This window comes from Mustela nigripes, chromosome 3 (genome assembly GCF_022355385.1).
Source record: "Mustela nigripes isolate SB6536 chromosome 3, MUSNIG.SB6536, whole genome shotgun sequence".
In the NCBI taxonomy this organism is placed as follows: Eukaryota; Metazoa; Chordata; class Mammalia; order Carnivora; family Mustelidae; genus Mustela; species Mustela nigripes.
The window spans coordinates 15,224,273-15,296,361 of record NC_081559.1 but is presented as its reverse complement, the minus strand read 5'-3'; the positions used below and the strand labels follow the sequence as shown (position 1 = coordinate 15,296,361).

Sequence of the window (72,089 nt, the reverse complement as noted above, 5' to 3'; positions counted from 1 at the left end):
ATAAATAAATTTAAAAAAAAAAAAAAAAAAAAAGACTTGTTATGTAGTCTAACATATGATCCTACCTGAAGAATGTTTCATGTACATGTGAGAAGAATGTGTACTCCCCTGATTTTGGATGGAATGTTCTGTAAATGTCTAAGTCCATCTGGTCTAACATGTCCTTTAAGTCCAGTGTTTCCTTATTGATTTTCTATCTGGATATCTATCCACTGATGTAAGTGAAGTATTGAAGCTCCCTACTATTATCATATCCTACTGCTGTCTATTTCTACCTGTAGGCCTGCTAATATTTGCTTTATGAATTTTAGTACTCCTATGTTGGGTACATAAATATTTACAAATGTCATGTCCCCTTATCGGATAGCTCAGAATTCTTTGTCATATCATGCTACCATCTCCCCACACATAGCCCTCACTGTTGAAACCATTTGTTTGACACTCAGTCATGCATTGACTTGAGATATCATTCACAGGTTATCAAACAAGGGAATGGAAGGCCATCACAAACTGCAAACTGGAGGGAAGGCAAACTATTGCTAACTCACTTTTCATGTACTGATGCCCTCTAATCTCAAAAAGATTCTAAGTTATTTTCAAGGACCCTGTAGTGAATATCTGTGAGAATAAGGACCTCATCCGCCACCCTAGTGAAAGCCTGCCTCCCCTCTCCCCTACTGGCTCTACCTTAACATTCCTGACATCCTACCACTCTGTTCCTTCAGTGTTGCTCAGATTGGTCTTTTATTTATACCACCATTGCTATTGTCTTAGCCCAGGCCCTCGGGGCAGTTATCTCTTCATTTTTTCCCTCCCTCATTACAACCAACATTTTTCACTCTGCTATCACTGAACAGAACATGCCCCTCCTCTCCTTAAAATCACTTGTATTTCCTCATCTTCTAGAGGATAAGAGCCAATCTCCTCAGTACAACTAGTTCTTTTTCTCCCAGAAATTCCTTTCTATTTATTTCTAGGTATTCCATGATCCCACAAAAAACCACCCACCATTGGTTTATCTGAACACCCCAAGATTTTCATCTCCCCATACTATAAATTCTGTTTCTTTCTCTCCTTCCTGCCACCTGAACTCTACCTTTCGATGCCCACCTCAAAAATCAACTTCCTTCAATATAGACCTCTACTAATTTTATTTATTTATAGCATACATTAAGACATAAAATAAAATGATGTTTCATTCAGAGAAACACATTATATAGCAATGTGAAATATATTCTAAAACTTGGCAAATGATACGAAATTAAGATGAAGACAGGAGTAATATTAGGCCATGAAGTGCTTCTCACATAATTCTACACATTTCCTAGCCCTTCATAGTATTCATATAAGTCTCTGGGGCCCCTCAGTTTTTGTGTTTTACTCCTAGACTGCAAGTAGGTAAGAACAAGAAATTCATCTTCATCAATTCTGTGCCTCCAGTGTCTCAAATAATATCTAGTATTTGCTAAGCACTCAATAAATTATTGGATAAATGAGCAAATGAACATTTCAATGGATAGTATACTCATCTTTATACCCCTCTCCCAGTACTGAATAATTTACATGCAATGTATGAAGTGATAGAAATTCAGAGAGAAATATCCAAATACTTGGAAATGTGATCATCTTCTTTGAGGAAAATAGATTAATCTTTGGGGATACATTAAATATCAGAAAAGAAAACTTGGAAACTAAAAAAAATGGACAAAGGAACCAGTAAAAGAGAATAAAGAAAGTGTTGAATGGAAATGAATAATAAGGAGTTAGGGAAGACAGGGAGAATAATGGGTGAATGCTGTGAATATTTAAGAGACACTAGTTGTTCTAGAGTCTGATGTGTTTCTATTCCCTGTGTCCTTCATATAGTAGGTGCTGAATAAACAGTCGTGTCAGAAGTTGGGCAGAAAAGCTTAAAAGCTCCAAATAAGGAGCACAGCAGGATGAATAACTTTCTTGTCTTCAGATTTAGTTTGGGCCTCCTTGTGAACACATCTTCATGGTATTTTATATATTTGTATTTCTGTCAACTTTAATGCATTTCTGGCCACCTGTTCCTCCCAACACTGGAGCTCCCAGAAACAATTTTTTAATCTGCATTTTTTTATCTGCATTAACAACCCTGGTTGTTAACTCATAGGAAAATAGGCATTCCTCCAGATCCCATTTGACTTGTGCATCTGCCTAGGCATTCCTGACTTACGCCCTAGGATGTAACTAGTGAGTCTACCTGTGCAGTCTTGGGTAGACTCACCTCACTCTTCTAATGTTCATTTGCTCCCTGTACAGTTATATCACTCAGAAACTTTCTTCTCTTTCCCCATTCCCAGCCTTGACCTCTTTGGCCCTCACAGAGTCAGAGATTAAAATCCTTTTTGTCTCTTAACCCAAGTTTTTAAATTTATGCAAAAGGAAAACTATGCTGCTTTGTTTTTTATTCCAATGAAGCTTAAAATCACTATAAATTCTCAAAAGACTGACAGTTGGTGACAAAAGACAGTGATTACATTGAAATATTCTTTATAAATCTCTACTATGTTTTGTGTGAAATCTCATCCAAATGTTTCTGATTTTGAAATTGCTCACTTGTAATTGCTATTTAAGTCCAGGAAGCATTTTGACTATCATCTGTAACATTTTAAAAAGAGTTTTTCCTTTTGAAATCACTTTTTCAGAGCTTGTATCACATATATTCTTGTTCTATAAACCTATGAATTAGTTTGGTTGCTAATTCAAACATATTTCCCACTGTAAGACTGTCACAAGTAAAACTGGTTATTTAATTTGCAAAGTCATTCCCTTCTATGCATTCTCATTGGAAGAGCCCCCTTCTCGCCATCTAACTTTCAAGGGGGAAAAAAACCCATATAATTCACAATATAAAAATACGAAAAATGGGAAAATGGGAACTTCCAAAATGAAGTTAAATCTAAACAGACTACCTTAAGCAGGTCAACAAAGGGTAGAAAATGGAAATCAACAAAGATGGTAGAAGATAGAAAATATCTTGCGATCTGGGTGATTTTTTTCTCAGGGACTTTTAGGGGCCTTAGGACTTTCCCAGAAATTAAATAATAATAATAATAAATTGTAAAAAGCATTACTGTGCAGCTTTAAGAAATACGAAGTCTTATAAAAACTGTTTTTTAATGGGAATTCATCTTGCCAATGTAATTTAGATACCTTTGCTTACAAAGATCATCGTGGGAGTACAAATACAAGTTTGTAGCCCTGAACTAAATCAACACAGACTCTGATACTCCCCAAAATTATCACCAGGATAGATTTTAAGAAATGCTGAAATTCAAGTGCTGAGGTTGTAGGTAAAGATTTCTAAATCCTAAAATAGTTATACAGATAGCAGAGACTTCAGAAACATTTTGTAAATGAGGAAAACCAGCCCTCGAGTGTATTAAATGGGGAGTGAAACGGCTTAGTGTGTGAAGTTATCTTCACAGACAAAAGGCAACATGCTTTAGATAATAGGAAAAATTATGTGCCAAAGTTAGTCCTAAAAGGGATTGGGTGTAATCCCATTTCTGTGGGATGCAATCATCCTCAAAGACGCCAAGCTTCAGTCTAGGCTTACTAGTGGCACACTCTTGACTTCTTCTCCCTAAGTACAGAACAGTGGGTGACAATGAAGATGGTGATACAAAGAAACTTGAAATTTGAAAACCAGTGATAACTTGGAGAAAATGAAGAGATGTACAGTATGAAAGCCAAAAAGCTCGTGATAATTATGAGAACAGAAAATTGACTAATTTTAGACAAATTATTAGTGAAAATTGTATAAGTACATTATGAACTTTCTTTCAGGCATGTAATTAAAAATGTGTCTTAATCTATTTTTTAAGTGTCATTTTGAATTCAGGTTTGTCATTTTTAAAGATTCATACATTAATTTGATCTACAGCAACACTAGGTACTACTTCTTTAGAAAAGCAAATTATACTATGGAAAAGAATGCTTAGCAAAAACTTCTGTTTTGTTCTTTGTGGGGGTGGCGGAGTTTCTAGATTATAGGCACCAGAACCTAGTCTCGTTATGTCTCTGAATACTGTGTCCTAACTTTGCTACACCCCTATGTAAAAATGGCTCCCAAGGTGGCCTCAGAGCCAGCTGGTGTTCAAGGTACTTTTCACAAACATAATAGGCTTGAGTTTGAGTTAGGTGGGGTGCTTAAAATGATAATATTTCGTGCCTCTAGGCACCAGAGTTAGCTGTTGATAAAGAAGATAATAAAAGGAGGGGAAAACCCAAATGACTTCAAATAAGCCTAAACTTCAGAAGTTTCAAAACTCAGAGGCTGGTAATTTGAGTTAAGGATCTTTTGTGGGCTGAACTCGACTTAATTAATGCCCCACCCCTGCCTTTACCATAATGCATTCAAAAAAGAGAAATAGAAACCATCTTTTGGAAATCAGGTAGAGGAAAAACTAGGTCCATTTGGCCAAAAGAGAATTGGAAAAGAGGTTAACAAACCATTCTCAAGGATATAACATGATATCATGAGAGGGTTGGCAGACTTCTAACAGTAATGTGAGCTATCATCACTAATGGCAAGAAGAAATTGGTTTAAATTTCAAAAACTAAGCACAGCCTAGTAGATAATTACTGAAAAATTCCTATATATGAAGATATTTTAAGAACAGAACAGAAGGCAAGAGAATAGATTGTCCTTTCCTAGATCATATCTTATTTGAACATATCAAAAGTAATATGATCACTCTTGTAATATCTCTGGGATTATTTGGAAGGAAAATTATTGTATTGTCTCTGTGTTCCCAAATTCCTAATATATTTTATAGAAGGAAGAGAGAAAACCTTGCGCTAGCTACAAGTGTCTCTTGCCAAGCCTACGAGCAGTAGAGGACCATGGAAGTGGGATAAAAAGACTAGGAGAATAGAGGGAAGGAGAAGTGAGAGTGAAAGATTCCTCAGAATCAGTGCCATCCCAGCCCAAAGGAAAAAATATGACTGTTGAGTCTAAGCTGATACCAAGGACTCCTCTTCCACCAGAACCCAAGCTGTTCCATCAGAGGCATAAGAATTTCTGGGAACACCAGTTGTAACTGAAGACAGTAACTATGGACTCTGACTGTCCTGTAACATGTTATCTGAGCCCACGTTTATAGAACTCCCACCATCTCTCCAGCCCCAGGAGATCATTCTTCTCTGCAAAATCCCAAATTGAGACAGAAAATTTAGGGGTTTTTTTAGTTGATTCCTTATTATATTTGGCAAAACGTATTTTCCAAGCTTTTCCTCTTCCCTTGAAGCTACCAGGCTTTCTATAATAGGAATAATAAGGACATCTGATGAAAATTCTCAGGTATCAATTCTCCAAAAGACCCCTCACCCCAGAAAAATCTGTTAATCAAGCAAAACTCACTGAAGTAAGGGAGGATACCACTTTGATAGTTTCAAAACAGAAAATTGAAACAAGTTATCTATAGAGTTTTAGGGCCCAGGCCGGATGATTCTAAGGCAGGGTTTCTAAGGCAGGAAAATGGTTGAGATTGGGCTGAATTTATGATGAAATAACTTGATTTGGTGAATACAGTGGGTCATGGATGTTAAAGCAAGTCCTGAAGTAAACTGGTGAGCTGACATTATAGGTTGCATTTTTTGTGAAGCAGGCTTTGGGGTATAGTTTAATATTCAGGATAGTCACTAGGGAATACACTTGAGATCAACACCTGTGCTATAGAGGGAGAGGAAACCAGATTGGTCAGGGGGAGAAGTCAAGCTTGTGATCTTTAGTCTCTGCCAATCTCCATAGAGAGCTCTGTGTGTATAAAATGAGGCCTCAGAAATGTCCCACACTGGACCACAACACTGGACATGAGCTACCTCTGGAAGGAAGCAATGGGCAAGGCAGCTTTCTGCAGCTGAGGCAATCTTTGAAGGGAATGGCGGATAAAAGCTTTCTGCCAACAGCATTTGCCAGCAGCTAGGGCAGAAGGAGCGAGACAGTGTGGTCCAGAGTCTCATCAGCCATGAACATGTATTCCTTAAACAAACAGCCTTGGTTATTGCTTGGTCTTAGCACTGTTTAGCATAAGAATAGGAAAATATGTCTGGTTCCATTAACTAACACAGGAATACAGAATTAGGACAGTTCAGTTTTCAAAACAAGTTCAGCTTCTTTCCTCCTGATAAGCCATTGACCTGAATCTCAGAGAAAGAGATGCCCTTCCTTTAGGTCAGTTTGGTTCTTAATCCATCTATATTACCCACATTTTTCCATTCATGTATTCCATGTATTAGTCCCGTATTCTACGCATATTCCATTATCCCGCGCCACCCATAACTTCTCTACATAAAAACTTTAAGCTTTCCTGGTTTCATTAATTCATTTGATTTATTTAGGCTTATCGATCTCTGTATAATCTCTATTTTCCTTTCATCATCATCAAAAAAAAAAAAAAAAAGAAAAGAAAGATTTTAGTGGCCTCATTTTTCCTACCAATTCTTCCTATTATAACTTTACTGTTCTATTGAAACTACCCTTGGGAAGTCACAGTAATCTCCCTTGCTATATATAGGATGATCCCCTATTGGCAACCTTTCTCTTAAAACAGTCTTCTTGCCTTCTTGTATTCTGCAGGTTTATCTTCTGCCTCTCAGGCAATTACTTATTTGTCCTGCTCATTGTCTTTCCTACCTTCATCATTTCTCTCAAAAACGAAGATGTTTCCCATTTATAGCTTTTCCGCTCTAGCTATACGTTCCTAGTTATTGATGTCCGCTCATAGAAATAACACCTTTATATGAATAATACATCCATGACTTTTTTCAATATCCAATTCCCAGCTAGAAGTTTAGAAGTGATTTATTTGTCAGTACTTCAAACTCATCATTTCTAAAAGTAGACTCAACATCTCCCCCTTCAAGACTACATTTCTCATATTGGCTATCTACATCCCTATGTAAATTCCTATTCTACACAGAATGTTCCGTATTAGTCAGGATGCTGTCAAAGACACCATACCAGTTATTCCAATAGAGAGAATTCAATACAAGAAATAAGTTAAACAAGCATTGGTGAATTGCAAGGAGAAAGCAAAAGGGAATTCTGGAGTAACACAAAGACAGTAACTGCAGGAAGCTGTTACCACTGGTAGTGCTGGTAAGGCAGAGGGAAGAGGTTAGGGTTGTTAGGACCTAGACTCCCAGATCTGGGGAGAGAGCTCTGCATGGCTGGGACTGATGCCTTAGGATCTCAGAGGAGATGCCTCGTGATGCCAGACTCCAACTGTGTAGGGGCTGCCAGGCAGCTGCTGCTAGTATCTCTGAGGAAGGGAACAAACTGGAAATCCAAACCAACTGCAGTTGCCAAGGTAAAGAACCACTGTGGAGATGACCTGACAGGAAATAGTGAGCAAAACAGGGAGGAGTATATCCCTTCTCCCCACTCCAGATCTCATAGGGAGCAGCTGGGAAAACAGAAACGTGCTTTGGTCTACATGGGTAATGAATGGGAGATAGTATAGTAGGAAGTGTCAGTACACCATTTTTATTATGTAAATGACCACATATGCCACCCCACCTTTCATAATAGTTAAGTCTAATATTTTGATCTCCATTTTCCTGAGTAACCAAGAGTCTATCCCCCAGCATCCTGGGGCAGGGAACATGGTGAGTTTGGAGCTCAAAGGGGATAGCTTAATAACCAGCACTGATGTTATAGCCTTGTAAAGCAGGGATTGGTAAACCATGGCCTGTGGGCTGGATGTTTTAGTAATAAAGTTGTATTGGCATTCAGCCTTGCTCATTCATTTACATATTAGCTATGCTTTCATGCGACAGTGGCAGAGTTGAATAGTTGCCATGAGACTGTATGGTTCGCAAAGCCTAGAATATGTATCTGGCCCTTTACAGAAAAAGTTTTGTAACCCCCGCTCCAAACTTCCAAAGTTTGTATTTTGACAACTGCACTCCCTTCACCCTCAATAGAGAATTATCTACCAAGTTGTACCTCTAGCATTATCATCCCTTCTTCCTGTTCCTCAGCCATTACATTTCCCCTTGGTCATCTCCTTTCATCTGTCTTCAGTCTGTTTACCTGTTACCAAATTGCTTTTTAGAAAACCCATCTCTCTGGCGATGTTTCCGTTCTGCTCAAATACTTTCAATGCTTCTCACATTTGCTAAAAAAAATTAAACCAATTACCCATGTTTGGAGCCAGATACATTTCCTAACTCATTCTCGCTATTTTCATACAAACTCCAATCACGGACTTGTCTCTAACAAACCCAATTCTTTACTATCTTTGTGATTTTGTACTGATGCTTCCAGTTCAAGAGAATCCCCCCAAAATAAATAAATAAATAAATAAATAGTAAAAATAAAAATAAAATAATAGCACCTCTACTCCTCACCTGAGTTAAAAACCAACTGTGAAATAGACTCTCGGTTGTAGTCAGGAAAATGGAGATCCAAATATTAGACTTACTATTATGAAAGCTGGGGTGGGGTATGTGGTCATTTACACAATAAAAATGGTGTACGGACACTTCCTACTATGCAATCTCCCATTCGTTACCCAGGTAGACCTTAGGAAAGCCCACTTGAGGGAAAAACTTAAGATCTGCAAAATAAAACACTCTCTAGGATCTCAGCCGCCTACTGAGCCAGGACGGAGAGGATATAATAAAAATTAGCACCCCGTTCCTTGGGACATTATAATAAATCAACTCTGTCAAATGAAGCAACGTGGGCTAATAGAGGTCTCTTCTTATCAGAAGGGGTGGAGTAAGAGATAAGATGGGTAAAAGACATGGGTGCCAGCTAAAGACCCTCTGATTAGAAAAGAAAAGATTGTGGAAGGTGAAGGGGGGTGGGTTCCTACATCATTTCCTATATATTTTTTTTTAATCTTATTCTTTGGGATTCACCATGAATTATAACAACCAAGGGAGTGGCAATCTTCTGAAAGAGAGGAGATCCGCTGCTCAAGGCAATCTTGTTTCTACCTTCATGGGCGGCTTCCTCAATACCACCTACTGCTCCTTTGTTACCCTCCTGTGACTACTAGTAGGAAGAATAAAAATGCTCCCAATAGTACATTCATTAGATTAACTCCAAATCCACACTATATCTAAGGCTGAGCATTTGCTCCCTCTGTTTCCCATCCCAAATTATGCCCAATATAGCTCACCAGAGGTTAGGCAATATGATTAAATGGCAATACTAACATATTCCACTAATAAGTTTGCCGCAACATAAAGGTGCCTGAAATTTGCATATAAACTCTCTCCCATTCTGAAATTCCCAGAAGAAATTGAAGTCGAAAGATTAAATTCAATTGCAACTTAGAATTCAAATAATTTAATGGGTGAAAGAATTAACATCCTTAATTCTTTCTCCCCAGTTCTTATTCTACTTAGGCTCAGAAAAAGAACTTAGACTCAGATATCTGGTAGAGTCTGGGTTCTCTCATCCACCGCTGCCTGGGATTTTTATCACTAAAATGAACATAATTTCTTATGTTCTCTGATAGTTAAAGAACCCAAAGACATAACCAGATTATCACAGCAGTAGCACTACAGTCATGAAATTTTAAATGAGACAAAACCCAGCCCCTAGAAAATTTATCTAAGATGAAACTGTTTCCCAAACTCAACCATAATCTAGATCCACATTAATGGGGCCAAAGATCATGGCAGCAAATCAGTGGTACTGAAGGAAAAGAGGAGTCGGAGAGGAGAAGATCTCAATTTTAGTCTTTTCAGGATGCTAGTCAGCTGATGTCGGTTATCTAAAATTCATAACTATGAAGTAAAACTCAACTGGGAGAAATTTCTCATAAGAGACTAATTTCTCCCAAGGGGTTAATGTCATATCTGAGGGAAAAATCTAAGAGCATCCAAGAGCTTTTCTCAGAGAGAAGTGTTGAAGACCTTGTAGCCTTCTTAGAAAGTGTAGAAACTTACAGTGGTTACTGTACCAGTCAGAAGATCTTATTGCCACTTCCCCTTCAAGTCTTTTGTTTCTGGTGCCTGGTGCCATGCCTAGCACAGTATCTCTTCAGACCATCATTTCCACACCCATTTCCTAGCAAGCATTTTCAGCCTTATGATACAATGGCTCCTGCCCCTACCTCTTGAGGTAGAATTGTTTGGGCCTGAAATCCATTTCCTAGAAAAGATGTTAATACTTTCCACGTTTTTGTTTTGTTTTGTTTTTTTCTTTTTTTGTCTGCCAGAGTCTTAGCCTCAGTAGATCTCTAAGCTGAAGTGCCTATGACTGTTTCAGAGTATTTTCTTCCTACAAGTCTAACGAAAGTTGATTTCTCTGCCTGTATCCTTAAAGCATTATTGTCTTCCCTCAACTTTTGGATGTTCTAGGCTTTGAGAAGAATTTCATTCTCCATTTTGTTCATGAGTCATGGGGTATATCTGTGCGGGCGGGGGTCATTTTTCTCTTCTGTTCTGTAAATTCTTTCTGAAAGTCTTAGTTGAGATTCTAACAATTAAATCTAATGCTTAAATGGATCATTTCCTAATTTATCATAAGTAGAGCTACCATAATTTTTGGACCTGAATATCACCAGTTAATGGGCATTTTGGTGGTTTTCAGTTATTATGAATAATGTTGCTATGAACATTTCAATAAAGGCTTTTGTGAAGATGTGTATTTCCATTTCTTTGGGGAAGATTCCTATTAGTGGACTGTGGATCATATGGAAAGGGTATGCTTAACTTTATACAAAATTGCCAAACTGTTTCTTAAAGTGGCTTTACCATTTTGCGCTTTCACAAGCAATGAATAAAAGTTCCAGAGGCTCCATATCCATCTCCATACTTCAATTTTAGCCGTAACTGTGGATGGGTAGAACTATTTTATCATAGTTTTAATTTGCATTAACCTGATAAATAGGATGCTGAACATCTTTTAAATTGTGCTTTATATATATATATATATATATATATATATATATATATACACATACACATACACACACACACACACACATATATAATATTGTATATTGTGTGTGTGTGTGTGTGTGTGTATTCCATAAATCCAAATCAGTGGCAGGCCCAGAGCCTGAAGGTTAGTAGTTACACTGGTGGATTACACAGGCTAGAGTTGTAATGCGGAGTAAACTATAGATTCAGATAAGGTAGGGCTCTGGAACTTTAGTGACTGAGAGTAACCATTTCTCTTACTCAGAATTCTTAGAAACCAAGGTTAGTCCTGGCAAGTTATTTATCACTTGGAGTGGTGATGAGGTAACTGTATAACTCTCAGGTTTTAGCAAAGGTGGTGATCAGTAGAGATGCAATTAAACTGAAAGGATTTAGTGGAGAATGAAAAGATAAGAGTCTGAGTCCCAGAATTCAGGTATATAGCCCTCATCTTCTCTGATCCTTTCATTCAAAAACAGTTTTTGGCCGGAGCGTCTCAAATGTGGCTAGAACTCGGAGGAAGAAGGAGGTTACACCAGTGTCTTTTGTGTCGGGGCAGAGTAGGGTTTTGGGAGAACACTGGTCCTGCAGGGCAGGCAGTGGGCTTGGAGATGGGGACCGGTCTTGGTGAAGAAGGAAAGTGAGAAGGAAACTAGAATTGACACATCGTCTGTCATAGAGGCTGCTTGCCCACTTGTTGCCCTATGATTCCTCTTCCTTAACCTCTTTGGTCTTGCCTTGGTGGGTGGTAGAAAGTGGGAGATAAGAGGGGAGAATGAGTGTTTAGGGAAAGGAAATTAGGTATGGGAAGTTGAGTTAGGTGAGATAAAGCAAGTGGAAAGAGATAAGAAATGTGTCAAAAGTAAAAGGCACAGTTTCTAGTCTGCTTCTGATACTCACGAAGAATGTAAGCATGAGCAATCATTTTACTTCTTCAGAGCATCTATCAGGTTTGACTTTGTCTGGATCCTTGGAAATTCTGTGGTTAGACAGCATGTGGGAGATTCTGTGGTTGTTCCATTGAGCTTTATAAATGCTTTTCCTTGTCATCAGATTTGAAACCTCAGACCTTGCCTTCACTCATATAAAGCTGATTGTTCTAAACATTTGAAAATCTGGACAGTTGGATTTCTGTAACATTTTGCTTGAAACCTAGAATTCAACATAAAGTAATTGCTCCTTGAAGATGAGAGAGTAGGATTGGGCAGGAAAGAAAAGGATAAAGAAGCACTTTGATTACTTTAAATCACTCTTTGGGTCCTCACATACCAATAATATTTATGCTCAAAGCACCGTTTGGGAAAAGCTAGACTGAATCCAAGCTCCAACTAGAAGGCAGACGAAGGCTCCCGTATCTCTCATGTTCATTCACTTGGGTTTCCTTATATTAAAAGAGGAGTGTTTCCCAGAAATATCCATTTTTCTTGACTGTTGCTAGGAAATAAATTCAGATCCCATAGCATTTAATATATTCCATGGGATGGAGGCAAATAGAAAATCCCACCCTGATTTCCATTAGAGGGGAAACTCTGACCCAAAATAATTTCATTAGGTCCAGCCTCCTTCCCACATTAATAAAGTGAACAACCATTAAAAGCTAACGTCAACTTCTTTTAGAACTCTGAAAGGCCCTGCCAGATAAAGCAAGAAAAACATTTTTATTTCACAGTAATGTGGATCCAGTGACATAAAGGATAGGGTGGGGTCTTGGCTAAGTGAGGCAACCGAGTCCTTTCTTAACTTGGTTTCAGACTATACTTACTCCCAAGTAGAGTCTGTTCTTCAGGGATGTGTTTACTATAAGGACCAACTAGCAAACAAACCAGTGATCTTCAGCTCCTTTTGGTAGATGCAATGGAAAGAAAACCTAAGGGAAATGATATGGTGCTTTGTCAAGAAGGGTATGGAGTTTCCAAAGAGAACTAGAAGAGAGAATGGGGAATCCTAAGTATAGAAACCAAGATTCATAGAGAATTCCCCACCCCCAAAATCCCTGGTGTTTAGGGAACTCTGGTTGGCTGAAAAATGGCCCATGAAAGATATCCTAGTCCTAATCCCTGGAACCTGTGAATTACCTCGTACGGCAAAAAGGACTCTGCAGATGAGACTGGTTAAGGATCTTGAGATGGGGAATTATCCCAGATTATCCAGGTGGGACCTAAATGCAACCATAAGTATCCTTATAAGAGGTAGGCAGAGGGAGATGCCACAGTAGAAATGGGGAAGGCAGTTAGAATACAGAAGAAGAGACTGGAGTGATGACAAACCAAAGAATGTTGGCAGCCACCAGAAGATTTGGAAAAGCAAAAAAAAAAAAGAAGAGAAGGAGAAAGAGAGATACTCTCCCCATGAGTCTCCAGAACTAGCCCTGCCAACACATTGGCTTTAATCAGTGAAACCGATTTTAGACTTCTGGCCTTCAGAACCATGAAAGAACAACAATTTTTTTTTTAAAGATTTTATTTATGTTTTTTTGACAGAGAGCAAGACAGTGAGAGCAGGAACACAAATGGGGAGTGAGAGAGGGAGAAGCAGAGGGAGAAGCAGGTTTCCCGCAGAGCGGGGAGCCCAGTGTGGGGCTCTCAATCCCAGGACCCTGGGATCACGACCTGAGCTGAAGGTAGACACTTAATGAATGAACCACCCAGGTGCCCCACAAATGTGTGTTGTTTTAAGCCACCACAATTTGTGGTAATTGGTTATAGCAGTGATAGGAAACCTATACACGTACAGCATGAATTAGGAAGAGAGCTATTTTATCAGGTGCTTTGAAAGGGACAGTGTAGGGAGGGAACGGAAGAGATGTCCTGGTGGCTTGGAAAAGACTTGAGGAGAAAAGGAGGGAGGAGCTGCTTTGAGAGCCGCCTGCAGATATAGAAGAGGCGCTGAGAATGAGGAAAAGCTTGGTGGAAAGCTTTGAGGAAAAGTTTTGTGAATGAAGTTTTGTTGTGCTTTGAGAATGAAACACATTCCCATTTTGGTATATTTTCAAAAGACTGAGAAGAGCCATGTTTTCAGTTAAAATTTATTTCTGATGGAGTGTCACCTCTTTCAGTGTAATTCTGAGTTGGCCCAGAGGTATCTTGATTTTATTCTAGGGGTTTTAGGATAATTTTTCTGATGTTTTGGATATGACAGGGTGTTCGGCTGCATTTTGAAATCAAGTCCTCAGGGCGCCTGGGTGGCTCAGTGGGTTAAAGCTTCTGCCTTCAGCTCAGGTCATGATCTCAGGGTCCTGGGATCGAGTCCCGCATCGGGCTTTCTGCTCAGCAGGGAGCCTGCTTCCTTCTCTCTCTCTCTCTCTCTCTCTCTCTCTCTGCTTGCCTCTCTGCCTCCTTGTGATCTCTCTCTCTATCCAGTAAATAAATAAAATCTTAAAAAAAAAAAAAGTGAAATCAAGTCCTCTTCCTAGTCCAGCCCAAGAGAACATTTCATCATGACTTCCAAATTATTGGAATACTGTTGGAAGAATGCCATGTCCTCTAGACAAGCTGTAGTCATTTTGAACTATAACCACTGAGTCAGAAGAAACGAGTAGAGAGAAATCATACAAAGGAGAATGTAGAATTCAGTATTTTTCTCAAAGAGCCATGCTTTGCCATTATAATCTTCATTACCATAAAGACTAAAAACCTCTCCCTGTGAAGCCAGAGAATTTTTTTTTTTTTTTTTTTTTTTGAGAGAGTCAGTGGGGGAGGGAATCTTAAGATCTTAAGCAGACTCCATGGTCAGTGTGAGGTCTGACGCAGGAATCAATCTCATGATCTGACATCATGACCTGACCTGAAATTAAGATTTAGACCCTTAACCGACAGAGCCACCCAGGCACCTTCTGAGATTCATTTTTAATCCTGTATCAATGAATGCCCTTTCTTATTGAGAGGGGTCAGTGAAGGATGTTCATGGGTTAGTTGGAGGCTTCTGTCTGACTCTACCTGCAGAGATCAGATTCCTGTTGAATTTGCCTAATCACCTCCATTAGCTTCTTAAAAATGGAAAAAGACATAAGAAGCACTATGCTAAGGGGACAGAGGAAGAAGTTATGATTTTTAGTCATGGTCAGAGCATGTCCCTGAAATGACACAGCTTGGTGTGTGCATCCTGGTTCTGTCCACCAAAGGTCCTAGGAGCAGGGAAACCCTAATAATAATGAGCATTGACTAATGCCTAGATCTTGGATTCTAAAAACCACTGGCTACTCAAAGAAACCAGGGCTTTTTGGAGAAATGGCTGATGCCAGCACTGGGATGGGAAAACACTAACTGAGCGGGGAGTATCTTGTTCTGCCAGAAAGCAAGGAAGTGCCAAAAGAATGTTGGGGGGTGTGGCAGAAGGACTCCTAAACAGAGTTCCTGCAGGCCAGGAATGGGATAAGGTGAGCAACAGAATAAGATAATTACATAACAAATGTTTGCCCATTGCACAGGACAGGAAACCGTACAGATAAAAATGAACGAATGAATACATTGAAAATTTTACAAGGAACAGACAATTTAGAAGGTTTCAAAGGACCTCCCCACAAACTGCTTGTTAACTATAAAGAGGAAAAGAGTATTTTCCGGTGGAGAAGCTTCACAGACACCAACTTAGTCAAGGTGATCAAAATGAACATTATCAGTAATAGATCAAGATCGTGAGCCACCTGACAGGATGCTGCTAGAAAAACACGGCATCGCTCTTGTACTATTTTTGCCAAAGATCGATAACCTAATTTTAATTATCAAGAAACCTCAGACTAAACCAAATCAAGGGACATTTTACAAAATGACTGCTTGCAATATTCAAAAGTCAAGGCCATGCCAGTCTAGACTGAGGATCTGTCAGACTGAAGGACGCCACAAAGACATGACGACTAAATACAAAGGGAGATTCTGAACGTAATCTTCCACTGCAAAAGACATTAGGAAGACACCAGACAAACTTGAATACAGCTTGAGGATGAGAAGGCAGCAGTGTATCAGACTTAACTTTCTGATGAGAGTGGTCTTATCATGGTTATGGAGACTAGGGTGTCCCTGTCTCTAGGAAAAATACACCGCTCAGAGGTGAATAGGGCATTAGACCAGAAACTCACTGAGGAAAAGAAGAGTCCTTCTGCTACACTTTCAGCTTTTTCACAAGTCTGTGGTTATTTCAGTATTTAAAAAGGAAAAAGAAAAAACAAAGAGGGACTATTCCGAGCAGTATAATACCTTCAAGAAGGTCAAGTTTGCAAGCGCTAGTTTGTGAGGCAACCATTTCTGCCCCAAGAAAACACTGTGAGGTAGTTTCAGTTGCTGAATATCAAACATTTATTCCTTAGTTTCGTACTACTGCTAAAATCTAGTTCATGAGTAGCTCCTCTTAAAACAAGTCTTTATTTCACAGAAATTGTATCTTTTAATAATTCCCTTTGAAATGTCCAGTGCTGAGGAGGAGAATGCTTCAGATCCCCAGTTTGGACTACCAGGCCAGGTGGACCCCACATGAAGGCTCCACTCCCCACTCCAACCCCTCACCCAGCAAGCTGCAGGCCACTTTGGGAACACCTCTGCGGAGCCAGCCAGGTTGTCCAAGTCAGCTGGAAACAGAATCCCATACTTGATTCAAATTACAAATGCAGTACTGTACTGTACACATCCAGCATTATACACGCTTACAACAACATAAGTGTGCATAATGACATACCTGGTCTCACTTTTAAAGTATGCTAGAAGCAGGCACCTACAAATTTTAACACTACTAAACAACGCCATTTGACCTAAAGTTAAAAATATCGTTGCACATATACTGGCTGCTTCAGAAACATTGGGCATGCAAACAGGAATTGGAGAAAATAACCCAGCTAAGACCAATCACATATTATGAGTATTTAGGAATCTTTCCAACGAAATTGTATTCAAAGGAAGCCTATCCTGAGGGCCAGGGCCATATTCCAGGCTGAATGTTTCCTAGGAGAGGGAATCGTGATGTTCCCTGAGACATCTGTGCTTCCTCCCAGACCTCGGAAGAACAAACGCAGGTGGACTCGCCGCGATCCCCAGAGTGACTTCTGCCACTCGGGTTGAGAGCAGATGGTTGTCCTTGGCTCATGGGAGTCTCTCAACCCTTCAAATTCCTTCCCATGTCTGGAGAGCTGCTCCAGGCTGATAGGATCATTTCAACCTGTAAAGCCCAGGGGTCAACGTGGCTATAGTTGGGAAGTGACCTCTAGGAACTATAGCTTTCTGCTGAGTGAATCATTGGCTCTTTCTCCAGGACAATGCTTGAGAGAGAAAGATGATTTTGGTAGTTTTGGTTCTGCAATTTTAAATATGCTCTGCAGAAACAGCCTGGCTTGTTATTAATAGCACCATGAAAACATAGCTAATGGTAGAAAATAAAATCATACAGTAACGTCCTCTCTGCTTCTAAGCAATGTTTTGTTGTGTAGGGGTTTTGTTTGTTTGTTTGTGTTTTTACCACTACTGTGGTCAAAATAAGTCCACAAAGTAAATCATTTTTACTGAATTTGGGAAAATAAGATGTCTTTCTGGAGCAAAAATATTCTTATAGGAAGAATATAGGCAAATGATATTCATTAGGCTGCAACTAAGTATGTATTATATGTGTTTTATTGAGAAGTAGAGGGGAGAAATGTAGATCTAGATCCTTACTCAGAATGTCTGTCAAGTGGTCGCATAGAAATATTTTAAAAAGGAAAATTGAAGGCAGACGAGGGCATCTAAACCTTGGAGTGGGAGTCTGGGGTTCAGAAGTTTGAAAAGAGTCCTGTGTACTAATGGATTTTAAAAAGTATGGTTACATGTCCACACCTCAGAAATAAACTAATGAATTTTGAAGCATCTCCCTCCAGTATTTCATTAAAAAGGAATGCTCATTCCTACAGGAAGAAGAGGTAGTCTGTTAGTGAAATGCAAACAGATACTGGCCCTCGGCTGCCCATTTGCTCTGCAGATTTAGTACCCTTGGCCTCTCTTAAAAATATTGGTAGACGTGTTTGTTTTACTCACTGGTGCATTGCTAGAAGCAGGTATGAGGATAGGAATTCTGGCCCAGTGACATCTGTTTGCTGCGCACACATGAGCTGGGCTTTCTGTAAAACTAGTTGCAAAAAGGTGTTTTGATAACCCAACAGTACTGAAGCAGCCTGTTAAAATCCCTTTTGACTGATAGAGTCACTGATCCAGGTTGAACAAAACACCAGCAGAAGATGTATGTACTCCAATCAAGTGTTACTCTCCATGGTCCAGGGAATGTGGGAATCTTGCACTTCATGTCACGGGGGAGCTGACCAGCATGGTTCATGCCTGGGTGCTACAGAGTTCCAAGTTATGAGTCGTACCTGTAACAACATGAAGCATAACATTTTTAAAAGCACTCTATTCCAATTCCCCTCAACGTATTTGTCCTTTTGATCTGCCTCCTGTACACACACACGTGTGTACACACACACGTGCCATCCAAACTCTTCTGTATGCTTCAAGACTCAGCACCAGTTCCACATTTTCCATGAAGTTTTTCCCAGCCCACTCTTGACTCTTGTAATAGACATAATGAACTCTACACTTTGCTTAATTGAGTAGTTTTGACATGTTCACATGATTCCACCCTCTCTGCAAACACATCAGCTTTCCCAATGACATTACAGACTGAACACGAGGACTGTCCTGAGTCTCCCCTCCCTCTAACCCAACACGGATTACTCAGCATGATATCAAGTATATAATTATCATACAATAAATATTGGCAACTGAGACATGCTCTTCTTGAAATTGTGACTGCTTGGTGGTTTCAGAATACAGAGAGACCCTACCTACCTTCAAGAAGTTTGCACTCTGGTCATGTTCAGTTATTACACTTGGTAGGTGGGGTGTGAAACTTCCCACCTCTGGTTCAGCCACAGCCTGGGTAGATACTTTGGCACATGCTGTCTGTTCTAGCACAAGAGCGCCACCATGCATTTCTCTACTTTCTACCTCAGGGCTTTCTCTGAAGACTTGTGAGACACCGTTCCATGCATAGAGCATTGCTCCAGGAGGCTCTGGCAGGCAACCCTGAGCCAGTGGATAGATACCTCACCTGCCATCCTTGGGAAGAACAATTCTGGGAGACATCTAAACACTTCTCAGAGGTTCTGTGGCCTCCAGCTGAGATCTCAGTAATACAACCTTGATTTGCTTTTCCTCTTTGCTTATCTCATACTCCCTGCTCCCTCACCCCTTTTTTCCTAGGGTCACCTTCCAAATAAACTACTTATAAACTCAAGTCTCTGTCTCAGGGTCTGCTTTCAGGGATCTGAGCTAAAATGGACACATTATCATCAGCAGGAAGATTAGAAGAACAGTTGTTGTTTTCAACAGCAAAGCCAGGAAACACACACTCTTTGCTAGTCACAAAGCTAGGGTAGGAAATCTCTAGGGAGCAAAAGAAATCACTGAACACCCTGGACATAATTGATTCTCTCACCCAATGAATGAAGAGTTAGACTGAAGGAGCATTAACTCTGCTCCCATGCTTTAAGTCCATGATTACAAATGCTGTTTGCATCCAAGGACTTGTAGACAAGTCCTTCACCACTGAATGGTGGCAAAAATTTAGAAACTTCCTCATTACGTCCTTCAACTCATCCCAACCTCAAAGGCATAGGACTTATAATTTTCCACAAGGGATGCTTCAAACTTTCTAGGTGCTCTATGCTTAACAACCCTCAAATTGGCAATGTTCACTCTGAATGGAAAAAAGCAAAGTCACACCTAACTGGCCTTGTGCCGTCATCCAGACTCTCAGACCTTGTACTTTCTTTTCATCAGAATAACACCAGGCTCCCCGACTCCCCCTCCTTCCCCTGGGGAGCACCAGCCCAGATCTTTCTTCCAAATCTCTGCCCCAAACACTCCTCCACATGTTTGTGTATCTCCTATGCCTCAACTCAGTAATTTGCACTTCATCAAAACCTAATAAATGTTCCTCGGGTGACTTAAAGAACTTGTTCCCAAGGAAGACTTAGAATCATCTCAGTTTTTGAAATACTAGTTGGAAAACTGCCTTGATACAACAGTGGCTTGTGAATCTTCTGCTTGTTTACTTTTAATAGTGGTTTACAGACTTAATGTTTATTTTCAATGTACTGCAGAAAGTAAAAACTTAAAGTGAAAATTCAGAATTTCACAGAAAATCTAAAATTGGGCCTTAGAGACATTGGCCCGTCCTCTAAAATAAAAAATGAAAATTCCAGACTTAATGTGAAGAACACACTGCTCTGCCCAAAGCCCCAGATGGAGAGGTACCTGTGAATCCAGGTTTTTTGGCTGTGTTCACTGCTGCCATGAACATGTATTCACTGTTAGGGTCATGAACACTGGATCGATATTTCTGGAAGAAAAGTCAGAAGCATGGTTTGTCATCTGCTCTTCCTTATCTCCATCCCTGGTCTCCCTGGTCTTTTTTTTTTTTTTCCCCCTTTACTGTTTTTATTCTTGAAGTGGTATGTGACAAAAGTATTAGGTTATGACTCAGGCTTCTGACCTGTAGCTAAGTAGGAAAACAATATGAAAAGGGTTTTAAATAAAGAGACCTCTGCCCTATTTTCTTCCTCATTTTTGTTTTAATTGTTTCTCCCTCTGTAGATTTAGATAATGGACCCTATCCCACTGTCTTCCGTCTTTCTCTTTCTTTCCAAATTCCATTCTGGCACAGATATACCCACGGTCTGGTCAATGATCACACTGTGGATATACTTGGGTATTAGTATACTTGTGTCATATGAAAATTATGTTAACTTCTTTCATTGAGAACCTCTATTGTGAAAAGCTAAAAAGAATATCCCCAGCACAGAGAGATTGCTTTGTCCTTGTTGAGTTATTTCCCTAGTTTTTCTGTGCTGTTCTTTAAAAACCGAGTCCTAACAACTTACCATGGGAAGAAGCTAGTCATTTCACACTGATTGTTCAATTGACAAGTTCAGGGAAACATTAAAACTGGCAGTTTCATCTTTGCCCTGGCTCTGAAAACTTAAACTCAAATGCAGCCTGCATGTAATAATTCTTAGAAATCAGAAGCATCTATTTTTATGTTTCAATCTTTGTCCTGCCTTTTTGTGTTTTCTTGGCCCCGATTCCCTTCTCTTTTTTGAATAATAACAATAACAGCTCCCTCTGTAAGCCATCAAATCCTTTTTTAGACTGAAGCAGCTGTAAAATAAATAAGCTTCTCTGCCAAGTTAGTAGTTTAATTAGTAGGCATATCTTGTGGAAAAGAAATTGTCTGTCTGTTAATCGAATTACTCTGGCTAGAGCAATATGTGCTTTGATGAGTAAATAACTACTGATATTCTTCAGTAAAAACAAATGCAAGAAAAAATAGACATCGCTCACCTTTTTTGTAAGCCAACAAAGAAATACGCATCCAAAAATATAGACTCCAACAAAAGCTGCACATCCTATGGGTAACCAGAACTTCAGTTGGCAGCAAGTCTGTGATTCTGGGTTGGAAAAGAGATGTGTTAAGGGAAAACAGAGAATCAAATCTCCTCTTTCAGTCCTGAATCACAGGTTCTTTTACCCAATTTTTAAAAGTGATTTAATCAAATGAAGCTTGGCTTCACTACAATCATAGAATCCAATAAGTTGTAAATAACATCCTCTCAGTACCATAGCAAGAATTTAAAAGCTAAAACCTAAAAAAACTCTATGCACATATATGTTTATGAATGGGGTTAATAGAAAGGACTTTTTTGGTCTATATTTTTGCAGAAAAGTAAGTAAGAACAGTAATGGTATAAAACTATTATTTTCAGGAATGCTTGGGTGGCTCAGTTGGTTCAGCATCTGCTTTCAGCTCAGGTCATGATCCTACAGTCCTGGGAGCGAGTCCCCCATCGAGTTCCTTGCTCAGCAGAGAGCCTGCTTCTCCCTCTGCCTGCTGCTCTCTCTGATTGTACTCTTGTTCTCTCCCTCTCTCTCTCCCCCAGGCACTCTCTCTGGCAAATAAATAAGTAAAATCTTCAATTAAAAAAACTATTGTTTTCAATTATTTCACTCCATAAACCAAAACCTAAACTTTATGTGAATAGAGGTAATGACCATGAAGCCATGGATTTAGGTAATTTTTCTTAATTTTTTTCCTGATTTCTAATGGCATATGCAATTTAAAGACAACATGATCTATTTCTAACCTAGCAATCTACATGACCAAATTGCATATTACTGATTAATACTAATTATTATTAATCAGTTATCCCTTGCATATTTTCATAATAAATGACTGTCATCAAGTGCACCAAAATGAACTCACAGAAGATACTTATTTGCATGTTTACATTCTTGAGAAACGTTGTTAAAAATGCAAACGTACTCCTGAGTCTGAAAGGAAAACATTGTCTTACCATAAACATTCAGATATTCTCTGCTAATGTTCTTTTCCTGAAAAGGAGGAGGATCAAAAATTGACAGTTGGCAGGTATAGTAACTGGCATGTGAACTGTCCAAGTTATTCAGGAAAAAGGAGACTCCATCATCCGATAACTCAGACTGACAAAATTTGGGATGCTTAGTGGGCACTGTGTTTCCACTTTCCTTTGTCTTAGTGAGATCACAGAGCACTTCCGTCCCTTTCCGCAACTCCATTTTAAATTGCCAGACAGTATCACTGAATTTGCATAAAATTTGTACACCTCCATCGCGAAACGTAAACATCTCAGACTTGGCAGAATCCTTGGTTTCTCCTGAATAAAAAAGAAGAAAACAAAGCAAAAACGACATTTAATGAAGATGTTACTCTAGTAATTATACTTAAACACAGAAGTAATGTCTTCTTTTCATAGAGTCCCCTCTATTGAATCAAAACAAAAGAATTTTAAAACCAAAAGAACATCGCAAAGAAAAAACTGTGCCCTTGGGGAGAAAAAAAAAAACCTAAACAGAAATTTTTTTGTTATATATGAATATATCATATGTAATATATTAAGTAATATATTTACATGGTATAATCAGACAGATATGGGCCTGCCCTTTCATATTGGAGACAGATGGTAAACAAATAAATACATAGTAAACCATCCTAATTAATGCTAGCACTGGAGTACTGTTCAAATAAATGTGGGAAAATTATTAGCAGGAAAGTTTCTTGCTTACATTTTGAATTCTCTGCCTTTATTCCTAAAAAGAATATATAACAAATGTAATGAATGTTTAAGGAAAAAAAGTTGCCCAGCCCTACAGTGAAATAGGAATGCTATTTATGTGTATTTGCTCTTTACCTTCCAGATATATGCAACAAACATATTACTTTGCATCCTGCTATTGCCATTTAATGGTATATCATAAATGTCCCATTTTTTATATAGTTGCCACAAGTATCCTTTTTAATGACTACATATTAGGACATAGTATTAATACATAATTTGTTAAAGTGTTCCACTAAGATTGAATATTATGGTTATCTTTAGCATTTTGCTTTTATGACACATTACCAAAATGCCTAAACATGCTTATAACATTATGTATTGCCACACTGCTTTCTGAAAGAATTCCCATTTGTGAGAGGACTAGCATTAGACAGGTGGATTCATTTGCCACAACTCTGCTAGCACTGGTTGCCTTGATTTTATTTAAGACCTAGCACAGTTAGGGGTGCCTGGATGGCTCAGTGAGTTAAACCTCTGCCTTCGGTCCAGGTCGTAATCTCACCACCCTGGGATTGAGCCGGGCATCGGGAATCTCTGCTCAGCAGGGAGCCTGCCTGCCTCTCTGCCTGCCTCTCTCCCTACTCGTGATCTCTTTCTCTCTGTCAAACAAATAAATAAAATCTTAAAAAAAAAAAAAGACTTAGCACAGTTATTTTCCTTAATATCTATAGTCTTTAACTTATGGCTCTCATATTACAAGGGAAATAGAGTTTCCGCTTGGGGATTTGATTGTGAAAATATGTACAAATGTTCTAGTTTTTCAGTTACAGCAGTCCAAATCCAAACAAATTCCTACACCAAAACAACCAAAAATGCTGAACAAAAAGGTCTAAAAATATTATCAAAAAGCGAGGGGTGATTGGGTGGCTCAGCCAGTTGGACATCTGCCTTCAGCTCAAGTCATGATCCCAGGGTCCTGGGATAGAGCCCCACATCAGGCTCCCTGCCCCTTTCTATCCCTCTGTTTGCCACTCTCCCTCCTTGTACTCTATCAAATAAATAAATATTTTATTTTTTAAAAAGGCTTAACAAGTTTTCACAAATTGGAGAACCAGACTCCAGAAAGAAGAGAAGAGCTCAGAAGTTGCTTTTATTCTGAGAGCATTTGCTGTTCTGCCAAGTTCAAGCTTTTGTTTGTATGTCTCAACTCCTAGAGTCTGCAAAGCAAGAAATCTAAAGAGCCTCTCCTCAATAAATTGGGATCTCAAAGGGTTTCCATCCTGGAATACAGTTAAGCCAGAAGAAACCCAGCTCTTATGCGGATTATAGCTCATCTTCAAATCTCTTCAATAGTCCAGAAAACCCAAATCCTTGAATTTTGTTTAAGATGGTTTGGATCATTATTATCCTTGGGCTTTTGAGAGTAAAAATGCAACTATTCCAGGAAGAAGAGATTTACATCCTAGACCTCAAATCCTATCTGCAAATAATATTTAAAAACAACAATATGCAAGGAAACAAAACAATAGAAACAACAGACTACAGAAACAAACCCCCCAAAATCATATATTTGAATTATAAGATACCCAAAATAAACAATTGAGCTTACTACATTTAAGGCAATAAAAGAGAAACTTATAATAATATCTGCAAAGCACAGGAAACTAAAAAAAACAACTAATTTTAAAAAAGAATCAAGTAGAACTGGCAAAAAGAAACATAGTAACTATGATCAGGGTAGGTTCAAAGAATATCAGAGCTAAAGAGAGAATTGGTGAACTAGAAAATTAGATTGGAAAATTATTTGAAATGCAGTCCTCATCCAGATTTAAGAATCCCAACAAATCACAAGCAAACTTTTTAAATATGCATGTCTGGACAAATCATAATCAAAGTCCATAGAAAAAAGACTTTAAAAAGCCATAGAAAAGAGACTGATTACCTCCAGAGAAGGAGCTATTAGACTAACAGGTGATGTCTCAACATTAACAGTAAAAAGTAAAGTGAAAAAGAGTAAAGGTATACATAATAAGAAAAACTTCAATAAGTGAAGCATGCACATTATCTCTTACGTAATGACTCAAAGAATAGAAACAATATTTAACCTAAACAGATATCACAAAATGCAGCCTAATGATCTGGTATGAAGGGAAGGAAGCATTGAAATCAGAAAGGAAAACACAGGGATGGAAAGCCTTCTGAGTGCTGACAATGTTCCATTTCTTGAGCTGTGGTGATTATGGGAGTAAGGTAGTAATGTTTTACAATGATTCATTAAGTTGTACATTTATGTTTGCTTTTCTGTATAGATTTTTTTTCTGGAATACAAAATTAAAAATACAGAAGGAAAATAATGCTTGTTTCATTTAAAAAAATAGAGGAAGCAATGTAGGGACAAGGAAAAAATGGATAGCATGAGCCTGTGTAGTCTACATTAGATTCAAAGAAAGGCTTTCTTGCTTGGGGACTTATTTATCTGAAAGTAAATGATGTTGCATGACTATTGTTCTGATGTTTAAGTCTCTATAGCTTGTTGCCAATGATAAAATCAGTGGGCTCATTCTCAGTTTCTTCAGAAATGTTCAGAGTACATTTCCCAAGGACTTTAGAATGACAGCAAGAAAGCCACAAAGAGATCTTGGAGCAAAAGTGACTGTGACCACCATGTAAACACTTAGACAGAGATGCACTGTCTTGTGTTTCTGAAGATGTTTTGTCAGCAGCTTTCCTTCTCCACCCTATGCCCACACTATGACCTGTAACCCAACACAAGATGAAATGTCATAGTCAGCAGAGCAGAGTAGTAGGAGTACAATGTCGTGATTCCTGAGGAAATGAGAGGAAAATTCTTGTCTTGCCTTTAGCAAGTCTGTGACTCTGGTACCCTTCTGGACTTCAGCCTCTTGATCTGAGAAATAAAGAAGTAAAACCAAGACATAAAATTCTTTCCAACACTTACTCTCTAGGGATCCAGGATCAAAGTATATCCAGAGGAGACTGCAAACAACTAAGAGAGCTATGACTTTGTTGTTGTTCCCATAGTTCTCTGTCCCAGCATCTTACTGAGGGATTCCAGAGAGTCAGGAAAAATGAAAATGAATGAGACATTCACATTCCCTATGAAAGTATTTAGGTAGGGCTAAGAAGACTACCTAAATTTTTCTTGAGGGATAAGTGCCAAGGTCCTGTGCCATTGACATTAGAGGAGTAACTGGGGACTCCATAGTGTAATTTCTGCTGGACGGTGTGACTTGTTCATTTTTGATATTTAATCTAAAAACTTCTCAGGTGAGGGGCACCTGGGTGGCTCATATGATTAAGCGTCTGCCTTCAGCTCAGGTCATGATCTCTAGGTCCTGGGACGGAGCCCCACGTAGGGCTCCCATATCGGGCTCCATCTCAGCAGGGAGTCAGCTTCTTCCTTCCCTCTTCCTCTCCCCCTGCTCATGCTCTCTCTCTGTATCTTTCTGTCTCAAAGGAATAAATAAAATCTTACAAAAAATGTTTATAAAAACTTCCCAGGTGAGCTTTTTATTATGAAACTTAGTGATAAGACACCTGACTTGTATCTCTACATATCCACTGCTTAGGTTTTTCATCTGGAAAACCTTTTGACAACTCTAAGTCTGCAATTTGAATGTTTTCAATTAAAAGAGTCAGGTATGATATTGAATCAATTATTTCCTAATTACCTGGTAGACCCTGTAGAACAGATACGCTGAAATACCTAATTACAAGTGCTCCTTAGCCTTTGATGACATGTGAAAAATTAGTATCAAAAGAAGATCATCCCTAGAACCGTGGCTAAAGCATTTAGTGGATCAGCAAACAATATAAAGAAAACCTGAATGTATTAGTTTCTTAAACTGCAGAAACAGCTAGAATCTTTTCTTCACCCTCCCTGGATGTTCTCATCTCAACTCTAACATTCAATCATGAGTGCTGGTATCCCAGCACCAATTTTTATAACCAGTGTTTGTTTTGGTTGAGTATCAGATCTTTTTGGTCAATTCTTCTGCCATATTGGAAGTTAAAAATTGTGAGTATTCCCCTTACCAATCTCTTTCTTTTTGTTCTTTCTTCTTTTCTCTCAGCCCAATTTTTTTTTCATGTATCACCTCTTAATATAAAATCATCCGCCATGGGCACTTGGGTGGCTCAGTCAGTTAAGCAGGTACTTTTTACTCAGGTCATGATCCCAGGGTCCTGGGATCAAGCCCCATGTGGTGCTCCCTGCTCAGCGTGGAGTCTGCCTCTTACGCTCCCTCTACCACTGTCCCTGCTTGTGCATGCACACTCACTCTCTCACTCTCTCTCAGTCAAATAAATAAATAAAATCTTAAAAAATCATGCCCCAAAATATTCCTTCTCACAGTCTTTGATATATTCCTCATCCTCCCTAATATCCTATCTCCATCTCCAGCACCCATAGGTGTTCATAGACAACTGTCCATGTTACACCTTCTCCTTCACATTTTCTATAACATGATTCAAACTCCACCCAGCGTCATAAACAACCAGACCTGGTAAACTTAGAAATTATACAGCAAGTCTAATTCTTTTGTTCAGACAACTAAAGACCCAGACAGATGAGATTATTTGTCTGAGGCTATACAACTTCTTAGGTGCATAAAAGATTCTAGGTTCAATCTAAGGTTGAAGTGCCACTAGCAACAATCGAGGGAAGTATAATGGAAGCAGGCAACCACATGAAGCTAGATACTTCATGATCACTACAGACCGACTCTTATAAGATCATATTAAAATCTGTCTACAGGAAGAAGGGCTAATTTCCTGTACCTCTCTTTTATGTCTGGTAGAGTCTATCCACTACTCTTGCACCTAAACTTCAACTGAGCCAAACCAGCATCCTCTCTCCGCAGGACTACAAGAACCTCCTGATTTTCTGCTCTCACTCCAGCCCATTTACCATTTATTCTCCTCAGGAAAGCCAGAATGATCTTCTAACATTCACAGATAATATCCTTCCCTTGCTTATAAAACATATATCTCACTTAGAATAAAATCCTACTCCTTAGCCTGGTTTCTATGACCTGCATGACCTACCTACCTCTCTAACACCATTTTACACCAGTCATTCACTATACTGCAGCCACACTGCACTTCCTTCTATTCCTCAAACATAAGCAACTGGTCCCCTGGGCTTTGAAATAGTTGGTTTTTCACCTGGGATGTTCTCACATGACAGCTTCTTACTTCTTCAGCGGCCACTGACTGACCACTCAATCCAACATAGACCCCATGTCATTTTCTATCATACGTACCTGAAGGAAAGTATTTATTATTATCTAAAATTATCTGGTTTGTTTATTTATTTATTTATTGTCTGGCTACCCCACCATAACCTGATCAGCCTTAAAATCAGGCACCTTGTTGATCTTATTCATCAACCCCTCCCAAGTATCTACAATAGCACCTTGTATGTAGTAAGTCATCATAAATATTTATTGGAAGGATGGATAGACGAACAAACGAATATGTAGATCTCAGTGATGTTATAAATCTGGGGAGATGAATAGAATAAACTATGTAAAAACCAAAAAGTCTCTTAGAAATGATCCAGTTAAGCCTTTCATTTTATCTTTACATTTATCAAGCTAGACCAGGAGCAGAAAAGTGAGTATCTTGCCCAGGATTACAGAGCTCATAGCTGGAACATGATCCTGTGATTAGCTATGTCACATTGTCTTTCTTCTGGAAACAAGTACGTGCAAATATATAATCAAGCAAAATGTATAATCAATCAATCAATCCCCTGAAATGGAATGTCAGATTCTAATGAAAATTCTGTCTGAGCCTCAAAGAAACGGGTTCTTTATCTATAAATATACACTAGATTCGTAAAGGCTTGTTTAGATAATTGATGATTCTCTTGACTGTTTTTTTGTCTACAGAGGAGAGGACAAGTTTAAGCCTGGTTGATTATTTAGATCCTCCAGAGTGCACACTTCTTAAATTTTCCCAATGTATGGCCACAATAAGGGCCCCTGGACCAATGATTTTTCCAATATATCCAGATGTTTCATAACCACAGTATGTTATGTTAGGTTAGTGACTTGTGATAAAATGCCACACTATATCTTTTAGCATTTACTCCACTATTAAAAACACAATAAAAATATGTTCTCTTGAATCCTAGTAATGGGTCTTAAAAATCTGAATATTAAGTATCAGTTTTTGTTTTCTTACCATATCTATGTACTTCTTGTTGATATTCCTAGATTATAAGTACTCTAGGAAACAGGTACTATGTCTTCTTAAACAAATCACATTGAATACCATATCTAAAGGGTAACACCTTCCCAATAGAGGTTCCAACCTGTTAACTGCTGCTATGATTTTTATAACATTACTCTTGACATTAGTAGACTAATGTTTTCAAGAGTAAATTCAGAGTCTTTATATTTAGGTGATTTCTTTAGTCTTTATATTTAGGTGATTTCAAATTGTTTAAGGGATAAGAACATTCATATTTCCAGAGTGAGGGCAGTATGGAGGCTGTTAAACTTGGAAGAAAAGATCATTCACCTGAGAATTGTACTGTGGCTCAGAAAGTTTATTTGTAAATTTGTTCTTTTAATATCTAAACTCTTCCATTTCTTCAGTATCCGATGGTCTTGCTAGAACCCATCCTGCCAGGACTCTTTAAAAGCAGTTGTGTTATCCTCAACTGAAAATCTTTTGGCAAAAACATGTTAGAAAACCCACACAATTGCAGAGTGTGTGAGACTAATCAGCAATTTGACTTTTTCTCCTCAACTTAGACTAACCACAAACCTTCACAAAGATCTGAGTGATAGAAAGATAAGATCTCCTGAGTTTGCAATTAATGATAGTGCTTATTAAACATATTTTCTGTAATCAAACAATAAGCTTTAGTTTAGCACAGCACATGAGTGTGACATAAGTGAAGTTCTAAAAATTGCAGTGTTTAAGTTCTGTTACGTTTGATCTATTACTAAGAAATTTTGCTTTTAAAAAAATCTGCATTTACCACTTTTTTCCACCTTTCATAAAAGAATTGTCATTTCTTGTAAGTCTACTGGCTATGACTTGGATTTTTATACATGCATCATTTCTATACTTACATTGCTCTTCAAAGGCATCCATACTCTAAAGAAGTGATTGAAGTCAGTAGGTAGGATAGGCAAAATAAACCCAATCTGACCTAATTTTTTAAAAATTCTATTTATTTATTTATAAATAAATAAAGCAAGAGTGAGAGAGAGAAAACATGAGAGGGGGGAATGGTCAGTGGGAGAAGCAGACTCCCCACTCAGTGGGGAGCCCAATGGGGCACTTGACCCTGGGACTCAGGGATCATGACCTGAGCCAAAGGCAGACGCTTCACCAGCTGAGCCATTCAGGTGCCCAGTCTGATCTAAATTCTTAACATGTGTTGGAGAGAAAGATAAAAAATGTGAAGAAGAAAAGTGAGGAGAAAATCAAAAAAGCCAAAAGAGCATACAAACACACACACACACAAACACACTAAATGTGTGAATTGTTTTTACTCTCCAAGGAACTTTGTATGGAGGATTAAAAACAATGCTTGGTCCTCTCAAGTGTGCATCTTATTATATATATAATAAGAAATAATAGACTGACTTTCTTCTAGCAAAAACTTTCTTTGTGAAAATGGAAGAATGTCAAATAGGTTATAAAACTTTATAGCAATATTCATGATGTAGTTAATTTTCAAACAAGTTATTTTGTTAGTTAATTCATTGTTATTGATTTGAAATTGTCCTACCAGCAATATCACAAGAGATTAAATGAACCGAGTCTCTTCCACAGAAAAGGGAGGAGAAAGAATTTCATTAGCAACCAAAAATGTCCACATTATTTCCCATCCCTCAGCTGCTATCTAAAGCCCTTTGGGCCCAGAAACAAGGAAAGCATTGGCTTGGTGAACTTGTTACGTTTAAGGCTCCAGCTCTCATCTCTGCTCCAATAACCCACGCCTTTATCTCAGCCACCCCTTCCCTTGTCTCCCATCCCTTATTTCCAATTTCCTTTAACATCTCCATTTGGTCTCTTCTGATGATCAAGAGTAACATTTCCACCCTGAACTCAATATTCACTCTCAAACTCAAACCTCATCATTTAAGCGAGTCACTAATCTGACCCCTCCTGACTCTCCTGTCCCAATTGACCACCAAGTCCAGCTGACTATAGCTCCAACATATCTCCTGAATTCAGTTGCTTTTCTCTATTCCTATTGCCAATCTAAGAACGTTTTTATCTTCCCTCATCTATGGGAGCTTCTTGATTAACCTTCTCCAGAGTGTTCTCTCCCTTTCCAAGTCCAGCCTCCATGCTATTCTCAAAATTGTGTTTCTAAAAAGCATTTCATTCCCCAGCTTAAAGTCTCTATTAGATGGTGGCTTATGAGGCAAAAAATAAATAAATAAATCAGTTGTCTTAGCATTATACAAAATCCTTTCACAATCCGTGGACCACATATGTTCAAGCCACGCTAAACTTTTTGGCAATTCTTCTCACATCCTTATACTATTCCCATAAACTAGAATATCCCAGTGTATCTTTATCTTTCTAGAGACCCCATTTATTTTTTCCCCATCATGCTTTAAGAACCATTTTTAAGGTCCTGAGACCTCAAAGACTCCTCTTTATCCTCTCAATAACACTTAGTTTACACCAATGTATTAGAATGCATTATCGGCTTAGATCACAATTATTTTGTCTGTGTTCCTCATTTAAACATAAGCTTCACAAAGATAAGTATTATAGTATGGTCACCTAAATCATCCCAAGACCTGGGCCATATTAGAGGCTCAATGAAATAAATGGATACATAGAAAAACGGAGACTGAGCCTGGATGACAAATGTCCCACAATGGACTGAGGAGAAGAATGAGAAAAACAGAGCAAGAGACTTCGTTTACTGGATCTTGTTCTCCAGTCCAAAGGCAAAGGTTCAAACTAGTAATACTCAACCAGTTCTCTGAAGCCTAGTAAGTCTGGAAGCTAAATGAATATTTAAGCTTCCAAAAGCTTCCAAATAATAATATAACAACAACTGGTAAGCCTTGAGAGTTTATCATGCTTTGAATACTGTGCTAAATGCATTAAATGAAATATATGAATATTTGATGTTCATAACAGCCTTTTATGTCAGCCGTTTATTTGAGGAAACTGAGGCTTGAATAAATGCCCCAAGGCTACTGAGCCAATATATGGTGAAACCCTGATATGAACCTAGACAATCTGAGACCAGAATCCACATTCTTAAGGAGTTTTTTAGTCCAAAAATCTAGTCCAACCCCCTAACTTTATAGAAGCTACAGCGTAAAAGCTCAAGAGACTTGCTAAAGAACAAAAACAAAAAAGAAAGAAAGAACAAAGAAGAAGCTTTTAACATTAAATTTGACTGGATAGTTTTGTTCAGGTATTTCTTTTCCTTCCAGATTTATTAGGTATATTAATGTCCTAAGTACTTAAAGTACTATTTAGATTGATGCCTCATATGTATTCTGTGATTTAAAGTTATCATATGCCAAAAATATATAAAATAATTTCTTAGATATGAAATTATTTTTGCTGAAGACACTCATTTCTCTACACATCCTCATTCATCAACCATTATGTGTTGAACTGTCCCATGTATTTGAATCTGTAGCAAAGTCTAGCTCCTTTTTTCTGACAGGGTCTAAATTTTTAATGATTATTCTGAAACTTATCTGCCTATAGACATGTAAAAATATGGATTCACATACAAGAACTTTCATCATCATTAAATAAGTACAAACAGGAACTACTATGAGATATTTGCTTTAGATCTAGAGAGTACAAAATAAACACAACTTTAATTATGAGCACACTAGAAGCTTTGTTTGTTGTTTTCTATGAATGGAAGTTTTTTGGTGCCGAGTCCTAGAAAAATATAAATGTTGGTTGCAAAAAGTTTGATCTCTCAAATTTAAAACAGCAACATTTAAGTCATTTTCAGTTGCTTGTTGAAAGTGCCATGCCTGTGTCAACAGGGCTTAGACAAACAAAAGGTTCTATCGGGTCAAGTGGTTGACAGAATCAAAATTCTTGAGTCTGTCATCCTCCCTAAAGACTACTTGATTTTTCTTAGCTCTTCCTCAAGCAAAGTAGAAACAGGCATCAATGCATTATATGTGACCCAGAGAAAGCCCAGATCCCCAACATTTGACTCTCATTGAATTTGTAGATCTTGGTCTGTTTTGATCAACCTTTCATTTTAAACCAATGAAAAAAAATCATATTTTTACTAACAGTTTTCATTTATGTTCTATATTTTCTACCTATTTAAGTTCCACTTTCTAAAATATAGTTTTGAGTTTTCATGAGAAAGTTTCAAATGCCAAAGGTCTTATTTTACTTAGAATGACCAAAAAGTACCATTTGGTAGACTCAATTTATTAGAATAGTGGTAGCACAGAAATACCTTTTATGGAGTAAATGTAGCCCTTTCCTAGGGTATTGAATGCAACAGATGATTTTTAATTTTTTTAATTTACAAAGGGTAATAAATCCTTTTACATATAAAATGTATATCCTTAAGATAGGAAGGTAGCTTAAGCTGTGGGTTTTGCACAGTTTGCAACTGTGAATATAGAGGCCATTTTTTTTTTTTAAGTCAAACAAGTCTATGTACCCTACAGTGAGCAAAACTGAGAATTAGGTCCTCTCTACACACCTACATTCTGTTTCTACCAAGAAATGAGATTATGCTGCTAGCAATTTAAAAACTATAATATTCCATTTCACCTGAAGGAGTTGCTAATAACAATGGCAAGTTATGAAAGCCACTGTGTTCAAAATGATGAAAAAACAAGGCACTCAAAATCTTTTGTGAGAATAATTAGGTATTCCTAGAAAGAAGAGAAAAAGGCAAAGAAAACGATATGATCAGACAGCTACAGGGAGAAAAATATCCCTGAAATTTAAAAAACAAAAAGCAAAACAAACAAACAAACAACAACAAAAAAAAACCACCAAGTCTACAGATGGAAAAGTCTCACCCAGTCCCAAGCAATGCTCATGAAAATCCTCACAAAGCTAGGCACATATTGGTGGAATGCCTGAATTCCAATATTGAAATAAATAGCATATGAGATTCTAGAGAATTTTTTTTTAAAGTTGCTTACAAATGAACGAGAATCAGACTATCAGGAAACTATTCACCTGCCATTCTAGAAGCCAGCAGGCCACAAAGGGGATCCACAGATCATTAAGAGAGAAGATGTCAGTCCTGGAATCCTAGTCCCAGAAAAGATATTAGTCACTCATCAGAGTAGAAGAAAGACTTCTTTACCCGTGCCGGAATTCATAGAGTTCAGGGTATCTGAGGAAAGTAATGGAAGCTACCAATCACTGTATCAGAATAGAGATCACAGGACAGGAGCAGAAAGCAAGAGTGATACTGTCACTGAAAATCCATGAAGGAAGCATAAAGGGAGTCTTAAAACAGAAGAGAAATACTGTAAGAGGAAACTAGCAATGATCTATAATTATTATTTCAACAGAGCCCAAATTTGGGGCTGGGGTGCATTAACAGGGCAGCATAAGAGTGGAACAGGAGGAACCTTCAGAAGTTCTCAGGTTAATGGGGAGTGTGGGGTCAGCACATCAGGCAAGGCCATTGTTATTATTTATTTTAAGCCAATAATAAATAAATAGACATTCAAGATGCTCCGAACATAATGACTTACCCAGTTAAGAACTGTAGCCAACCCTCTAAATTACAGAGGCAAAGAGGGGAAGTTAAAAGAATTTGACGAAGATTAAAAAAAGCAAACAAAAAAAAAGATAAAATGGCAAAAGAAGATAGATAGAAATAAGCATAACAATGAAGGGATAAAATGAAGTACAGACTTATCACACTGAATGGAAATGACCTGAATTCTTCTCTGGGGCTGGGGGGTTGCTGGGGGGCGGGGGCTGGGGGGGGTAGGATTTGGATTTTTAAAAAGCCAATATGAATACTTGAAGGGAGTTGTGGGAGGAGTTGAAGGTCGGCTCAGATCAGCAGACTTCTCTCTGAGCTCTGGGGAGGAACCGATCTGCAGACACCAAAGGGCTGTTTTTCTTGGGGTGATGGAATTCCGGAATCATGGATTGGAAGGCTTAGAAACAAAAGCAAGATTCAAAATGAACCTGAGGGTTATCTCCCAGCTTCTTCCCAGAACACACTCTGAGACATGAACGTTTATTAAGCACCATCTGACTTCCATCTTTCCCACTCGTGCGCAATCTCCACATTGATTTCAGAGTGGTCTTTCTAAAGTCAGAATTCATAAGGTCACCAGCATGCTTCTCACGGGGGTGTAGGAAGAGGGTCTTCCAAATGGAGGTAGAGGTTCACATTTTTCCCAGATCCTTTTACAAACAAGAGCTTCCTATTGCTCGAGAATCATTAAAAGAAGATGGCTTTGTTAAATTTCACACTAAGAACAATAGATAAGAAATCACCAAGATTTCCTGCCTATTAACTCACTAACCAAATGTAACACTGATGAGAATTTCTCCCTTTTAAGATTATGTTTTATCTCTTGCTACTTCAGTGCAATGTGGAACATATGAATATTGGAGTCCGATACATTTGTGTTCTAATCTTTGTTCTGCTATGAATTACTACATAACAAATCACTTAGCCTTTCCTGGTCTGAGATTCTTCAAACATCCACTGGCAGTAAGAATGCTTAACCTTTTAGGGGGATGAGAAAACCTACTTAGTTTAGAAGACTATGCCAAAGGAAAAAAACCCTGCAGGTGCTTGGTGTAGGCTTTGAAGAATGGGTAGGTGCTAGATAAATGCGTCCTAATGGTATTTTGAACATGGAGAAGGTTAGCAATTTACAATCTCCATTTAGTCACTCATACCTCAAACCAACAAATGGCTTGTCATGTAGCATCGTTTTCTAAGTGGTGAGAGTGAACATTGGTTTTCTTCCATTGGAGCCCATGATGAATATCATTCTAGAAGCACAATGTCTTCAGCAGCTTAGTCTAGTAATTTGAAATATTCTACCTAGGTTGGATCTCTCCTTCCATCTATCTTTCCACAGAGAAAACACAATTGTTAATTCAAATTTAAAGCTGATAATAAGCACACTATCAGCAACCATAGGTGCCTAAATGGGTTTAGCATATTGGGGTAACTTATGGCAGTACAAATCCTTCAATGACTTATACCAATGTTCTTGGGAAAAAATCCAAAATCCTTTACATGACCCATATAATCTAAGTGGTCCTTGGCTTCTGCTTTTCTTTCCAGCATCATCTTGTACAATCCCAAACCCATCTCCTTCTGTGCTGAGGAACACCCATCATCTTACAGTTCCCTGACCTTATCTCATTTCCTCCTGCCACCGGTCCTTTGCACTTCCTCTTCTCCTCTTGTGTAATGTTCTTCCTCCCCCACATACACTATCCTTCCCATTTATTCCACTTATCCTTCAAATCTTAATTCAAGTGTCATTGCCACAGAAAAGATTTTGATGAACACCACTCCTCAACCCCACCCCAAAACAGGCCCAGGCTAGAGAGGCTTCTTTGTTACATTCTCTGAGTTCTGCCTGCAATTATCATTAAGTCATGAGATTATTCGAAAAATGTCTCTCTCCCAGCCATTCAGTTAGCTTCCTGAGAGCAGGGACTGATGTGGTTTTGTTCATCATGGTACACACAGCAGCTAGCACTGTACCTCCCGCATGGCAAGTGCTTGGTGTTGTGTGAATGAACAGAGAAGTGAATGAATGAATCAATGAATATCAGCTAGCTCCAAAATGACTTATTTGTCATTCATGCTGCTAAAAGATTTCACTGGGTTGTAGACAAGGCTTAAATAAGCAAGTAGCCCCCCAAACTGACTTTGGAACTTGTAAGTAGACTCTAATTGTTCACTCTTCATTCCTCTTTACGTAAGAGCATTCGAATCACCTTGAGCTACCAGAAGATGAAACATTCGACCAATCTGCTTTTGTGTTTTAATTCTTTGGAGAGAAAAGTAAACCCTATTTCCTTGCACCACTACAAAGTTTATGTCCTAGGCAAGTTTATACCTACTAGATTTCTTCTTTCATTTTTAGTGTTAATAGAACTTTCCAGTTTAATACAATTTCACTTTGCTTTTGCCAGCCTCGAGAACATGACTCAAAGTGAAGGATAAAAAGTAATACAAAAATGTACCAAGTAAAAAGCAACAAAAACACATTTTTCAGTTTAGTTGTAGGCCACATTATTTAAATTGTCCAAATAGTCTGATATATACCATCTAAGAAAGAATTGAAGACTTCAGAATAGTGGTTTGCTTTTCTTTAATATCTCCAGGGTCCAGGGAGCCTTTTTGCAGTGTCCGTTACTCCCTGGCCTTTTAGAGGGACCCTGACACTTTGTGTCAAAAACAAAAACAAAACAAAACTCAGTGGCAGCCTGGACATTTCTGACAACAGATCACCCAGATAAAATTAAAATCAAAATTCTTTTTTTCAAAGCCCTTCCATTTTATTTTCTCCTTCAAAAAGAGTTCCCAGCCCAGATGCCAGGATTATTTTACTTTCATTCAGTTGACACAAGTCATTTTGCCTTTCATCTTTCTCTGAGAAGAGTAAGCCACTCTTCTACTTTCTCCACTAACAGGTAACTCCAAGCAAGTAATTTAAAATTTTAATGGTCTGATGAAATATTTTTTCTTCATCTTAAAAAACACAGTATCAAAGGAAGCAACACAAACTCAATGCCATCTACTGTGACATGGCGACACAGATTCCCTGAGCCAAGGGCTTGGGGTTCTTCTGCAATTGTTTCTACTTTCAAAAACAAAACAAAAAAAATAAAATAAAATAAAACAAAACACAGGAAAAAAACAACAAACAAAAAGCCCTCCTATGGGGTGCCTGATTTTTTTTTTCCTTTTGGGTTTTCTTAATGTTCACTTGAATAATAATTTAATAAGAAATAATCAATGGGCCACTTACCTGTTAGGACTTCAACTTGGAAGCAGAAGAGAAGGAAATACCACAAGTCTGACTTCATGTTTGCCAGAAACAGATGCAGTCCTCACCAGTGTTCAAAGCTGACAGTGAATTCATGTTCTCAACTGTTTTCTATTTGCTGGAAAGGAAGTGGGTTTTATGAGGGTTGACACTTACCATCAAGGCAAGGAGGTGTCTCTCCATTGATGTCAGTGACTATGTGAGAGGCATTACTATTTACAGAGGTTTAGTTTAATCCATTGGATTGCTGAAAATTTTGAAAACAGAGGGAAATGTTACCCTCATTCTGGTTCCAATATAATGAGGGAAAGAAGCAATGCCTATTTTCAAAATGCCTATTTTCAAAGAAGCAATGCCACCCTACTCCGCTGAATCAGTAGTTACTGGGGATAACAGGATCTAAAAATAGCCACATGATAAATAACATGTTTTTTGATACCTTTCTATCTTCCACGATTTGCTCCAGAGATAGAAACCCTTTGAAACAGGACAAGAAAAAAAGGGAATTATTACAGAAATGGAAATGAAGATGTATCTGGAAGAAGAGAGACGTAGGAATCAGAGAAATATTTATATCACATTCACTGCAGATTGTAATTCTTCAAATGATAGGGTCTATTTTAATCAAAACTAAACTCTGTCCTGCATATTACAGCAGAGTTTGTAGAAACCAGGAATTCTGTGCCTATAGCCTCAGATGAAAACAAGAAAGTTGAAAGGCCTACCCATGGTCTCTCCATCTCTGCAATAACAACAATAGTAATAATAATATAAATAAGTAGATTTGTATATATGTGTTTGTATAGATTTGTATATATATATTTGTATATATGTGTTTATATGGGATATTCATATTAATGTAAAACATACATAAAATTAAATGTAAAACCATATATACTTACTATGTATAAAACAGAATAGAAATAGCTAATATTACTATTTTAATTTGGATTATTTGTGTATATGAATTTATATTATGTTTTATACAAATATTATTTCATTTAATTCTCCTAACCATTTTATGATATGGGGACTGCTAATCTCCCGTTTTATAAATGAGAAAAACTGAGGCAGAGAGTTGTATAGTACTGGCACAAATCAAATAGTAAGTGGCAATGCTGGGATTTGGAGAGTCTAGTTCCAGAGTCCTCACTCATAACCAAAGGGGTAGAGGCTCTCAAGCCAACCATCTGGAGGTCTGAACCACTTCCAAGATGCTGGATCCAGGTTGGGTTTCTGGGGAATAACAGGGCAAGACCAACTATCAGTCTGCAGAAGGGACATCCAGGTGAGAAGCTGAGATCAGGAGGTCAGGGCAACCAAGGTTTCAGTTCAATGTATGACCTCTGAAGCAGAATCCAGGTGTGAAGCTCTAGGAGAGCAATGGGGGCTCCCAGATCAGAGCCAAGGGGTCACACAAATAAGGTAGGAGGCTGATCCTACAGTGATTCCACTAAGGCTCTGATGTTCCCCAACCTTTTTTTCTAGAGCTCCTAGGCCTCAGTAGTGGGTGTGAAAGAAACTATTTGAGCTGTTGAGCTAGCCTGACCAAGAAATACTGACCCACCAAGACCCCTGGGAACCTGTTACCCGGATTTCCTTCTTTTCCTTTCCAGTGTACTCCCTGATAGCATCAAGAGGAAATGCTTCCAGATCTATGATCATGGTACTGGAGTCCTTTTCCAGCCAAAAGGACACAGTGGAGAATAATTGATTTTTTCTAACCTTGTTGTGGTCAAGCTCTGGAATTAAGTCTAGAAAGCTCTTCGTTTCATCTGATAAAAGCTACCACAAATTCTAGAGCTCAGCTGTGGCTCTGCAGAGGACACTAGGGCAGGAATCTAATAGTGATCATTTATGGAATACATACCATGTGCCAAAACTGCGTTTCATGTGAATGATCTCATTCATGCTCACAGCTACTCTAGAACAGAGATCTCACTATTATTCCCATTTCACAATGAGAAAACTGAGACTTAACGAGATTAAGTAATTAGTCCCAGCTCACACAGCCAATAAGTAATGGAATCAGGTCAACCCCAGACAAAGAAACCAAGTTCCATGGGATGCCTGGGGGACATCCATTAAGCAGCCATTAAGCAGCCAACTCTGGATTTCAGCTCAGGTCCCTGGGCTCGAGCCCCGTACTAGGATCCCCATTCTCTCCCTCTCTCTGCCCCTCTCCCTGCTCACTCTCTCTAAGATAAAGAAACCTTTAAAAAAAAAAAAAAAAAAAAAAAGGAAAGGAATGGAAGTGAATTCCACACTCTTAATTACCACTCTATACTCATGTGCTTGTCTTCATTTATCTGGTCAGAAATTACTGGTAACATGATTTGGGGCCTCATATTTTGGTGGAAGAAGGGTACACTTAGGTCCCAGACGAAGTTTTAAAATATTCTAATGCAAAAAAGTTTTCCCAATAAATTCAGGAGCTGTGTTTCCATCTCAAGGAGAGGAAACACACTTTATGTATGGTATGGCTCGCATTAGTTCAACTGGGTATGCATATTCTTATTTGTTCTGAATCTCTTTGCTTTTTCCCAACCAACACGATTCTTTGTAAGCCACTTGGTCATAACTGATATTAAAGGGGAACAGGCCTTGCTCTGATGTAAATGTGCCTTATGTCCAAGACCCCTGGGAGTGATCCTGTCCGGGCTGCCTCTTCTAAAAAATCTCAGTTAAGAATGCAGTTACTTGTGGTTTTAAATATTCAGAACTACTTTTCATGTGCTTGGAAAATAAACTGGGCAACAATTTCCGTTCACCCCCCGCAGGAAGCACTTTATATTTGCTTTTTTCTTTTTTTCATTCCATGACTTAAGAGGGTTTTGATTTGTGTGTGCAGAGGCCTGGGGTGAGGGTGGGGAATGGAAAGTCTGTTACGTTAAAAATGGAATGTTTATTATTCCTTGTCTTGTGGGCACCACCCTGGGTGGTGCTGTGTGCTTGCTTTTTTGAAGTTCCACAGGTGAATAGCTTTCTTTTGCTTTGCTTGAAACCTACTGAAAGCAACATGTGCATGTGTAGAGGAGCCCACACGCCAGAGCCACTGAGCTCCAACAATGGGGTTTTTAAAAAGCTCCTGCAAAGTTATTCATGCTTCACCTAAACTTGGTTTGCCATTCTCTGGGAGAAAAGCATCGAAAGAGAAGTGTTCTCCTTCATCAGGATGGTTTCTCCTCCTCACTTCTCTCCATTGTTGAGAGGTACCACCATTCAGTCGGTGAATCAGCCAGAAACCTGTGTATCAGCTCCCTCTGCTCCTCAGAAATTCACTAGTACACCCTATTGTTCTACTTCCTGGCTGCAGCCATCTTGTTTCTTTTCTTTTCTTGCCAGTGTCATTGCTTTAAATCAGGCCTCCAGCATCTCTCTCCTGATCTCTCTGTTCCCACGTTTGTCCCATTTCAATCTGTCTCCACAGTATACCAAGAGTAAGTAATCTTTACAAAATGTAAATCTAATTCATCTTGCTCCCCTACTTAGCACCCTCCGTTGGCTTCCTGTAAGTCTTAGGTAAGACCTAACCTCCTTACAAGATGCTTTACAATAGGCCCCCCGTTTAACTTCATCTCTTGCCACATCTGCTCTTTCTTCCTTCTGCAATGGATGCCTCAGCCATATTGAATGATGTGGTGTTCTTCAGATTCCCCAAGCTACCCTTCCTCCAAATGCCAGGAGCCCTCTTCTTGTCCCTACTCTCCCTTCCCAATACCTCAGCCCCCCTTCTCTATCAAGAATCCTACCATGCTTCAGGCCTTTGCTTACACACCCATCAATACATCAAAGATGCCTTTCCTGATTCATTCACTACCAACAACTTCCATAACTAAACTCCAAAGAAGATGCCTTCTTTGCATCCATATCGTCAATGTTTACCACAGCTCCAGGGGCACTAATAAGACACTATATGTTAACTAACTTGAATTTAAATTTGAAAAAATTTCCACCATCACTATTTGCTGAATGAATGAATGTTTGAAAAATCCTTGATTTTTTTAAGGAACCATATTACCTCTGGAATAACCACCAATTAAACACTTTGCTCTTTGAATCATAATTTGAGGACAGAAAATTATCAAGATGTCTGCATTTCACACAGAAATTAATTCAATAATATAATAATCATTCTGATTTATCTCTTATCCAACCTTTTGTCCATCTCTAAACATCAAACAAAAGAACAGTCTGTTTTAACAGGCAAATAGTTTCTAAATTAAAAGTAATTAATTCATGAAGCCCAGAAAAATAATTGCACATTTCCATAAACAGTGAAAACATCCAGTGTAAGATGTAACTATAAAATGAATTATTTATATTTTTAGCAAAAATACCCCAACATAGTCACTTTGGCAAAGAAGGCCTTCCTTCTGGTGATGGTGCCATTGCACAAAAACATCATAAAGCACCTCCCTGCATCTCATTCCCTTTAGCCTCTCCAGGGTTCTGGTCCCCTCGGTCCCATATTTAGCCCCTGGACCACCTACTATAGTTCCTTCCCTTTTATTGAGGGAGCTGGGAGCTCTCCGGTCATTAACACATTTCCTCAGACCCAGCAACCCTTGCCATCTCTTGCTATCTCTCCTTTCTTAGAAAGGAGATGTCCATACTTAGTCTTCCTAGATATTCTTGAATGCACTGTAGATTAATTTTTGTCTCTATCATTCCATTGAAACTCTTTTCCCTAAGCCCACTCATGAGCTCTACAATGCCAACTCCAACCAACATCCTCTATCTTTCCCTTCCTTGACCTCTCTGAATCATTTGATGCTATACTACTTTATGTTGATATTACACAGACTTTATCTTGAAACAGTAACACCCATTTCTGACTAAGTAATCAGAACCAAGAACCATTATGCTTTTTTAGACTACTTTGCATATGCTTAATCTGATCTATTCTGTGTTGAATTAAAGTCAAACTCTCAGAAGGAAACCTTTAGCTTCCTGATCTCAAACATTTCACTGCAGCCCCTTCATGGTCCCCATATATGGTCAGAATCATTGCTGTCTTCTTTTTAACATCTCTCAAGCCCCTTCCAGTGTGAGCCTCTTTGCTAGTTCTTCCCATGTTTCTGTCCTCCTAAATGCTGATTTGATATTCCCCAGAACTGAAGCTTCAATTCTCTGCTTTCCTCCTTCTATATACTTTACCTAAGTGATCAAGCAGATAATGTCTTGTTAATTAAAAAATTACATGGGTTAAAATATCTGCCCCATGTCTCTTCTGTGATTCTGTGATTCAAACAAATGTTTGAACTGTAATGGTATTGCTGAAATAAGTGCATAATCTTTCCCAAAAGACTGAAACTCAAAAGACTCACAAGCTTATACGCATACAGGGGCCAGGCAGATGGAACACGTGAATGAAGTGGACCTGGTATAAAGCAATAGGGAGGGGAGGAAACCGGGGCAAATTGGAGACCACAAAGGAGAAGTAGCCAATTAGATCCAGCTATACATTGCTAAAACAGAATAGAAGTCCAATGGAGCCATACTTGCTGAATTTTCCCAAAGAGATTGGAAAGTCTAGTTTTGATGGGAAATATTCCAATTCTTAAATTTTGCAACTCATTTAAATAATTTAAAATATAGTTTATAATTTATAATATAAATTATAGTTTATAGTTTATAATTTAAAATATAGCCAGCACAATAGAAGACAGGTAAAACATTCAAGGATCCAGTTTGGCCCATGAACTATCAATTTTTAACCTCTGTTTTAAAAGATAACTCTTTTGCGGTGCCTGGGTGGCTCTGTGGGTTAAGCCTCTGCCTTCAGCTCAGGTCATGATCTCAGGGTCCTGGGATCGAGCCCCGCATCAGGCTCTCTGCTCAGCAGGGAGCCTGCTTCCCATCTTTCTCTGTCTGCCTCTCTGCCTACTTGTGATCTGTCTGTCAAAGAAATAAATAAAAATCTTTAAAAAAATAAAAAATAAAAGATAACTCTTTTGGCAATACATAAATATGCATATAAAGTCAGAAGACTCTTGTTCTAGACCTCGCTTTATCATTTACCAGCTGTGAGGCCCTGAGCAAGATACCTAACTTCTCTGAACAGAAATTTATTTTCTATAACCTTCGGGGTTCTTGTGAGGACCAAAAGCTGATGGACATGAAAGCTCTTAAGAACTATTACATGCTACCAAGTGATCTAATTATTATAATGTTTAAATTTCATGACTTTTTACATAAGTTTCTGATATTTTAAAAATACTTTATTATATTTTGACACATCTCAAATTTTGCACATAAGATCAAGATGCGTGACCCTCTTTTTCTGAAAACATGACAATATCATTGACCTTTCTTGAGTGGCTACTCAGAGTAAGATTTTAATAACTTCTTCCAGTAATTAATGTATTTTTAGAATGTAAAATGACTTCAAGCTTATGAAATTTATTCCATTTTAAAACTGTTTCTTTTTTTTCTGGCTTGCTTTGCAAGCACCCTCAGGGCAAAGGTAGCTAAAACACAACATTGGAATTTGGTAGAAATTATGGAGGTTAAGTCAAATTACATTAGGTTTCTTGGGTTGTGCTTTGTGTGAACGGATGACACCTACTGGCATAAACTGAAAATCTGCTTTTTTCTTTTTAAGAAGAAAAATAAATGTTCATCTTTTAAGATTTAAGGGGTGGGGAGAACATGTAACAGAGTCCTCCACTGGCAAAGTGTAATTGCTAGAGGTACAGGTTCCATAGAATTCCATAGAATCATGAGAAAATGTCCATGATACAATTAGTAGAAAAAAACGAGTTACATGTATTATACATATATGAGGTTAATGTTTAAATTTTGTATGAAAATTTATAAATAAAAAATATAAAGTGTATATAAAAATTCAAAGGATAGGCACCAGAAATTAATTTGCTTGTATAACAAATGTTTGTTTTCCCTTTGTGTTTTTCTGAACTTTTGAAATCTTTTCCTATGAACATGTATCATTCTCATAACAGGAACAACTAAGCACTGTGTGTGTGTGAAATACTTTTTTTTTTCTTTAGCAAAAGTCTTATGAAATTATCTTATGCATGAGGAAGCAAAATACCAAAAGCACAAAGGACAAAAGTGATTAAATAGCTTAATAACAAGCTTTACATTTTGGCCAGGCGAAGCCTCTGATTTGTTCTTCGTTTTTAAAAATATCCATTGTTACCTAATTATTTTTCCAAATGAACCTAATAACCATTGTCAAATGTTCACAAGTTCTCTCTGTCCAACATCCTCACACCTCAAATCCCACTGGGATTTTGAGTTCATTTGGCATTTCGTGCCCAGATCTATGGTACTGCTTCTAATCCCAGGAGCATCCTACAGCCTGGTAATTCATAGCTTTCATTAACCATTTCATCTTAAAAGTCCAATGAAAGTTTAACATGTACAAAATTAATCTCATATTTTTTAATCAACGTCCATCTTTATTTCCTAAGCACTATTTCATGTCCTGAGGAGTCGTTACTAGCTACAGGAAATTAGCATGTAACAAGAGTTTTCCTCAGTCTTGAGTCCAAACCACTTGAGGAGAGAAGGGCAAGGATCTTACAAAGACTAGTGGTGTTCACCAGGAGATTAAATGGGTGATAATAACTAAGGCAAATGAGTAGCTGTTTTAGATTCATGATAGGTCAAGAATAATCAGAGATGGCTGCAAAGCTTGATAAAGAAGATAGAGCAGAATGTCTTGATGATGAAGCTAGGTAAAAGAGGTGATAAAAGACAGAAAATGTGTTAATTCATATTTGTATGGCGTGGTGGAGGTCATGTGACACCTGCACATACACTAAGTTAAAAACCAATGATTTGCACAGAATAGTTATTATTTCCCTTCTTACAGGAATGGAAACCTGAGTCTCAGGGAAGTTGAGTATTTTGCCCAAATTAGCTAGATCAGAGTGAAAATCAAAACTCCTCTGTACTTGCTTCAGATTAGTATTCTTATAAGTATGTAGGAAGAAAGAGAGAAACATGCTGGGCTTATTGAAGATTATCTCGGAGGCTTTGTTCTATATCAGTCTCTGACAGTTTATAATTTCCTACGCTTAAAGAATGCAGTTAGGAATAATCTTGGACCTAGCCTCTTCTCATGCAACCATTGCTCGTTCTCCAGATTATATATGTATCGAAATATCCAGACTTCTTTGGTGTTAGCTTTTCGTAAATCATTTGATATTAAAATATAAAAAAGTTTTGGTGGGTACAGTTATAAAGCAATAAAAATCAATGCCCCCCCCCAAAAAAGAAAATTAATGTCCCACTTTATTATCAAAACTTCAACCATAAGAGACTCTTAACTCTAGGGAACAAACTCTAGGGAACAAACTCTTAACTTCCTAGAGGAGAGGTGTGGGGGGATGGGATATTTGGGTGATGGGTATTAAGGAGGGCACTTGATATAATGACCACTGGGTGTTGTATGTAAATGATGAATCACTAAATTCTACCACTGAAACTAATAAGACACTATATGTTAGCTAACTTGAATTTAAATTTTAAAAAATTTCTACCTTAAATCTTAGAATTATTTGTAACCATTATAGTGGGCTTATTATCAAGAGTCCAACCTGGACCCCCAGCCCAGATGATGAGCAGTTTCCTCAAATGTTTGATAAAATCATTATACTACGTAGGGTTCTATTGCAGATAACAGAAACCATTCTCTCTAGATTAACCAGGAAGTGATTTGTTATCAGATATTACAAAATACTTGGAAAGTCTGAAGAAGTAAACTCTGGGCTTAGCTTCCAAAAATAATTCCCCAACCCTACAGCTAACAGAGTTCCTATGATGATCATAAAAGCTACCATGGACACTGTTGGAGACTGTTGTGTCAGAAATCTGCTGACTGTAAGACTATCCTGCCTCTGCCATAATTTGTGCTAGCAAAATAGATGTCTTCCCCTTCTCTTCCATTAATGTGATTCCAAAAGTTAGTGCTGTGTTGGCACATCTGATTGGCTGAACCAAAATTCAGTTGAACCTTAGCCATAAGAGAGCCCAGAAAAGTAGCTTTCCTATTTCCCACATTGGCAGGAGAACTCATTCAGAGGCTGGAACGAAACTTGAGCAAGCCAATTTTTAGTATCTATAAAAACAGCGTTTCACATCAGCTAGAAGGAGAGTTAATTAATAAATAATGACAAAATCTTTGGATACCTGGTTGGAAAAAAATTTATTTAGATCTATAGTTTACCATACACCAAAATAAAATGCATATGAATTTAAAAGTTATCAAATTCACATTAAAAAATAAAAGAATATGAAAAAGTATATTCTAGGTGTAAAAGCAACAAAACAAATCTCCTAGAGAAACAGTAATAGGTTAGATCCAAAAAGAATTCTACAACATAAAAATTAAGGATTATAATTCAAACAGATTACAAACAATATTTATAAGAAAGAGGCAAAGGATTGATATTTTCATATGTAAAATGCTATGAAAACTGACAGGAAAACATTAAGACCCCACAGAGAGGTTAGGCTAAGCACTTGATATAAAATTGACAAAGGAAAGTATAAAAAGACGTGTCTCTGTATGATAAACAGTAACAAAAATAGAGTCAAAACATTATCAAAGAAAAACTCAAAACAAAAAAGTTTGTTTTATCTTGATTAAAAAATCTAATCAGTTTCATATTGATTAAAAAATTCACAGTGAAGCTTTAGTAGTCAGAAATCTTAGTACTTACATGATATATCATTGAAATATAGAAATAAAACTGCCAGAAATATATAGAAAATTGACAGAAACAGAACATTAATGAGAGATTATTTTTGTCTTTGAGAGTTCAAGTAAGCAAAAAGTATAAAGATAAAATTTGAAAAACAAAATATAAAGGTTGATTTTATTAGATACATATTAAACTTTTAGTCTATTAGAGAATATATCTGCTTTTCCAATACATCTGGAATATTTATAAAAAATGATTATGTATTGACTCAAAGAAACCCTCAATATAATTCAAGAACAGAAGATATACACTTTCTGTGATCACTATTAAATTAAGAACTAGTAAGAAAAGTTTAAATGTTAAAACTATGTCTGCTTGTGGGACACCTGGGTGGCTCAGTTGGTTAGGCATCTGTGACCTTAGGGTGCTGGGATCAAGCCCCACATCAGGCTCCCTGCTCAGCAGAGAATCTGTTTCTCCCTCTCTCCCGATTGTTCATTCTCTCTTTCTCCAAAAAAAAATAATAATAATAACAAATAAAAATAATTTAAAAATATGTCTTAGAATTTTCAAAAATCACGCTACAATAACTCTTTGGTCAAAAAGTAAATAGTAAATTGAAATTATAGACTCTTTGGGAAAAAACACAACTTACCAAAATATGTTGGATGTTGCCAAAGCTGTAATTGGCAAAAAAAAAAAAAAGTATTCATATAACTTTAGTTTTTTTATTATTAAATAAGAATAAAATAATACTAATGAGCTAATCACTTAGAATATGAGATACAAAAATAAAAACTAAGCCTTTAAAAAGTAGAGACATAGAATTAATATATATTTACAAATAGAAAAACTAAATTTGGAAACATATTATACATACTAAAATTTATGTTTTTATTTTAAAAATCTTTAACTTGAGCAAGACTATCTCTGTATGAGGGAAAAAATATATACATGCACAATGTTAGGAAAAAAATACAGATACTGATGAGATTTTTTTTTTGAAGAAAATACAACATCTAGTAAGCTGTATCTTTTTAAAATATGGTTGCAATGGCCAATTTTCTGGGACATAGAAAATTGAAACAAATAGAAAACTGATTAGACTAATAACCTAAGAAGAAAATAAAAATGAAACCAAGAAACCAGCCCAAACAAAAGAGCTGAACCCAGACTATTCTGTGAGTGGCTTCAATTATTTTAAATTGAAAATAACCAAAACAATTAATGGACTGGAAGGTGAGGTGTCAAAGTGGCTGAACCCCAAGAATGGTGTATGAATTTGCTAAACTAAATACAAGGTCCAGAAGCAAATCCACACAACATAGGAATTTGACAAAATGATAGATATGTAAATTTCAAGGCAGTGGAAGAAATATGTATTTCTCATTAAATAAAGTTAGAAATAATTAGCCAACAATTAAAAAAAATTAAGTTGGAGTAGGGTTCTAACCTCACATAAAATGGCAAAATAAATTCCTGATACAAAATTAAATTTTAAAAAATCATAAAAGAGTTCGGAGAAAATTTAAATGAGAAAAGTTCTTAACTTCTTGAAAGGTTAACGCTCCTCATAGTTATTTTTCAAACATTCTCCTCATCTCTACTATCATGGTTTTTAAATAAAAAATCATGTGTTAGAAAAAAAATAGTAAAGATTTCTTTGGAAAAATATATAGATGACTATGTGCCTCATCTCAGGGTGAAGAAATTATTTTAAATACAAAATCAAAGAGAAAATAAGACAAAGGAAAAACCTTAATAAGTCTAATTCACAAAAACTCACAAATGTTCATGCATCAAAATCTAAAGTTAGGGAGCCTGGGTGGCTCAGTTGGTAAGTGTCTGCCTTCAGCTCCAGTCATGATCTCAGGGTCCTGGTATTGAGCCCTGCATCAGGCTCTGTACTCAGCAGGGAGTCTGCTTGAGGATTCTCTCTCCCTTTCCCTTTGCCCCACCCCCTGTTCTCTCTCTCTCTCTCTCTCTCAAATAAATAAATAAATATTTTTAAAAATCTAAAGTTAAAGGTCAACTGGGAAGGCAGAAAAGGTATTTGTAACTCTGACAGCAAAAGGCCAATATGATCAATATATAAAATTGCTTACAAGTCATCCATAGTAAGATGAACCTTCTAAAAAGTCGATAAAGAGCTCAAGGGGGCAATCTACACAAAGAGAGAATGGCAAAAATTCAAAATCCACATTAAGGAAAATAAAGTTCAAATTCCCTAGTAAGTGAAACGATATGGAAAGCAAAACATATATTTTTGTCCTCCCAAGTTGGCAAAGATATTTAAATGAGATTTAAAAGATATTACATTATATCTAGAAGATTTTATTTCTTATTTTTTTAAAAGATTTTACCTATTTATTTGAGAGGGAAATAGAAAGAATGAGCACAAGAGCAGGGAGAGGGAGAAGCAGACTCCTGCTGAGCAGGGAGCCCAGTGGGGGCTGGGACTTGATCCCAGGATCCTGGGATTATCATCTGAGCCAAAGGCAGACAACTGACTGAGCCACCCAGGAACCTGATATCTAAAAGATTTTAAACAAAATCTAATGTTCAGTTTTAGATCAAGAAATAATAAATGGGCACTTTGATATAAACAGGAGGTAGTAGTGAACAGTGGTACAACCTCCCTAAGAGCACGTTGATAATAAATATCCCAAGTCTTCAAGCCCACCATGCAGCTTCCCGACCAAGGGACCTCTCCCAGGAAGTCTGCTCTACCACTTTATCAGAGAGTTCCAAACAGATCCTGGCCTTTGCTTACTGAAACTCTGATGGACCCTCAAGCCCATAGGCCGATGGTTCTCTACATTACAAATCTACACAAACTCTGAACATTGAGATGTTTCCTCTTCTTTAGAGCCATCTAGAATCATCCAAGGATTGAATTCTATTCTTTTAATTGTTTAGTGTTGAGAAATGTGCTAGAGTATATACCTGTTCCAGCTTTGAAAATCTGCCCTGGAAATAGCCAAAACCTACGTATCATCACAAAGAGAATAATATCAAAAACAAATAAAAAAGGTAATAGGAACTTTTCTGCTTTTCCTTCCCAGACTGAGGAAACGAGGCTTTGGAATATGGTTAATGTAACTTAAAGATCTATAAGAAATAAGAGCAGCTTCTAAATGTGCTCTATGTTTCGTTGCTCCCGTAACCTGGTTCTATAGTATATACACATTAAAAAAAAAAAAAAAAAAAAACCTAAAAGTTAATGCTCCATACTCCCTGGATGGCCTATGTCTTCATTCTGCATTATTCCATTAAAAAAGTGATATTCTTTACAATGGATAGGTGGCTTCTATTCCCACAAAAACATGCCAGTTGATAGCCTGTACAGAATTTTACTTTTCTGCTAAAAAATGAACCCTCAACATTGTAATCCACCTATCCCTGTGATGAAACACAAAGTGCAGGACTGAACCCAGACCGTTTATATAATGTATATAGAACCCAACGTAAAGCAATATTGACTTTTAAGACCACAGAGAATATATTAGTCAGAAATTTCCATTACAAGTGACAGAAACCCAAACTGGCTTAAGAAAAGAAAAGGAATTATTGTTCATGAAACTTAAAATAAGTTCAAGAGAACTTCAGGTAGTTCCTGAAGTTAGATCTTCAGGATCTAACTAGATCCAGTTAGTTAGATCCAGAAATCTATCTTTATTTGTATCTCTTTTCTGCTGTTTTCTGTCATGGCGTCATTCTGAAGTTAATAAACGCTGGGCTTACACACTGTCAGCTTTACAAATGCGGCAGCTTATAAAGCATGTAGTGTTCCTGGGTGGCTCAGTCGGTGAGGCCTTTGACTCTGGATTTCAGCTCAGGTTATGATCTCCAGCTGCTGAACTCCAACCCAGCCTTGGGCTCTGTGCTCAGTGGGGAGTCTGCTTCTCTCCCTCTTCCTCTGCCCCTCCCCCCACTTGCATGTACTTTCTCTCTCTCTCCCAAACAGATAAATCTTTAATAAATAAATAAATAAAAGAGTATATTGCACTAGCAGAAGTCATGGGTCTGATGCATCAACTGATAGAAGTCCATGACTTTGTAAAAAAATAATCCCATGGCAAAGAGGATGCTGAGCCCTGCTTAGCCCTGGAGCCCAGGGCCAGCCTGCCCCAGGGTGTGACTAAGAGTCTGAGGACAGTGACCCCTAAAGGAAACCCAAGGTGCTGTTTCCAGAAAGGAAGAAAAGGAATGTTAAGCAGATAAAAGCAGCAGAAGTCTGCACAGATGGGAAAATGCCTCCTTCATCTTGACACTGCTGATAAAATAAAGGTTCAAGGCACAGTATGAGAACTCATTACAGTAGGTGGTATACAAGACTCTTAAACTAAATAATTGACAGTGATTAACAGAGGCCTTTTCTTAGTCATTTCATCATTAAAAACAGAGGAGGAGAAAAATGGGATCCTGGAGTTTGCTCTCTCTGTTGGACTATTCCTCGTACGCCCCAAAGAGATGAAACACAGAGTGAGAAGGACCTGGTCCTCTCTGCTCTGCTTTGGTCTGCTCTGCTGAACCTTATAGACCACACTGACTTCCTCAACCTCTGGCTTCCATTTGCTTTCAGCAGAGGGAGCACTGGCAGGAGATGGCAGGTCAGGAGGAGAGTGAGGTTGACTGTTCCCTAATCTAGCTCCCTGCAAACCCATAGCTTCGGTCCTGGGACCCTCTAACACTGGCAGCTACTCCTATGGCTCTGTCTGCATTCTGGTCAGCATTTCCTGCCCTTGATGTTCAGACTACAGTTGGTAAGGGCTTCCTGCTGTCGCTTGCCTTGGGATGTCCACCCATTCCTTACTGGCTTTCCTTAACCCTATACACACCCTTGCAAATAGTCTCTTTTTACTAAGCTTTCCTCAGCTACTCCTGCTTGCATTTACTGCTTATTTCCTTTATGGCGGGCAGTGGGCCAGGGTACCCCCATTGATCCCAAGGACAAATTTTGTAAAAAGATGAATTTAGTTAGTGTCTGGCTACATCTTGTTATTTCAGGGGCGGGGCAAGGAAAAGTCATTGATCTCACTTCCCTGTCACCTACTGATGCACTCGTTTTACTGGGTGGATTTCCTTGAAATGGAGACAGAGCCTTTCATTACACTGTTACGTGCAAATTGCCCTGAGTTAAAATATTCCCACTATATAAATGACTGATAACAGATTCTCTCAAGAGAGATAGCACTGATGGTAGAGTGAGGCTGATGACAGAACAGTGAGGCACAGACTCTGATAAGGATAAAGAAAATGTTGACAACACAGTGAAGACAGGATCCAGGGCAAAAAAAAAAAAAAACTGTGTATACTAAAGATAGACTTTTTCAACTTAAAATTTGTAGGCTAGCTCTAAAGTTAAACACCTCTATCAGCATAGAACAAATGAAGTTACCCATGGTTAGGAGCTGAATTGTGTCTCCCCCAGATTTTATATGTCAAAGTCCTACCCCCAATTCCTCAGAATGTGACTAGATTTGGAGATATGACTTTGAAAGAGATAATCAAGGTAAAGTGAGGTCAGGGGAGGGAGCCATAATCTAGTATGACTAGGTTCTTTCTAAAAAGAAGAGATTAGGACAGATGGGCAGAAAGGAAAGACTGTGTGAAAACGTGAAGAAAATAACAACCATCTCTCAGCCAAGGAGAGACGCCTGGAACACATCATTCCCTCGTGGACCTTTAGAAGAAACTAATCCTGCCAACCCCTTAATTTTGTACTTCCGCTTCCAAAATTGTGAGACGTTTCTGTTGTTTACCCAATCTGTAGCATTTCCTCACGGCAGCCCTAGCAGGCTAATTTATACCCAACCCCAAAGGGTCCTAAAGTAAAGACTTCTTTTTGGGGGGAGGGGGGAAAAAAAGCCTCCTCCACAAGACCAAGAAAAACGCATTAATTCATTGTTTAGCATCATGAAGCTGCAAGTTGTATGTATAAACCCTAAGGCAAGCCATTTTGTTATCTATCTGTTCAGCAATATATGCCATCAGATCCATCATTTGAGGCAGTAAAATTGTCAGTGCATGTATTTGCCAGCCGTTCGGGGGAAATTAACCTGGGGCTGGGCTATTGCCCATCGTCCCACCAAATACGCAGACAAGCCTCATTTCTAAACAAGGACTTGGCCTGTTAGGACTTAATGTGTTTTCTCTTCTCACACAATGATAAAGTGCAAGGATTAGCAGGTGGCGAGATATGGCAATTCAACTGGGGTGAAGAGTAAGAAATAAATAATAAAATAAGATACGATAAGACTCTTCCTGGATCATAGAGGTCAGTTCCCTACCCAGCCTCTAGGTGTTGCTACTCCAACAAACATTATTCATCGCCTTACCTGAGACCGCAAGGTCTCCGGGAGCCCTGACCTAAACCAAACCCCTTAATTTGCCAGATTTGCTTCCTAAGGATTAATGGTCTATTCCGTTTGTTGTTGGCCAATGCCTTATATGAACAGGGAAGGTCTAAACAGCAATGAGAACAAAGAAAGAGCCCCCAGGAAATCACATTTATTTTTTTTTTCTCTCTCTAGAAGTAAATACTACCAAGATACCTCCTGCTTCTATTGCAATCATTAAAAAGTAATAAGTCATGGGGATGTAACACGCTACATAGGGAATGTAGTCAATAATATTGTAATAACTTTGTATGCCCACAAAAGGTAACTAGACTTATCATGGGGATCATTTAAAAATGTATAAAAATATTGAATCACTATGATGTACACCTGAAACTAATAGGTTATCATATGTCTGCTATAGTGGAAATTTTTAAAAAAAAAAATAGATTTCTCTTTTGGAATTTGTGCTTGGGAACCCACTGCCTGAAAAATAAATGTAAAAGCATCAAGTAGGTTTGGGACTGATTAAAAAACAAACTCAAAGAAAATCAGAACCAAACTGCTAGGGTTTTAGAGATCTCGGCCTCAAAAAACGGACTGCCATCTGTGACAGAAACCCTCTTCGTGGAGTCATTTGTTTTATACTGTCTCATTTTCCTTTCAAGTTCCAGAGCTGTTCATTTTTATTTAATTTAGTGAGGCTTCATGTTCTTAATGATAGTTTCTGGGAGTTTTTCCTTCAAATGCATAAAATTAGAAGTTTTCTCTCATTCTCAAATGTGGTATTCATTACCCCCCAATGCCTAGTAATTTTTCCTGTGGAATACCACTGGATTCCCAAAAGGGAAAACTGGATTCCCTTCACAGACTCTGGTTAGCTACAAGACTGTGGAGTCAGCCGTACCCCTGGCCCGCAGAGGCCCATTCACGGTGCAGGGGTGAAGCTGGGCTGAGCAGGGCTGAGCGGGCCTCCTGCAGCCACGCCTTCTGGGCTCGAGCCCAAGGTTCCCCACCCTTGCTTTCTAGCTGCATGCAGACCCACAGGCAGGTGACAGAACCCGAGGTCCCCGTTCTCCAGGGTAAAATGAAAACAGTGACAATCTCTGCCTCATTGGCTTGTTGTAGGCATTGGGTAAGTTAGCACAGGTCAAGTACTTCCACTAGAATCTAACATGTTTCGCTGGGTCGGTAAGTGTGGGCTGCACTGGTTTTACAGACAAAGAGCACGTGACTCTCACCCCTTCTTCACACTTCTCCGCCATGACCTGCGTGGTTAAATTGTATTGACCATTTAACCGCAGGTTGTCTTTTAGGGGCCCTGCACTGGGCCTGCGGTGGTGGTGAGGTTTATGTGACACCAGATTTCTCAGTGGGTTTTGTTTTGAAGAGGCAGGGCTTGTTCAATGTCATCAAAACCAAACCAAACCAAACCAAAAAAACTCCAACTTTCTCTGGTCCAACCTGTAAGATTTAGCCAAAAGTTGAAGCTATCCCTTATTATGTGCTCAAAAGCTGAATCTAGAGACAAGAGGACTAATATGAGATGTGAAAAAACATAGGACGCCTCGGTGGCTCAGTGGGTTAAGCATCTGACTCTTGGTTTGGCTCAGGTCATGATTTCAGGGTCATGGGATTCAGCCTCCCGTGGGGCTCCCTGCTCAGGACAGAGTCTGCTTGTCCCTCTCCCTTGCCTTCTGTTCCTTCCTCTGCTCATACTCTCTCTCTCAAATAAGTAAAATCTTGAAAAAGAAAGGAAAAGAAAAGAAAAGAAAAAGATTGCGAGAAAAGAGAAGTCACGTCAAAGGACCTTAAATGCAGCATTGGACATTAGTTTCAGCTCTGGGGTGTGAGGTTTTCTCATACTGTCTCACGGCTGGGAACAATTCCCTTGAGTCTCTCTTTCCTATCCAACTCCACCCAGGACCATGGTGGGAAAAAGGGAAATTGTCATTGCTTTCCCCTAGGTCGTTTCCAAATGGATGGCCTTGTTGGACATATTTAGTTTCATGTTGGTAGTGCTTTTCCTAAGCACCCCCAGAACTTTATGTTACAATATCAGTCCTTCAAGAACATAAGTTATCCAAAGCCACACTCCAGAAGTTTCATTGTGCTGTCCCAGCAGTGCACAAAGTACATAAAATGGTGTGCACCACCACACGGAAAACCCACCCGTGGGTCCAAGAGAAGTCAAGCATGAAAGCATCATGGGCAGGGTTACTCTCTACAGATAAAAGTACCCTCCAGTTATGCAGAATTTGAACCCGCAAGTTGTTAAAGTCACCTTAACTGGATTCAAAATATCCAAGGAGGGGCCTTTCTGTATGCGAGTCCTCTTCTGAAGACCCCAGAGGAACCTGGAAAGTGCCAGGTGTCTGACCCAGCACCTTGATTGGTCAGAAGGTGGAAGATACAGAGGCAGAGGCAACAAATGAGGGGGTGAGGAGAACGTGAGGGGGGTGGAGAAAGGGCTCAGGCACGAGAAATAAAATAAAAGAGGGAAGGAGAGACAACAGCCCGAGGAACAGGGGACTATGAGAAGGAAACTAATCTCTAGAGAAAGGTTTACTGATTTACTGAGAATACCTCGTTCTGCCTTTCTAGGCTTAAATATTTTCTTCGAGCTTCTATAAAAGGAGGGTACCTCTGAAACGAAGATCTGATCCGTAAATTCCCCAAACTTGAAACATTCTTGTAGTCACGGGAGATTTTGGTGGTTGTTATTCTTGGGTGTTTTTTCTGTTTTTATTTCTTCCCAAATTGGGCTATAAGATTATCTTAATATTTGTGTTTTTACTAAATTTGTCCTTACATTTTTTTTACTTAAAACTTAAAGGGGCACGCGCTGCTGCCTCAGTTGGTAGAGCGCGTGACTCTTGAACTTGGGGTCCTGAGTTCAAGCCTCAGCTTAGGCATAGAGATTGTTTAAAAAATAAATAAATAAAATATTAAAAGAAAGTCTTTCATTTAGATAAAAAAAACTTCAAAATTTTTCATATCAGTAATTAAATGGAAAGCTAGTATTATCTGCCAAGAATAAAAGGCAATGACAAAAATAAACAAAATGGAAACAAATAAAGCATTAAACTCTAGCAAGAGAGAGTTTGAGATTAGCCTCTGTTAACAATATGCTAACGATACAAAGGAACTAAATGAGACTTGTTCTTTAATGTAATCAAAAAGAATAAAAATTGAAATGAGAAAAATGTATTCTCACTTTGTGAGTCAATGTTATTCAGTGTCCAAATACCACTCAAAATCATTTTGTCTTACACCTCTTAAAATTAATTGTATCCATTCCACCCTTTGGAGAGTACAGGGGCTATGAACATTTCACTCCTTAGAAAGGACTATGGTCTTTACACATTATACATTTTCTGAGAGCCCAGAAAACAATGGTAACCAGACTTAGTCTACCTGAGCCCCCTCCTAGGGGCTAATCATCTCTGTGGGCTCAGAGTTTCTAGGGGAAGGCCCAAGACCAGAGCTGGAAAAGGTGTCACTGCAGAGAAATGCTGCCAAGTAGACACTGGCCCCCAGAATGACATCCATCATTCCTGTGCTGTCCAATATGGCAGCCTCCAGACACGTGTGGCTACTGAACACTTAAAAATGGCTAGTTAAAACTGAGATGTGCTGCCAGTCTAGAATACACAGCAGATTTTTTTAAGACCATAAAAAACCCATAAAATATTATTAATAATTTCATAACAATTACATGTTGAAATAATATTTTGGATGTATTGAGTTGAATAAAACATTAAAGCTAAGTTCACTTGTTTCTTTTTTCATTTTTGATATTTATTTATTTATTAGAGAGAGAAAGAGCATGCAAGTGGGGAGAGAGGAAATCTCAGAAAGACTCCCCACTGAGCGAGGACCCCCCCAACCCAAGTTTCAATTGCACAATCCCCCAACTCATGAAATCATGACCTGAGCTGCACCAAGAGTCAGACACTTAGCCGACTGAACCACAAGGTGTCCCTACTTGTTTCTTTTTAAATTTTAAGTTACTTAAACCAATTGAAGACCCACAGAAAAGTTGCACAGCTATATGGAGTTCCCATATAATCTCCACCTTGCTTCCTCTCAAATTAATATCTTACATAACCATAGTACAATTCTCAAAACCAAAAACTTAACATTGATCTGATACTATCAACTACAAATCATACTCACTTTCACCACTTGTTTCTACTGGGTTTGTTCCGTTTTGCTTTGTTTCCAGGACTGAATCCAAGATACCACATGGAATTTAGTTGCCATGTTTCTTTAGTCTCAACCTGTGCCAGTTCCCCAGTCTTTCCTCATCCTTCATGAACCTAATGCTGTTGAAGAGCAGTTCATCTTTCATTTTGCAGAACAACCCTCAGTTCAGGCTTATCTGTGTTTTCTCTTGGTTGGAATGAGGCTTTCTCTTTGGGGCAGGAAAAATTACAGATGAGAGTTATCCTTTCCAGTGTATCCAACCAAGGGATTTGGGGTGTTACTATGCCTTCTCACTGCTGACTTTTACTTTTATTTAGTGTGGCTACTACAAAAGCTTTAATCCTGTAAGGGGTCACAGTATTGTTCTATTGGGCAGTGTTGGTTGACACCACACAAAATAATGAAGTATATGACTTAAAAGAGCACGTTCACAGTAGAAAATGTAGGGATTTAATTATCTTTGATTTTCTAGGCTCTTTTGATGTATTTCTCCTTTTAATACAGATAACAACCAAGGTTTGCTGAGAATCTACTATATGCCAGACTCTTTTGTAAACACTTACCTGTATTAAATCACTTAAGCCCAGGGCACCTGCGTGGCTTAGTCTGCTAAGCATCTGCCTTTGGCTCAGGTCATGATCTCAGGGTTCTGGAATCGAGAGCTCAGTGTGGAGCCTGCTTCTCCCGCTCCCTCTGACCCTTCTCCCCAGTTGTGCTCTCTCTCTCTCTGACTCAAATAGGTAAAAATAAAATCTATAAAATCATTTAATTCCTACAAAATCATTTAATCCCTACAAAATCTGATAAGAAAGATGTTGCTATTATCCCTGCTTAGCAAGCAAAGAACCGAGTGACAAATAGGTTGTAAGTTGTACAACATCCTTCTGCTTGTTAAGTGGCAGATCTAGAATCTGAAATATGGGGAGGGAATCCCAGAGTCCAGGCTTATACTCACTACACTTTCTTGAAGCTGCAGCGTCATTAATTCAAATCCCACAACTCAAGCTTTACCAACTGTAAACTCTGTTTTAACTTCGCCCTCTTTCTATATGACATAGCGAGAGAACTGACGTTTACTCAAGCTTCTGCACACTGTGCTAAGACCTTAACACACCTTTCATTTGATGCTCAGTGTTTCCATTTTACCAGATATGAAAACTGAGGATCAAGAAAATAGCAACGGGCAGAGGCTGGGATTCACATATTTCACTCTTTCCGTTATATATTCTCCAGCTGGCTCGGTTGCCTAAGTGTTTCATCTTATCAACTTTTTCATGTTTAATAATTTATTAAAAAGTCAGTACTAACAGGGAACCTGGGTGGCTCAGTGGGTTAAAGCCTCTGCCTTTGGCTCCAAGCAGGATCTCAGGGTCCTGGATCGAGCCCCGCATCGGGCTCTCTGCTCAGCGGGGAGCCTGCTTCCCTCTCTCTCTGCCTGCCTCTCTGCCTGCTTGTGATCTCTGTCTGTCGAATGTATTTTTTTTTAATTAGTACTAAACTATAGAGAGTCTATCCATCAGCAGGTTTCATGATAATGACTAGATCTCCCTAGACATCTATGTAAGGAGTATATAAGGTAACTCTTAATTATCTGGAATGTCTGATGGAGAGGCTGAAGCGTCGACCTATTTGTGGTTAGCTGGGATAATTACTTTGACAAGCAGTACAAACAGTGTGCATCCACAGCTTAGAAAGTGATATCAAAGTGCAACTGCTTGTGGTAGAATACAGAATCCATTGTGTTCGCCATGTCGTGGCAGCACGGCAGAATCTTCTTTAATCAAAGAATAGGACTGGGCACCCCTTCCTGGGTTTGTGCTGCTTGTGGTGACAGGCAGAGGCATGGCCCAGATGGAATATTCCAAAGGCCAAAACAGAGAAAAGCAGTTGTTTCTATTCAGTTAGGCTGTCCAAACAAAACAAAACAAAACAAAACCCACAAAACAAAACAAAGCAGTCAGGTGATTAAAAAGAGTTCTATGTAATAATTAAACATACTTGGGAGTGTCAGGGTAGCTCATATTACTAGGTACTAAAGAAAAAATAGTTTTTCTATACGTTTCCTGCTTTGAAGTCCCCAAATTCATTTGTATTGCACAACTTCCGACAGTTTCCAAATATAGCCACTAGGGGGTGCTGCTGAATCACATTTAGCTCGCAAAATGAAAAAATAAAAATACCCATCAACTCGTTCCATAGGCATGCGTGCCATGCAGTGTAAGAAAGGTTTTTGTTTTTTGTTTTTTGTTTTTTGTTTTTTGTTTTTTAACAGTTTGCTGTATAGGCCAATAAAGCTAACTCATTAAATCCCTGTATTGCCAACAAAAGCAAGAAAATCTCTGCAAGAAGAGATGGATCAATCCATGTAGTGATACCTTCCCTTGGATTCTGTCAAAAGAATTTTGTGTTTGCTTTGAAAGATGACTACCTGAAAACCTACCCATTTATTTATCTTGCTTTGCTTTGGGGAGGTTAGTGGGAGAGCTTCCACTCAGAGATCTGAGAAGGAAACCAGGATGTCCTTGAAGAATTGCAATAGCCTAATGAAGGCAGGAAAACCAGCCCATAGCCATGCCCACCTGCCCACCTCATCTTGGTCCCATTTCCCTGTTCTCTAACTGCAAATGCATTTCATAGTTTTCCTCCTGTGCTCGCCTGACCAGAAGAAAATCTGTAGTCTTCTGGAGAGATCTTGAAATTTCAAACAAAATGTATATTTCCACATACAGGAAGGAAACAAAACAAGGTAGCAAAGGCTCCTGAGAGCAGAGAGTGCCCCAGCCCCTGCTGGGAAAGGTGATGAACCACTTGAAGAGAATGGACAGTCGGGACCCAGACACGCTTCAGCTCACTGAAAGCATGCACTTTGGTAGTTCATTGGCAGGTCCGTGTCTGGAATTGTGAGAACGGGGACGGATGGTTAGAGCTGTTGGATGGCCAAAGCCACTCGTAGCCTGGACCCTATGCAGCAAGGGCGGCGGGAGGCAGCCTGCACTGCGCGCACAGCGCTCATTCTGCCCCCCACTGACCATTCCTGACCTCCGTCACTCTCAAGCAACACTTGAAGGCGGGTATTAGAATCCCTGTTTTCCACATGAAGATGGGGATTAAACAGCTCATGGTAACCGCCAAAGTCACACAGCGGGTAAATGGCAAAGATAAGCTGAATGGCTTCGAGACCCATATACTTTCACATTACTTGCTTGTCCCCATTTCGGTGTGCCTGTCCCTCTTCCAAGTGTGCCACGTGCATCGTGCCGTTTACACCCATGACAAATGTAACAGATGAGGACTGTTGTTTGCATTTTGAAGATGAGGCATGTGGAACACAGAGAAACTAAGCAGTCTGTCCCCAGTAATGAACGTAACAGCAAAGAGATGGACATAGATTCAAAACCAGACTGTGGGGATCCCGACTGTTGCTCTGAACCCAAGTGCCACACAGGGTACCCGCATGGCCCCGCAGCAGGTGCAGGTAACTCAGGCATTTGCTGAGTTACAAATCCCTGGGCCAAAGGCCATGACTGCCAAAAGTGGGTGGCTCTCCCACTGCTGGACTTGAGATCAAGTAGCCCTGGTTTGGAACCTAGTATTTTCCAGGTTTCATGTTAGTGCTAGATGTGTGATACCATTTGGTTCTCACAGTAGTCCTTAGAGAAAGGAATAATTATCCTCATGTTTAGGTGGGAAAACCTGTGCCAGAAAAGTTACTTAACCTACCCAAGGACATGCAATTAATAAATACCAGAGGCAAGACTAAAATGTAACATCTGTTTAACTTGGAGGCATTTCCATGAAATATTGTTGAATAAGAGAAGTCAAAACCAAAAGAGTACATGCAATGAACATGTGTAATGAATTATATCATTTTGGGGAAAAAATAGAAGGATCCATCTTAAACTGTTCATCTGGGTTATAGGAGAAAGTGTAGTAAGAATGTAAAAAGTACAGACATTACACACGTATGCATCTATGAAAATTATGCATGTGTGTAAGCATGTGCATATGTATAAATAGTTAAGAAATTTATGCAGAAGTTATAATAAGTAAAAATAAAATAGTTTAATATTTGACAAATTTCAAAAGCCATTTCTAAAAAGTTCTTAGTATACTTTACTGTTACGTATTTTTCTAATCTTGGATTAGAAACATTATATTTATGACTAAAATCCTGGGTATATTCAAATTAAAGTCAGGAACAAGACCCAGGAATTCAGCTATCATACTCTGGTTACTCAACATTATTCCAGAAGTTCTGGTTAATGCAATAAGACTAGAAAAGGAATTAAGGAGTAAAACCCTTAAAAAGGAAAACACAAAATTACACATGCAAATAATTGAGTTATAAAAGAAAAATAAACCTGTGTATATCAATGCAACAATGACTTCATATAACATAGAACCAAACCTAGATAGCATTTTAAGCTGAAAAAAAAATGGACACTGGTGCATTTTAATTCCTCTACTACCTACTGATTTCTACCCATCCGTGTTATTATGTTTCTCTAAGCCCTTACCATTTTCTTCCTTCCCCTACTCATAATCAAAGCTCACTTTTCCCCTTAGTAGAAGAAAAAAGACATCCCCCTTAACTAATGCACACTAAACTATGAATAATCACTAAATTCTCATATTATCCCAAATATATTTCTTCCTACATATTTTTATTATTAATATACCTTATGTTTTAGAGCAGTTTTTAAGTTCACAACAGAAATGACTGCAAAGTACAGAAAGTTTTCATAGACCCCATGTCCCCACGAATGTACAACCTCCCCTACCATCAAAATCTTTGGGTAATAATGATATATCAATCATGTATCAATGTAGGTTCATTGATTGTAACAAATGTATCGCTCCGTTGTTACACTCTGTACAACAGAGCAATACATTTGTTACAATCAATGAACCTACATTGATATATCATTATTACCCAAAGTTCATAGTTGATAATAGGATTCATTCTTGGTGTTTTACTTTCTATGCATTAAACATTTTGACAGATGTTTAATGACATGTATCCTTCATCATAGTATCATAGAATAGTTTCAATGGCCTATAAATCCTCTGTGCTATAACCATTCATAACTCCCTCTCTCTTAACTCTGGGAGGGGTTTTTATTGTCTCCACAGTTTTCCGTTCTCATGCAGTATGTAGCCCTGTCAGATAGGATTTTTTTACTTTGTAATATTCATTTAAGTTTCCTTCATGTCTTTTTTTTTTTTAAGATGTTATTTATTTATTTGACAGAGAGAGATCACAAGCAGGCAGAGAGGCAGGAAGAGAGAGAGAGGAGGAAGCAGACTCCCTGCTGAGCAGAGAACCCGATGCGGGGCTCAATCCCAGGACCCTGGTATCATGACCTGAGCCGAAGGCAGAAGCTTTAACCCACTGAGTCACCCAGGCACCCCATCCTTCATGTCTTCTCATGGCTTGATAATTCATTTCTTTTTAACACTGAATAATACTCCATTATTTGGATGTACTAGTTTATCCATTCATCTACTGAATGACATCTTGGTTGCTTCCATGTTCTGGCAAGCATAAATACAGCTGCTATAAATATCTATGGGAAGATTTTTGTGTGGACCTAAGTTTTCAGTTCATTTGGGTAAACACCAAGGAGCCCAGTTGCTGGTCTATATGGTAGGAGTATGTTTAGTTTTGTAAGAAAATGTCAAACTATCTTCCAAAGTGGCTATACCATTCTGCATTCCCAAAAGCAATGAATGAGAGTTGCCTCACATCTTTGCCAGCATTTCATGTTGTCAGTGTTCCAATTTGGGCCATTCTAATAGGTGTGTAGTGGGATCTCATTGTTGTCTTAGTTTGCAATTCCCTGATGACCTACGGTGTGGAGTATCTTTTCATATGTTGCCATCTGTGTGTTTTCTTTGATAAGGTTGCTGTCCAGGTCTTTTCCCACTTTTTAAATCAGGTTGCTTTTCTTATTGTTGAGTTTTAAGAATTCTTTGCATATTTTGGATAACAGTTCTTTATCTGATGTGTCTTTTGCAAATATTCTCTCCCAGTTTGTGACTCGTCTTCTCAATTCCTTGATGTTCTCTTTCACAGAGCAGACATTTTAAATTTTAATGAAGTCTATATTATCAGTTATTTCTTTCAGGGATCATGCCTTTGATGTATATCTAAAAAGTTATTATCACACCCAAGATCATGTAGGTTTTTCTCCTACGTTATCTTTTCGGAGTCTTATGGTTTTAGGTTTAACATTTAGGTCTGTTTTCCATTTTGAGTTAAGTTTTGTTAAGAGTTTAAGATCTGTGTCAAGATTTACTATTTTTCATATGGATGCCCAGTTGTTTCAACATCATTTATAGAAGAAATTATCTCTGTTCCACGTTATTGCCTTTGCTCCTTTGCCCAAAACCATTTGACTATATTTATGTAGGTCTACTTCTGGGCTCTCTATTTTGTTTCCATGATCTGTTTCTTCATTCTTTTCCTTATTATTATACATATAATAATACATATAATGTATTATTTGCTTCAGGGGTACAGGCATATGAATCATCAGTCTTACATAATTCACAGCACTCACCATAGCACATACCCTCCCCAATGTCCATAACCCAGCCACCCTCTCCCTACCCCCACCCCCCAGCAACCCTCAGTTTGTTTCCTGAGATTAAGAGTCTCTTATAGTTTGTCCCCCACCAAAATCATCTTGCTTCATTTTTTCCCTCCCTACAACCCATTTCTTTATTCTTTCAGCAATCATTATTATAGATTTATAATAAGTCTTAAAACAGGTATTGTCAGTCCTCCAACTTTATTCTTCTCCTTCAATATTGAGTTGGCTATTTTACATCTTTTCTCTCCATATAAACTGTAGAGCCAGTTTGTCCATATTCACAAAATAATTTTTTTGAGCTATTCATTGGGATATCATTGAATCTATAGATCAAGTTAGGAGGAACTGGTATCTTGACAATATCGTGTCTTCCTAGCAATAGGTATGGAATTAACTCTTCATTTATTTAGTACTTCTTTGACTTTGTTCATCAGAACTCTAGTATTTTTTTCACATAGATCTTAACCGTATTTTATGAGATTTATACTTAGCTATTTCATTTCAGGAGCTGTTAATGTAAATGGTAATGTGTTCCTTTGCACTACGAACTTCTCCAATGCTTTTCACTTCTTTTTCTCCTTCTTTTCTTCCTTCCTGTGCCAGCAATAGGAGAAAATTTTTCTGCAGGACTCACTGTGAGACCTGGTAGAATTCCTGGAGGTGTAACTCAAAAAAGTATACAGGACCCTCCCCACCCTTGACTGGATCTCCCTGGAGTTTTTAACTCTCACAGTTGTCCACACTAAACCGCCAGCAATTCATCAACTATAGTTCAGGTTTTCCTACCCTAGCACTGGTTCCCACAGAGGTTTCCGGTTGGGTGCTTCTGTTCTGGTTAGTCATGATTATCTGTATCTGCCTGTCTCTCCAGTGTTAGGCACAGCAGTTGACCCTCTGACCTCAGCTCTTTGAAAGATATAAGAAGGGTTTTTGACTTTTTAGTTTGTTCAGCTTTTTGCTTTCTGTTATAATGGAATGGCAACTTCTTTGTTCCTTATTTGCCAGACCAGAAACTGGTTTCTTTCTTTATTTTTTAAAGAAAAGTGCTTGATAACTACATGAGGAACTAGTCTATAGAAATCTGGTCAATGAGACAAAATAAATGTTAAAACATACAGATAAGTATCAATTTGGACATCAGTGTATTGACCAGTGTTCTCCAAAAAAAACAGAACCAACAAGGGGTGAGTGTGTGTGTGTGTGTGTGTGTGTGTGTGTGTAATATATGTACATATAATTATATGAGATTAGCTCATTCAACTATAAAGGTTGGCAAGCCCCCAAGATATAGAGGCAACAAGCTGGAGACCCAGGAGAGCTGAGGGTGCAGCTTTAGCCAAGTCCAAAGACTTGAGAACCAGGAGGGCCGATGATGTAGGCCTGCTCCTCTGCAGACCTCTGCAGGCCAGCAGTCTTCTTCACTCAGGAAGAGCTGATGCTTCCGCTCAAGTCTGAAGGCAGGAAGAAGCAGATGTCCTAGTTCAAAAGCACTCATGCAAGAGGAATTCTCTCTTACCCAGGAAAGGTCAGCCCTTTTGTTCTACTCAAGTCAACTGACTGAATAAGTCTCACGTCAGGGAGGGCAATCTGCTTTATCTAGTTTAACAATTTACATGTTAACTCACCCCAAACACCTTCACAGAATAATAATGTTTGTCCAAATGGCCATACCCGGTGGTGCTCCAGTCGAGTTGGCACATAAAATTAATCATCATAACCATATGGGAATACAAAGAATTGTCCTTGCTAAGAATCTGGCTTCAGAACCAGCTCTATATAGTTCCTGTTTTCATAGCATCTGCTCTTCCTATACCTCTGGACACGGTGATTATTTAAAACTGCAGGTGGGTTTTTTTTTTTTTATTTCTTTTCATTGTAACAGATTTCATTGTTTATGCACCACACCCAGTGCTCCCTGCAGTACTGCCCTCCATAATACCCACCACCTGGTTCCCCCAACCTCCCACCCTCTTCCCCTTCAAAACCCTCAGATTGTTTTTCAGAGTCCATAGTCTCTCATGGTTCACCTCCCCTTCCAATTTCCAATTTCCCTCAACTCCCTTCTCCTCTCCATCTCCCCATGCCCTCCATGTTATTTCTTATGCTCCACAAGTAAGTGAAACCATATGGTAGTTGACTCTCTCTGCTTGACTTCTATCCATGTGGCTTTTAAAGTGGGTTCTAGGACAGTAACAGCAGGAATCTCTCATCTCTAGATGTAAGGGAGGGATTAACAACACCGGCTACTGTGGAAGTGAATCATTTCTCTGCAGAAACATCTAGATGAACTAAGATCCAAGAAGTAAGGACTACATGGAACATTAACATGTTAAGGGTGATAAAGAATTCATATATTCCTGCACCTACACACACGTGTGTGTGCTGCACATAATACAAATAATTATAAGTATAGTGAAAGAAAATTTAAAAATTAAAATCAGATTCTAATTGTTTAGAGAGAGGAAACAAGTATATTCCCCACATAAGAGATGAGAAAATCAGAGGGCATCAGACTCCTGTGCCAATGAAGACATACCTTCAAAGTTCTGAAGCAAAATTATTTTCAACTCACATATCCTTAATCAAATGTGAGCACAAAATAAAAACATTTTCAGACTTGAAAGGGATCAAATTTTTACTTTTCATAACACTTTCTTTAGATTTTATTTGAGGAGGGGTACCTGGATAGCTCAGTTAGTTAAGCATCTGCTTTCAGCACATGTCATGATCTCAGGGTCCTGGCATCCAGCGGGGCTTCCATAGTCTCTTCTCAGCAGGGAGCCTCTTCTCCCTCTCCCTCTGCCTGCCCCCCTTCTGCTTGCACACACACACACTCTTTCTCCCTACTAAATAAAATCTTAAAAAAAAAAAAAAAAAAAAAAAAGGAGTTTACTTGAGGATAAAGGCGCCTGAGTGGCTCAGTCAGTTGAGCAGTTGAGCATCCAACTCTTGATTTTGGCTCAGGTCATGATCTCAGGGTCATGAGATAGAGCTCTGTGTCAGGCCCCATGTTCAGCAGAGAGTCTGCTTGGGCTTTTTGCCCCTTTCTCTCCTTCTGCCCCTCCCCCACCTCTCTCCTTCAAATAAATAAATAAATCTTTAAAAAAAAAAAAAAGAAAGAAAGAAAAAGAATTTACTTGAGGCTATAACTTAAGAGAGCAAAGGCATGTCTTCAAGTTCCTCAGAGGCAACACAACAGAGGGCCCAAAATGGGACTTTGGTCTTAAAACTGCTCGCCACAGACCACATGCTGTAAGAGCTACCAGGAGACAGATTCCAACTCCTGCTCCTACCTCGGTGAGAGGAGATTCAGTTGGAACTGCTTCTTATGGTGTGTTTTTATGGATGGCCTTATTTGAAGAAAGAATTCTACAGCTTTGAATCATTTGGAAGTTCCTAGACTGGATAACCTCAGAAGTCCCCCAGGCTCCAACACTCCACAGATCTGTGAACACAGGCAAGTTTGATCAAATAACACCATTTGCTGAAATGTACAGTGCCAGAGCTCCCTTTTTGCAAACTAAATCATAGCATCCATCAAAAATGAAAAGCCTGTCAGAGGTGGGCCATAATTTCTCTCACCCTGCTCAAATCTTCCTCTTTACAGTCTGCTTTTCAAAATTGAAGTCCTGAGGAAGACCATTTGATGTTGTAGAAAAAAACAATAAGCTGGAATCAGGAAATCTGGCTTCTAAACTTAATTTGCCTTACTTTAACAAGATGGTTAACCTCTGTGGGCCTTCATTTCTTTCTTTGCATGAATAGGGAGTTGAAGAACAGGTTTTTAACTACAAAAATGCAAAACAGAGAGGCATTCAGAGCAAGAGAAACAGTGTTGTGATTCTAAGTCCAATGTTGAACATACACATAGTTTTTCAGGGGCATCTGGGTGCTCAAGCAGTTAAGGGTCCGCCATCTTTGGCTGAGGTCATGATCTACAGGTTCTGGGATCAAGCCTCACATCTTCCAGCTTCCTATTCAGCAGGGAGTCTGCTTCTCTCCTTTCTCCCTCTGTTCCTCCCCGCCGCTCATTCTCTTGCTCTCTCTCAAATAAATAAATAAAATCCTTAAAAAAAAAAAAAAAAACCGTTTTAGATAGCAATAATTACTTCACTACACTGAAGACAAGGAAAAAGAACACTCCAGGCTCTCTAAAAATTTGTTGGCTTGCCTGCCGGTTCATGAACAAGATAATCATGAAATAATGGAAGTCAGTAGAACATTAAAAATGAGGTAGTTCAAACTATGAGTGCTTCTTTGTTTTGGTTTGGTTTTTTGTCACTTTATTGGTCAAAGCATATTTTTTTTATGATTGTGTTCAATTAGCCAAATATAGTACATCATTAGTTTTTGATATTGTGTTCGATAATTACCCATGGATCAGTCCTGATTTGTAGACCTTTCTTAAAGAACTTGAAAATTCTTTATGATGGGAAGTCATACATTTTATAATGTCAAAATCATACAGGAATTCTATGTAGGTCATCAGAATGTTTTGTAATCAAATAGCTGGAATGATTCTCTATGGGTTACCAGGCCTGATTTCAGTGTCTGAGAGTTGGACAGATCTGAACTCACATGGCCAGTGGTCCAGAGGGACAAAGAAAACTCTAAGCTGAATCTTGGTAGGCTGTTCCAAGGTTAATAATGGCCCTATTTCATGAATTCCTTCATATTGCTCAACCATGTTATCAACAATTTTAACCCAATTCTTCTTATTTTGATGCCCATAAATATTTAAGGTCCATGCCCTCTGCATCACAACTTTTCTATCTCTGAGGAATGATATTAAGACTCTGAGTTAAGCCATCTCAGATCCTTCAAGCTATTATAGCAGCCAAATTAGTACCCTAACTTAATACAGTCCTTGCCTAAAATTCCAAGTTAAAAAACAAACTTTGAGAATTGTTGGAGCCTAATATTTTTATCTAACAGCTGACTGCTTTCAATTACAGTAATGAGTTTGATACTGGAAAAAAAAAAGAATAAAAAGACTAGATAAATAATAGCCTTTCTAGAACATTGCTTTTATACAGCTTTCCCCCTACCCCCTCACCCTGGCCATTTATTTCTCTTTTCGACTCTTTCTTAAACACACTTCTCCCCACCGTTCCACCAAAATTGCTTTTACCAAGATCAACAAGACCTCCATGTAATGAAATTCTATGGTTAATTCTCAACCCTCCTTGGACTGAACCCGTCAGCATCTGATGCATCTGTGCCTTTTCTCCTCTGAAACATTCCACTTCGTTCACAGAATAGCTCACTCTCTGGGATTTTCTGAATCCCACAAGCTTCTGTCTCTGGGATTTTTTCTGTCCCACAGACTGCTCTTTCTCAGTGCCTTCTTTATCATGTGTTCTTAGTGGGCCTCCGTCACTGCAAATCTCTTTCTGTCCATATTCACTCCTTAGTGATCTTATCCAGTCTCGTGTTTTAAATACCATATAGATACTGGGACTCCCAAATTTTACTTCAAGACTACTAAAGTAAAAACCCTATGACGATAGGGATCCTTCGTGTTTCTTTCCTGCTGCATCAACAGAGCCTAGAACTGGATCTGCCATGTATCAGTGCCATTGTGGAATGAATGAATAAATAACTGGAAGGTGCTTTGCTTTATAAATAATCCCTTTAAAGTGCTTTACTGTTTACTTTCCCCTTGAAAGTCTTAGAGGGCAAGGAAAACCATGTCCTTGCTCAGCATACAGAGCATATGCAGAATGAATTTCAGCTATGAATTTCTGGTGGTACAGCCAGGCTGTGTTTCATTCTCACTATTCTTGGCCAGCTATGCAGAGGCTGTGATGACAGTGTCCTCAGTTGGTTTTAAGAATTTATAGAACTGCAGAATATGGAATAATATGCCAAAGTCAATAACAGGCTTAAAGAAAATGAATGCTTATTAGTATTCAGCTCTTCATGTCTGTGAATTCTAATCCCCAATACAAGCTCTGTTAGGATCATAAACAATGCTCAAAGACCAGCAATCTCAAAGGGTGTTTACAGGGTCTTCTTTGCTTCTGGGGATATTTAACAACCATTACTTACTGATACTGGGGCACTCAGAAAAGAGCACATGGGTCTATTTAAAAATATTTATCAGTTAAAGACACCTATGTGGCTCAATCAGTTGAGCTTCTGACTCTTGATTTTGGATGGGGTCATGAGCCCAGGGTCATGAAATCGAGCCCAGTGTCAGTCTTGGATCTCACTGGAGACTCTGTTTGAGATTCTCTCTCTCTTCTCCTTCAGTTAGCCAACCCTGCCTCTCTCTCTCTCTCTCGCTCTCTCTCTCTCTCTCATCCTCACTCCCTCAAATAAATAAATAAATCTCTTAGGAAAAAAAGAAAAGAAAAGAAATCGTATCACTTAATTGCAGGCGCAGTTAGTCCTAATACAATCTGCACTTACCCAAAACCGAGCCAGGAACTGTAGCTAACCTTCCCCTTTAAAAGCCCTGAGAATTCTGCCCAAGTTTAATTTCTTAAATGTTTGTTGAATGTCCTCTGAGTAGCTCAGGGTGGGTATCTTTTTGTACGTCCATGTGTCAGTGTGTTTATAGGTGTGAGCGAATGCGTGCCTGAGAGGAAGCGTCTGTGTCTATGCTCTGAAAACAGTCTGTTCCAGATCTCCACCAGGAAAAGCAAGAGCTGACCATTAAATGAAAATCTGTTTAAAAACAGAGAAAGCAGAACATTCAGGACAGAAAATACTTCCCATCTGGGAAGAAAGGGTATCTTCAGACTTTCTGTTTGACAGAACATTGCCAGTGTTTCGGTTTGGCAACGTAGACCAAACTCCCACATCTGAGAGAAGTGGAGAGGCTGAGAAGAGGTAGTGTTTGCAGACCCAGTTGGCTGCCCACACAACCAACATCCATTTCTCCCTTCTTCTAACAGGACTCAATTTTGTTCAGATATCCCATCTCCCTCTCATGGAACTCAGAGAACAGTTGACCCCATTCTCAGCTTTAGAGGTAGATCCTAATTCATCTAAGCTAGGGGTTAGCAAACTTTCACTTTAAAGGGATGGATAGTAAATATTTTAGGGTTTTTCAGCTATATAAGTCCCTGTCACATGTTCTTCTTTGTTTTTGTCTTTTTTTTTTTTTTTCTTGTAACCCTTTAAAAATGTACAAAACCTTTTTTAGATCTTGGACTGTATAAAAATAGGTCACAGGCTGGATGTAACCCACAAGCTATAGTTTGCCAACCTCTTGTCTAGCCTAA

The 72,089-nt window shown here is 38.5% G+C and overlaps 1 protein-coding gene across 1 annotated transcript; it reads right to left on the bottom strand.

The window, feature by feature from the left end:
- Positions 1-16,187: 16,187 nt before the first annotated feature.
- On the bottom strand, positions 16,188-38,144 carry ICOS (inducible T cell costimulator). The gene is made up of 5 exons (XM_059393290.1): positions 38,017-38,144; positions 22,283-22,621; positions 21,273-21,379; positions 20,187-20,271; positions 16,188-18,241 (listed from the first exon to the last, which is right to left on the bottom strand). Exons 1-5 carry the CDS (start codon positions 38,072-38,074, stop codon positions 18,201-18,203), a joined length of 630 nt encoding a protein of 209 aa, XP_059249273.1. The 5' UTR covers positions 38,075-38,144; the 3' UTR covers positions 16,188-18,200.
- Between the last annotated feature and the right edge of the window lie 33,945 nt (positions 38,145-72,089).

Coding starts and splice junctions, on each gene's coding strand:
- ICOS (XM_059393290.1), bottom strand. CDS start 38,074: ATGAAGTCAGACTTGTGGTATTTCCTTCTCTTCTGCTTCCAAGTTGAA. Junction 22,622..38,016: donor CCAAGTTGAAGTCCTAACAG/GTAAGTGGCCCA, acceptor TTTTTTATTCAG/GAGAAACCAAGGATTCTGCC. Junction 20,272..21,272: donor TTTGTTGGCTTACAAAAAAG/GTGAGCGATGTC, acceptor CTTTTCTTCCAG/AAATATCGATCCAGTGTTCA.